Genomic DNA, 61,160 nt, shown 5'->3' with positions numbered 1-61,160 from the left:
AGCCTAGACATTCTATGATTCTATGAAGAGAGGAGCATTAAAGCTTCTTTCTTGGGCAGTGGCTTCATGCTGATGAGCTTCCTGCCCACAGGTTTGGTGAGCCCTCCTAGTTCAGTAAAGTGGATGTCAGAGGTTGGGTGGTGTTTCCTTTTTCTGTGCTGTCTCTGTCTTAATGTTTCTGAACACTTTAAAGCTTGTAGAATTTTCATTATGAAGACTTGCTGTTACTGAGACCAGTGTTTTATAAATATTTTTCTGTTGTATACTTGATTCTTTTATTTATTCTGTAATGAACATATTAAGTAATATTCTTTTTAAAGTCAAATAGCTGGGCTATGCTTTGTCTGTTCTGGCACTGTTTCCATGAAATGCATTAATTCCAAGTTGAAAGCCAGAGTAAGTAACATGCACTGTACTAAATGAAATTTAACTTTTACAGTTCTCAACCAGTCTCAAAAAATTCCAAGTTCTGAAATAAGCTTCCTCTTTTTTTCCCCTAACTTGGCCAAACTGAAGAAACAGATTTGGGCCTATGAAGAAGTGGCTTGTATAAAAGTGCAGATGGAAATAAAAGGATATTTTGTTTGTTGTGATTCAGTTCCTGAAATACATACTCTTCTGAAATTATGAATCACACCTGAAACCAGGTCCATAATTTCTTTCCTAGTAAGGTGACCTAAGCTAGTGAGGAAAGAGGATTTTAGACCAAAAGCATCACTCAGAAAAGGTGCAATTGCTTGTAAACAGTTTCTTCAAGAAAGGCCCTTAGGGACTGATTCTGATTTGAATGTCTGAAGTGTCATAAATTCTTTTAAGTATCATTGAAGGAATGGATTCATTTCATGTATGAAGGTTTCCAGTTTTAAAGGCTTGGTTCCTCTTTACCAGCAGCATAATACCATACCTGTTGCTGGTTGCCTGAATAAACATCACCGTTAAAAAGAGCTGTATCAATGAATAATGTACAAAGATGCTTTGTAGTGTTATGTGCTGGAGAGTTTTCCATTGAACAAGCTCAGTGTATGAAATAAGATGGAAAGGGCTCTGTGTAAATGAAACCCACAGTTGTTACTGAGATGTGGATGTATGAGTACTCTCCTTTTAGTGGCAATTAGTGGCACTTAAAATTGTAATGTATTAAATGTACCATTTGCAGCCTGAAGGATCTGCTTTGGGTTGAGGCTGTTTGAAGTAACAACTTTTCCTCCTCTGTACACATGTGCAGTCCTGGGACTTGTTCTTCCGAAATGCTAATGCTGGCCAAGCATGTGACCCCCATCTACCAGATCAGCTGGACAGAAAGGCATCATATCTCCAGAGCCATGGCCTGGCCCAGACACCAGCTAAAGCTGAAAAGGTTGTTGAAGATCATCTTGCTGTGCAGTCTTTGATAAGAGCATACCAAGTAAGTGTACTTTGGGGTACGTGTGAGACGCCTCTGTTTTGCAAACAACCTTTTTTTTTGCCCTTTTTTTTTGTTCTTGTTTGTCTTCTTGTCTTAACTCCTGGCTGTTGTCTTGCCTCTGATCCAAAATATGCTGGATTGAGACTGGTGTGCTCCTCTGGTTTGTCAAACTCAGGATTCAGATTACCCACAGCCCTGCTGATGGCCATCTGACTTAACCTGGGTGCTCTTTATGGAGGTAGAAGTTTGTAAAGGGAACATGAATCTTTTTTTTTTGCCTGCTTACCAAGAACAGGAGTTAAAGATGTCAGAATTTAGCCTTTACTATTCTTCTGTCTCACTTGGCTGTATTAGGAAATTTTTGTGTGTCTGATACAGCAAGTTATTTGATCAAACTTGGAAACTTAAGTTATCTGAAATAGTTTTGCTTCATATAAAGGAAGTATTCCTGGATATACTGGTACTAATGGATCTCCTGATGTGTGCAGTGAAATAAGAACTTCTTGCTCTCTTCAGCAGTAAACTTTTCCATGATCCAAGCCTGGCTTTGCCTATGGGAAAGTTTGTGTTACAGTTCTAAATGTTACTTCCTTTCTTTAAGAAAGGAGGAAATGTGTGTGTCTTCTCATACATGTAGTCTGGATTTTGAGATTCCTGATTTGAGCAGGATTATAGGTAAAAAGAGTGAGTAGAAATAATGAATTAATCAGAAGTTGAATTCTGGGAGGCTGACATGACTGAATTTGGGTCAGCTTTGATGAATCTCTTTTAGAGAGGTATTTGTCAAAATTGACTTTGTTTCATACTCCCATTTTTAAACTCTTTTATTAAATTAAGAATTGAGTCTAATTTCCTTTTTTTGCTCTAAAAGGAGGATTGTGGAAATAGGACAATGGTTTTGGTTAGATGTTTTATAAATTGAAAACGAGCTTAAATATTTTTCTTTATACTTGTATTTAATATCTTAATTTCAGTAAAAGGCCTAAAGCCAGTGTGAAACAAAGAAAGAAATAAATGCTAAACATGTAGGTGTGTTGAGCAAAATATTCCTGTTTGATTTTTAAATTGGAATTGTTTGCCTTTGTTTTATATAAGTAACTCCTCAAGAAGCTTGCTACAGTTTGACTTGAGCAGATCTGGCCTGCCCTGCACTGAGAATTTTAATTCTTGTTTGCTGTTCTCAGAGGAGTAGAAGAAGAACTTTTTTATAATTTTATTTTTTCTGTGCACATCACCTTGTCACTGTTGATTCAGATAGGAACCATGTTATTCCAGCTGTTGGACAGGTTTTGTAAAAGAGCAGGAAAGTTAGTGCATATAGAGAGATATGAAACTCTTAGAAATAGCAGTATAACAAGCATTTCAGCCCATTCACTTTTGCTTGCAGTAAAAATTTGTTGAAGTATTAGAGAAAATTGGAGAAAGTTAGGCTGCTTTGACACTATTTACCTGAGCATTGTTTCCTGTATTGGAAAGAGTTTGCTGCCCAATTCAAGTGTCAAACCAAGCAGTGAAGGGCTCTGTTTTTAATAGGTACTTAATACCCTCTAAATTCAGTGTTGAAGGGATAGGATCAATTTGTGACCTTTCCTTTGCCTGATAATAAAATGAAATGGAGAAGGATAGGGAATTTTCATTTCTCAGACCTGTCAGTATTTTCTGGTTTTTGTGGTAGACTGCTTTGTGGTCTGTTGAGCTGGGCTCCTGAAAAGGCAGCTCATCTATTGCTTTTCCTCATGCACAGCACTGGATGCACAGAAAGAAAGATTGCTGGTGAAGTGTGTCTGCTTAACAAAAATTAGTCTAGATAATTTATTGAATCTTATTCTGTAGTGTTGTTTGGGGTTTTTTTTGCATCTATGTCTAGAAAATACGATTTTAAAGTCTAGTTTCAAGTAGCTTGTACTTGCACTTAGTCAAGTTTATGGCAACTGATGAAGATTTTCCATGCATGTGTTTTCACAAGGTTGATCTCTGATTTTTTCAGTTGTCACAGTTTTCTGTAGTCAGTGAAAGAAGTGGAAGTTATTTTTAATAACTTGATATTCAGGAAAATACTTTTAGTTAAAGACCAAACTGCTCTTGGAGTGTGGCATGGCACAATGATTTACTGGTTTGCTTTTCTGGGTTTTGGCATTCTTGCTAATCCTCTTCCAATTCCTCCTAATACTGCAGAGCAGATGTAGCTCAGGGAGGTGAATTCTTTCCTGTTGATGGTGCTTGAGACAGAATTGTTTGCTTAGTTCCACTCAGATGGACTTTGAGCTGCTGTAAACAATGAGGTGGCACAGATGTTGCCGTGGGCATCATTTGGCCTGTCAGAGTTTTATTACTGGTGATTCATGAGATACAAAGAACCTCAGAGGCCAGGCTGAATTTACAGGGCTAATGGTTCTAAAAAAGATGCTGTATTTGTTTGCTAATGAGGGGAAGGCATTTTGTAGTGAACTCTCAGGCAGATATAGAACATTTACAAGTGCTTCTTGATGAACCCCAGTTTAATCACACTCTTATTACTGTGAGGTGCATCTTGTTACTGTGAGGTGCAATTCCTTATTAATATTGCAGTTTATTAATATATTTTTTTCAGAGACAACAAGGATACTAGTAGTGTGAATAAAATTCTACCCAGGGGATCTGAAGGAAAATATTAAGGAGAATATGTTAATATACTCATGTATAAAAAGCTTTTAAAGGGAGGTGAATTCTTTCCTGTTGATGGTGCTTGAGACAGAATTGTTTGCTTAGTTCCACTCAGATGGACTTTGAGCTGCTGTAAACAATGAGGTGGCACAGATGTTGCCGTGGGCATCATTTGGCCTGTCAGAGTTTTATTACTGGTGATTCATGAGATACAAAGAACCTCAGAGGCCAGGCTGAATTTACAGGGCTAATGGTTCTAAAGAAGATGCTGTATTTGTTTGCTAATGAGGGGAAGGCATTTTGTAGTGAACTCTCAGGCAGATATAGAACATTTACAAGTGCTTCTTGATGAACCCCAGTTTAATCACTCTCTTATTACTGTGAGGTGCAATTCCTTATGAATATTGCAGTTTATTAATATATTTTTTTCAGAGACAATAAGGATACTAGTAGTGTGAATAAACTTCTACCCAGGGGATCTGAAGAAAAATATTAAGGAGAATATGTTAATATACTCATGTATAAAAAGCTTTTAAGAAGCTAATTTGTTACAAGAGAATCAAGCACAAGAGGAATTATATTAAAAAAAAAGATTTTCATTTGTGGCTGTATTGAATCAGTTATTTCTTCTGTAGCAATGTTATAAGTTAATATAAGGCACTAGTTTTTAGCAGCTTGTGACATGCATTAACACAAGTTGTACTGATAACTGAAAGGTGGCTGAATTCTCCATTGAATTGGTGTTCTTTGGTGTCTTGAATATCAATCTGATCATAGATGAAATTCCCAAAATTTCATAAATTTCAATAAATGCTACCTGAAGTGGAGCAGAGCCAATGAAGAGTGATCCCTTCACTTCCAATATAAACTTTTTCAGCACCAATCTGTTTTAGGTTGGCAATGCTGTATTTTAGTATTCTGCAGGTGTGGAAAGAAAGATTTGGGCAATAAATATGAAATGACTGAATTAGGAAATTCAGATCTATAGACCAGCCATAGTTTCTTAGTTTTACCCAGAGATATACAGTATGATATTTAGTAGTTTTCTTTACTTAAGCTTCAGTGTAATTCCAGTTGAAATTGCATGTCAGAGAAAATAAAGTTTGTATTCTAATGACTATTCAGCACTTTGTAGTAGAGGTGTTATTATATCCAGAGATCTAATGCTCATTTCCTGTTCTTAGGGGAAAACATGGGGAACATGAACCTTTTGTGACATGAGCGACGTTTGCTTGTCTGATGTCATGGCTTATATACACACTATGGAGAGATACTTGATTTTCCCCTTTGACTTTTGTTAGTATGATTTTGTTTTTCTCTCACTTGACTCCTTTTGCAGATCCGTGGCCATCACGTGGCTCAGCTGGATCCCCTTGGAATTCTGGATGCAGATTTGGATTCATTCGTCCCCTCTGATTTAATCACCACCATTGATAAGCTCGGTGCGTACACTCACTGCCTTGTCATCTGCAATGCTCATTTCTCTCTTGTCTCTTTGGGCTGAGTTGATTTAATAAGACATTTCAGGGAAGCTTCTGCCTTTTCTGCTTGCTGGTATCATGAAATAGTTTCTCTGAGCATCTGTAAGGAGGTTCACATTTCAGGATGACAGAATTTCTACTCTGAGATCACAGGTGAGGTTCCTGTGAATTCACCTTCTGATGAATGGTGATTGTAAACACTTTATAAAACCCACAAATCATATGGGTTTTGAACCACACTAGAAATTAATACTAACCCATACAGTAGGTTGATTCTTGGCCTTGAATTACTGTTATACCATTATGCTTGATACTTTTTTTTTGACTGGGGACATCTGAAGGCTAGCCAGTAGGGAAAACAAAGTGCTGGGTAGAGGAACTTAGGGCAAATTTTATACTAAATTTGGATTCTATCTTCTGGTAACTTACTCCTTCCGTATGACTTGAAGAAGTCTATTTGAAGACAACGTGGAAAGTGTAGAATTCTTGACTTGTGCATATAAGGCAGTGGTGATCATTTTAGTTTACTGCTGGAAGAGTGTAATACACTAGGGTCTGCTCTTGCACAGGTTCTTCTGGTTGCTAAGAGGGCACGTCTTTGAGAAATTGCATTGATCTACTTCTTTGCTCCTCTCTGCTTGGATAAAAAAACCATCAGATTGATTTTTCTTTACTCTTTAATCAACCTGGTTTGTTGGAAGATGGGTTTCTACTTGATAAAGACACTAAATCAGTTTTTATTTGGTATGTAGGAAAGCTTTTTGACATAAACCATAGTGCAAGTGGTGGATGAAACACTTTCTGCTTAATTTTATTTTAACTAGACTACTGCCTCTTTGCTGCTGTATTTTTCTGTTTCTGGTGATAGGGCAAGAAGCATTTCTGACCCTTAAGTCTGTAAATAGAGAAGTGCTTACGCAAATTAGGGGTTTGCTTTGAAGTTTGTCAGCTTTAATTAAAGGAAAGAAGTAGCTTTTAGAAAATAGATTACACATTTAGTGAAGAAATATAATTTGTTTGGAGCATGGGTGGCTGCTAGCATGTCATTATAAATCTATTTGAACTCCACAGATAGGCTAGAAGAGTGTTGAGACTGGTCAGAAGACATCATACTGAAGCCCTCATAAGCACAAGAAAAATGCTAGAGATTTGAATGAGGGGTGTGTTTGTGTGTCTGAGTGTAATTGAGGTCATATTGGAGTTTCTGAGGGCAAGTAAAATTTCTAACCTAGTCTTAGCACAGCAAAAAAGAAATGGTTCTCAAATATTGCCTGTCCTTGAATGTTCCAGGCAGGAAACTTGTGCAGAGTCTCTAGGAGTACAGAAATTATTTTTGTGTTTGATTTTTCTGTGCATTTTCTTTGTCCCATCTTCTGGTTTCTTTCTTGAGAAACCTTCTGGCAAGAACTTTCTTGAGGGAGTTGCCTGTGAAAGTGCAGCTAGTTACAGGTGTACCTCCTGCACAGCTCACCTTACAGAACTGCTTTCAGGAGCTCTTGGATTTCAGTAAGGTTGTATCTCTTTAAACATGAGGAGATGCTTCAGTAAGTATCCAGTGCTGCAGTACAAAGCACAGATGTTCGTGTGTGCCTCGATCTCTCCTGTGTGTGGTCTGGTTTTTGCATGACAGAACATGAGGAGCCTGTGAAGTCTGAGGGAAAGTCAGCAAAGGAAAAGATTTTTAAAAAAAAAAGATGTTGGCACTGCTTTGTTTCAGATGACACTAAAGACCTCCCCTTTGTCCCTCCTCCCTCCTCTTTTCTCTTTTTTTTTTGTTTGCTTGTTTTTGTTAGTGTTATAGAAAATCAGAATTAATTTGTTGCTGGAAAAACCTATTAAGGTACCAAAAAGGAGAAGCAATGGTACATAGACACTTTTTTTTTTGGTTACTCCAGAGCTGACATTTTAATAGATTATTTAAGTTATTATTAAAACCAAAATTAATATTTTAAAATATATTACTTCAGCATATTTTGTGCTTTAAAAATAATATATTTTATTACTGAGAGTGCTGTATAGTAAAAGTAATGGCAACATAATCCTATGGCCTGACTTGTACTCTAAATGCTGAATTCTGTTATTTAATCTTTAAATTGCTTCTTCATTTTCATCTGAAGAAAATTTGTTTAACAAAGAATGCAGAGCACTATTCTATATTGATTTCAGAGTTATGTGCAGGCTGTCATATCAGTGCTGAAGTGGGTGCCTGCAGCTTATCTGGAATCAAGATAAAGAGTTCAAAATTTAAAACAAAGAAGCTATTTTTAGTTTTTAAAATACTTCGGCATGTGCATGCACATGTGTAATTTTTATGTATATATGTTTCTGTAATTGTCTGTAAAGTGTATTATGAGTTTTATACATCTGCTTCTTCAAATGATAAGAAGCTGTTTTTTCCTTTCTTCATTTAACAGGTCTAGGTTAAACTTCACATTGCAAAGCCTTTAACTTGGATTGATCCCACTCTTTCAGTCTAGTCTGTTACCTATTTTGTCTTTTGCAACTGCATGATAGTTAAATATTTACTTTAACCATAATCTCAGCCAGAAGAATTTTAGGTAGGTCTAAGCCAAGATGGGACAATCTGCTTAAACAAGCCTCTGCTGGAAATCTGTCAGTTTTATAAAGGGTCTCTGATGGGGAAATAGAGCTGTACAGGTCATTACATGGCTGGTTCCAACTAACTTCCCTTTAGGGAGAAAGAGGGTGAATAGATACCTTGGAAATTCTACCAGAGTGTTTACACAGTGTTACATTGAACATGTTCTCTATTTTCTCTTGGTCTATCTATTCATGTATAAATTAATCTAGTATGCTTCCATGCAACTGGTCGTGTCTGTGAAAAGTGGTTCTTTTTGTGTTTGTTGCTCATGATAGGACAAGGAAGAAATCCCAGTCATTGCAGTTAGTTATTTTTCTGAACAGTGAAGTGCACAATGTCATAGGGAGGGTTGATGGAATATGTGCTAATCTGCTAAAATATTAAAAGGTTTGGACACTTTTTTTTTTGGTTGTTCTGTTTTTATTTTGAGTTGTTCTGTTTGAGCATTTAAGAAAGAATCATTTGGTACTTCTAATCAAACAATAACTAAAACACTTCTTTTTAAAGTCCAGACTAAAGTGTGTTCATTAGTGGATGCCTCCAAAATATTCACATTTCCAATGTTCAAACTGCTGCCTTCTTTCTTAATGTTATTTTATTAAACTTAATTTCTGGTGTTTTAAAAAACAAAGCTGGTTTCCTTTTTTGTCTCCTGCTTTGCTTCCCAAATCGATAATCTACTTGTTGCAGCGTTTTATGGTTTGCATGAATCAGATTTGGACAAAGTCTTTCAGCTGCCTACAACCACCTTCATAGGAGGAGAGGAGAACTGTCTTTCTCTACGAGAGATCATCAGACGGCTGGAGGTCAGTGGGACGTGTTTGGATTTGGGGTTGTTTTCATTCAGACAGGAGTTAACTTCTTCCAGTTGTCAGTCACAGAAAAAATATAAAAAATATCTATTATTAGTAGAGCATTTAAAGAGAAGAATTCAAATGACATGAAAAATAATGCTTCTAGAGTTTCTAGAGATGGCAGCACCATTAGTTTCATTGCTTGGATATCTGAAATACATAGATTAGGGATGAGTACCTAAGAGGTGAATATGGTAGAATACTAGTTCAGGCCCTTGTGTAAAGAGCTGTTGTTTAAAAGGAGTAGAGCCTTTAGAACTTGTCTTTGAAATGTCCTACCACAGATCCACCTTGCATACAGTACTCAGGACCTGCAGGGGTTGCTCTCAGGGCTGTAGTTTCAGTGAGACTTTTACCTGAGTGAAAGTATGAGGGTTGGGTACTAAATTCTTGAAAGCCCAGCTGTAGCTTGTAGGTCCTTCTTTTCCATCCCAAATCCTTCCTGTAGAGTTTCATTATCTGACAGGAAATATGGCTATGCTATATGAAGTCATCAAAGCTAAAATAATTTAAAGCAAAAATAAATTTAAAGGAATAAATATAATTACAGGGCAACTCCAAATAGCAAAAGAGCAAGTAGGAATAGTAATGGATTTGCAAACTGCTGAGTTAGTGACTATTGGATATTCCTGATTGCACTTTTTCCCAGGTTTCAGAGGACTGAACTTGTAGAGATTTCTGTTGCATGGTAGTGAAATTCCATTGAAGTAAAAAGGGCTAGGGGTGAGGAAGTATTTTAGAGGATGAAATATGGAACTGAGTTACACAAATATAAAGTAAAATAATTACTGAGCATTTAAGAGGAGTCCTGGCTTTGACATGTTGCAAGTGTGAGAGGGTGTGCTGACTTGCATGTCTGACTGTGGCACTGGCTTAGCTGAAGCTTGTTAAGTTGTTAAGCCACAACATCTCTGTCGTAGGTTTGACCTCTCTTATGTGGTTTTTGCACTTCTGGCATGTCTGTGCAACAGTTTCCAAGAGATAATCCTTAAAATTGTAATGTGCAAATAAATGAGCAAAATCTAAAAGCCTCAAGGAACTGGTTTGTGTTGAAGAGAAATAACCCTCTTCTTCCTAGAGCCCTGTGTTTTGGTGGATTTTTTTGGTGTGTTTTTTTTTTTTTAATTTTGTTTTTGTGTGTGCCTTTGTTGTTTGTTTTTTTTTTTTTTTTAATTGAAGTTAACATTAAATTCCTTTTTAGAGGCAGTAGAGACCACATACTATGTGTTCATAGTGGTTTTGTCTTAAACTCACGGTAGGTCTTACTTCTGTTGTCTCATATTTTGGACACATGTTTCCCATTAAATATTCTTTTTAAGGTAAGAAGAAAATTTTTTTTTAAAAATGCAACAGGGAGATAATATTTCTGAAGTGTCTTTTCATTTTTCTCTGTCTTTTTTTTCTGGTCTCACCTGCTTGGATTCTTTTTCAAATTTCCAGCCTTCTGAGACTTGACAGTTGTCAGATAATTTGCGTGAGGCTTCATAGATTTCTTTTCATTGTCTTTATTGCTTGATTTCAGGTAATATTTAAAAAAGACAAAGTAAATCTTGATAAATGACTTGAAATCTTTGCTGGTGTATCTGAAGAAAAGACTCTATTATGCCTGTAAGAACAGCAGCAAGTTAATCAAATATGCCAGTCAGTTTAAGGCAGGTGTATTTGGCTTATTTTCTTACCAAATAGGAATCATCCTGATTCAAGATTTTGAAATGTTACTTTATAGAGAAAGCTTTATGGCACAAAACTAGATTCAGTAAAATAATGTATTTGCTTATAAGATTGCAGTGGAAGAGGAAGAAGACAATAGCTTTTAGAAGAGGGGCATACACAAAAAATAGGATTTTAAAAAAAAAACACATTTGTTTCTTTCTGGACCATTAACTCCTAAAGCTTCTGTGTTGGTGTTTCCACATCCTAGAATACCTACTGCCAACACATTGGCCTGGAGTTCATGTTCATCAATGATGTGGAGCAGTGCCAGTGGATCAGGCAGAAGTTTGAGACACCAGGAGTGATGAAGTTTACCAATGAGGAAAAAAGGACTTTGCTGGCGAGGCTGGTGCGCTCCATGAGGTATGGAGCTTTGCTGGCCTGGGGCTGGAAGCTGCTCTGGGGCTGCTGGGTGGAAGCTGCTGTGCTCTGGGGATTGCTGAGCTGGAGGTGGAACAGTCTAAGTGAAATCTGCAGAGTAGGTGGGTGTAGCTCACCTGGCTGTGATATCAAGGGAAGGTGTATGGTGTGAGGTACGTCAGGGTCTGTGTAGTGACTTCTTGTATTCTGTTTTCTTAAAAGGTAGGTTGTGTTTTGCAACACTTGCACAGCTTTTAGTGGCACATCTGGCAATGTTTTCATTGGCTAACAGAGTTATACTGAGAAAAAAAATTGTTTCAACAGAGTAGTAATATGATCTGTGTTAAAGATTCATAACCTGTTTCAGAAAACAGTTGTCAGAGCAGTTTTGGATACTAATTATCTGCTTTATTCTATCTACTATACATCTTTAGTAGCACATGATCAAAAGGAAGACATCCTAACAATCAGCTCAAGGAGAACTTTTAGATGGGTGAAATGTTGACTTGAGTGTTGTCTCACTTGCTAGGATGCTAACAGTCCCTTTGGACAGCTCTGCCAAGGTGGGGCTGGATTTGAGAAGCATTGTATGATTTCAGGTCCTGGTTTTGCCCTTTTTGAAGTATACCAAGATGTGCTGTGCTGTTGCATGACCTGGCAGCAGGAGTTTTGGTCTCTGCAGTATAGGAAAACATGTTTGGAAATAGCTTGGAAGCTGTTGGAAGTACCATGAAGGAGCCAAACGTTCATCTTCTGCCAAATTAATTGTCTGATGAAAATGAAAGAAAAAAAGTTTGACATAAATTTCTAAGCAGCCATGTCTAGCATGCTTTTTTTTTCCCCCCCCTGAAAATGAAAAAAAAATCTGTTTTTGTGGAAAACTGATTGTGCCTTGAAATTTGTGGCTTTGTAAAGTAGATAGTCATCATTTTGCTTAAGAATACTATTTTCAAAAATGTTCATTCCAAGTCCTACATAGTTCAAGTACTTCAGTCTGAGTTTTAAAGTAGATATTCTTGTCCTTTGTTCACTAGTAGGTTATTGAACAAATGGTAATTTTCAACTCTTACTCTTGTAATGTACTTTGAGCTACTTTATGTCTGCATTAGTAACTAATTAGTAACTAACTAGTAATTAATGCATTAGTATGCATTAATAAACACATTAGACCCTGAATATGTAGTGTGATCTGGGCATCTTCTTAAGACTGTGCTGAGTCAAGCATTTCTAGGTTATCCCTGCAGCTGCAGAGGGGAGGGGAACAGCATGTACACTGCTTTGATTTGCCATGCAGGGCTTGCTGTTCACGTGGGACCACACTTTCAGTTTTACAGAAACTGGCATAGCCTCACAGAGTTCCCCAAGGAATTCTGGCAGCATAGCTCAGCTGAGAGTCTGGCTTGTTGCTTTGAGTGAATTGTTAAGGGTATTGATGGGTGAGCTAAGGAGAGGCTTTTGGCAAATCTTCATTTCTTTGCTTTTAGGACTTCAATCTAAAGAGGTCAATGTCAGCATTCTAAGTGAGGAATGAACTGTTAATGAGTTATGGCAGTGTTACGAGTCAAGCCATTGCAGGAATGATGTAACCAATACAATTATTTTTGTGAAGAACTATATTTTCTTTGCCCTTTAGATCTCCGAGCTTTACAATTTATCATCTTTTCAATGTTTGTGAAAAGGTACTTTTTAGCCATTCACATTGCCTCTGGCTCAAATGCATTAAAGAATGAAAGAACCCAGAGCTGTCAAGGATTGACTTCTTTCTTCCAGTGCAGCTGAAGAGGTACCAGTGTCCTGGTTCTTGGCGTGTTACCCAGCGTTACATCACAGAGTCTGAGGAGCCCTGCCACTGAATAGGACCTATGAAATAGCCATGGTTTCTGCTGTGGTTTTCTACAAGTATTTAATTGTTAATACGTTTTGTGTACATGGGAAGAAGCAGAGTTTAACTTGGGAAGTGAATTTTGTCTGAGGTGGAGACTCTTATTGCCTGAGTTGTTTCAGAGTCCTAGTAAATACTTCTCAGGTGGAGGAGAAAGATGACTTAATTCTCTCCAGTGTCTCCCTCCCTACATGTGACTTGGTTCAAGAGGCCTAAAAACATAATTCACAGATGTTTTAAAATACTGTAATGTGATTTTATTTGCTAAAAGATGTTTAAGTATTTGCTACATTATCTTAATACACTCTCTTGGGGTTTTTTTGGGTTTCTTTTTGGCAAAGATTTGAAGACTTCCTTGCTCGCAAGTGGTCTTCTGAGAAGAGATTTGGTTTGGAAGGATGTGAAGTGATGATTCCTGCCCTTAAGACCATCATTGATAAATCCAGTGAAATGGGAATTGAATATGTTATAATGGGGATGCCTCATAGGTAATGTCAACATAAACCCTTCAACAAATGGGCTTATTGTCTTAAGTTTCAGGTTCTAGGATTTTGTTAACAAAGCTGATATTAGAGAAGCTACAATAGCAAGAATCAGTCATAGAGAGTAATGGGGACACAAAGCTGTTAGAAATACCTGGGAGTGAGAGGCAACAGGCTTCACAGGGCAATGCTGGCAAAACTCACTTCAGTGTTCTTTGAAGCTGCAGGCAGATGTTGTGGCAGCCTTGGTATCTATCCCACTGCATAGTGTCCAGAACTGGAAAAGCTTAGAGAGAGATAATATCAAACTTACTTTGGCAGTCTGCATTAATAAATTAATGTGATTGTATTAGGACTGCTAGAAAGCTATGAAATTGATTGATTGTACCTGCACAAACTGTCTGTGGGAATGCCTTGGAGAGACTTTGAAATGAGAAGGGGAAGGGTAGAATGAAGTGTTTCAGGTTCCAAAGTTTGAAGTAAACTTCTTGTTTCCAAATTTCTGACAGTGGCTTGCTGATTTTGTAGATTTTATGTTGTTATTGCCATTTCCAAGACATAACTGTGTGTGGAATTTTCTTAGGGGTAGGCTGAATGTATTGGCTAATGTCATCCGAAAAGAGCTGGAGCAGATCTTCTGTCAGTTTGATCCCAAACTTGAAGCAGCTGATGAGGTAAGGTGCTTCTTCAGTAGAGGTATATAGAGGGCAACATTTCAAGATAGTTTAGAAAACCAGCTTCTGAAATGTGTTGTCCTCTTTTCTACTTTGAGGAATATGATTCAGTGAAATTACTTCACAGATTTAAACACTGTACCTCTAACATGCAGAAGGTATCTCAGGAATGACTGTAGATAAGTTGAGCCCCCAGTACAAGAGGGACGTGGACCTACTGGAGTGTGCCCAGAGAAGGGCCACGAGAATGATCCGAGGGCTGGAGCAGCTCTGCTGTGAGGAGAGACTGAGAGAGTTGGGGCTGTTCAGTCTGGAGAAGAGAAGGCTCCCAGGGGACCTTATTGTGGCCTTCCAGGATCTTAGGGGGGGCTACAAGAAAGCTGGGGAGGGACTTTTTAGGCTATCGAGTAACGACAGGACTAGGGGGAATGGGGCAAAGCTGGCAGTGGGCAGATTCAGGCTGGATGTGAGGAAGAAGTTCTTCCCCAGGAGAGTGGTGAGACCCTGGCATGGGTTGCCCAGGGAGGGGGTTGAGGCCCCATCCCTGGGGGTCTTTAAGGCCAGGCTGGAGGAGGCTCTGGGCAGCCTGATCTCGTGGGAGGTGTCCCTGCTCATGGCAGAGGGGTTGGAACTGGGGGATCCTTGTGGTCCCTTCCAACCCTGACAGATTTTCTGTTTTAGCAGAGGACTTAGTAGTGTTGGCTTAATGGTTGGACTTGGTGATCTTAAAGGTCTCTTCCAACCAAAAGGATTCTATGATTCTAAGTTCTAGGGCATTTGACTGAGTTTGTAATCTCTCAGCATCTTTCTTTGGTTTATGTAGATAAAATTAATATCAATATTCTCTAAGTATTTGTCCAATATTGGATAATGACATTAAGATAATAAAACAGGACCAGCGTTCCAGTTTGAAATTATGGTGTCAAACCCATAGTGCATACTGATGGACAATTAGCTAGATGGGTTTTCCAGACTGAAGGACAAATTTTAGGCACAGTCAATCGGATGCAGCTGGTACGAGTGACATTCCTGAATCTTGCCTGTGTCTTGCATGTTAGGGATCTGGGGATGTAAAATATCATCTGGGAATGTACCATGAGAGGATCAACCGAGCAACAAACAAGAAAATCACTCTGTCCCTGATGGCTAACCCTTCTCACTTGGAAGCAGTTGATCCTGTTGTGCAAGGGAAAACCAAAGCTGAACAGTTTTATCGAGGGGATACGGCAGGAAAGAAGGTAAAGATGGTTTAATATGGTAACTCTTAGTGTGGTAGTTTTTAATATTATTTTAAATAAAAGTAATTTACATCATAATTTAAATAAAAGTAGTTTTACATCACAGAGTCTTTCTCACTTCCTCCTTCTCAAAAGGAATATATCACCTGTTGAAGTAAGTAGGGTTTTTTGACATGATACTTCAAGGGTACCTTCAGAGAGGAGGCTTACAACTTGTTTCATTTGCAAACTGAGCTAATGCAGCAAAATGCTGAGAAGTCTGTAGTTTATTGTAAAAATACAGTTCTACTTTGTAAGCATTTCAGAAGTATGAAGTAAAGAAATCCTGATAAGCTTTGCTTTCTATTATACATGTGGATATGTGTGTGTATAATCTCCCTCTTAGGTTATGTCCATATTATTACATGGGGACGCTGCCTTTGCAGGACAAGGAGTGGTTTATGAGACCTTTCATCTTAGTGACCTCCCATCCTACACCACCAATGGGACTATTCACGTTGTGGTCAACAACCAGGTAACAAGAAGAGCATTTTCCACTCAGTTTGTGTGCTGGATGGTTGCTAGTCTATCTCTTTTTATTCTTGTTATTATCTGGGTGCATCGTCCCTTCTGTTTATTAGAATGTTTAGCATGTTCCTAGCAATTGTCATGGTATGTAGCAACTCTGAGTGGATAATATTTTATCTGCTATAAATGTGTCATTCAATTCGTAACGTTTAGTTGGATTAGGTTTGCTTTGTTTTGTTTTTGAGAGAGCAAAAAGGAGCAGGCCTGACAAAATGAAAGGCTGATACTCTTGCAATGTAAATGAAAACTTCAAGCATTCAAAACTTAAGTAGAGGGAAATGTCCAAAGCATTTTCTGGAATTTCCAGATTGGCTTCACCACGGACCCCCGCATGGCCCGTTCATCTCCCTACCCCACTGATGTTGCTCGTGTGGTCAACGCTCCCATTTTCCATGTGAATGCTGATGACCCTGAGGCAGTGATGTACGTGTGCAGTGTAGCTGCAGAGTGGCGAAACACATTCAATAAAGATGTGGTGGTTGACTTGGTAAGTCTTGGGGTGTTTTAACTTTTCATTTCGTGTATTTTGTACTATTCTTGTTTTTCTGTGGCTTAGAAGACTCAGTCAAGAAACATTTTGTCTTTAACAGCCTTTAGTTTCTTCATTTAAAACCCAGGCAAACAAACAACAGGCCCAGAAGAATCTATAGATATTTTTATACCATAAACCTACCAAGATCTTTGCAAAACTATGAAATGGGAAGATTCCACTTGACTTTTTCCTTACCAACAAAACCAATCTTTCCCTTTGTAGGTCTGTTACCGTAGGAGGGGGCACAATGAAATGGATGAACCAATGTTCACCCAGCCTCTCATGTACAAGCAGATCCATAAGCAGGTGCCAGTGTTGAAGAAGTATGCTGACAAACTGATTGCAGATGGGACTGTGACACTGCAGGAGTTCGAGGTATGTGTCAACAGAGTTAAAAGAAACTGAAGAAGCTGTCAGTAGGAAGATGCAACTGTCACAGTATACTGCCTGCTTAAAACCCTTCCTTTTGTTGCTGTGTTAAATCTTCATCCTGTGACACTTTCTGATTCAGTCTGCTTTGGCTTTTCATATAAAAGAGCTAGTGTTGTAACAAAGGGACTGGAAGTGCTGTGAAGTGGTTAACACATATTGCACAGGAGAAATTTGCTTCAGTTCTGAGGTTCCTAATAGATGTGAGTGTTGGAGGTATTTGTCAGCTGTTCTTCATCTCTAGAATCTTGATTCAGCAAGAAGTACTTGAGTGCTCATAGGTATAACTGTGGCTTCATATTGATAACCTGGGCAGGCTTGTATCCAGCAATAATGCAATAAAATTAACCTTTTTATTTCCTTGTAATAATTCAACTAAATTCAGATATCGTTTGAAATATTCCAGAAGGATGAAGTGTACAGTCTGGTGTCTATATTAAGCTGGCTAGGTCTTTACCTTGATCTTTTTGGAAGTGAATGTGTAGAGTGCAGACGCAACGAAGGACCTTCTGAGAAGGTGTGGCCAGCTGTGTAGTGAAACAGTGTATTGCAGATCAACCAAAAAGCAGTTTGTGCAGCTGCATGCCACTATCCAGGAGAATGGTCACAACTCATGCAGACCTGGCATCCTGAATCCTTGTTGTAGTGTGCCAGTAGTGGCATGGGCTTCGGTGACTGGATCCAGTATCCTGGGTGGATGTCAGGACAGACTGAGCTCAACACTGCTGTTAAAGATCAGCTAGCTTGTGTGGTTTTGAACTGAAGCATAGATAGTGCAGAGGCATTCTGTCTCTACAGAATATGCCTTTGTGTCTGTTGCCATTGATGGGTGTGGCCAGCCTGTTCTTAGCTAAACTCTCCTAGTCAGACTGGCTTTCTAGGAGGTTCTTTTCTAGTCTTTAGTGGCTTCTGTCAACACAAATATTAGAGCTGAATAATGCTGATCTTCAAATGATGACCATAAATGATGATTTGGTTCTTCAGTTCTGTCTCCACTCTAGAGTAATGCTAGCAACTTCAGCTCTTGTTTGTCTCCTCTGTAACACCTGTCCAATAATCTAAATAATTTCTTTAGAATAATGTGGATGATCATGTTTCTAGCAGGCAGTTTTATCCTTAGTATGATGGAATTGTTTATTTGCATGATTTAACTAAATTTTCTTCAGGAGTTAAATCACTGGTTTTAGCATTCTGAATGATGAGTAATCTCTAAATTACAAGGGCATTATGTTTATCTCTTCTAAAAAGAAAGTTTTTGTTCTACAGGAAGAAATTGCAAAATATGATAGAATATGTGAAGAGGCATATACGAGATCTAAGGATAATAAGATCCTACATATCAAGCACTGGCTTGATTCACCTTGGCCTGGTAAGAAGTGTCCTTTCACTTCTCCTAGGATTATTTTATTATTGTGCTTTTATCTTGAGTCCATATTCTAGAACTCTCTTACATGGCTTCTATCAGTGTTCCTTTGAAATAGAATATGTGACCTTCAGTTTGCCCCAGTTCGTAGTAAATAAAACATTCTGTTAGATCAGTTTGAAAGAGGTGATTTTCTTGAACATGCAAAGTAAGATGTGACTTTAGAAAAAGATACCTTTTAAGTTTAGCAGAGAAGTGTTTTTCCTGTAATAACTGTCTGTGTCTCCAGGAAGAAGGAGGATGTCTCCTGTTCTTTTCATGGTTTTTTTTCGTTTCTTTGTTTTTGTGGGTTTTTTTGTTTGTTTGGCTTTTTTTTGGAGGGTGGGTTTTTTTTGTAGGAACTGAGGTCTCATGTGCCTTTTACTGGCAGCCTCTGCACACAGAGTTGGGTTTCATAGGAAGGGAAAGCAGAAACAAGACAGATTGTGTGCCTGTAAGATCAAATTCTATTGTCATATAGTCAAAATGATTGTGAGTCCCAGTGAAAGGTGAAGACCTGGGTTAGACTGCTACTTAGAATGTCTTTTAAAAGTTGTGAATTTAAATTTATTTTAAAATACATTGTATATAAGTGTAGACATCTCTTAATAAGTCCTTGAACCTCTCACCAAACCTTTTGCTTCCAGGATTCTTTAATGTGGATGGAGAACCCAAGAGCATGTCTTGTCCTCCGACTGGCATTTCAGAAGACCTGCTGACTCACATTGGCAATGTAGCTAGTTCAGTGCCAGTCAAAGACTTCAAAATACATGCAGGTCAGCTGGAGTCTTTGTTTCTCATAGTGGCTATGTTTTTTGCTCACATTTTATATTTCTGCACATGAGTTGCTGTTGGACCATTTCCTAAGGAGGAGAATGCCTGTGGCTTTTATTTTGACTCTTTCACCCCATGGACAAGGAGAATGTGATGGTTAAGGTCCTGCTACTTGCTCTCAGCATAATGTTCTTTCCATATTATGCTTCTTCTGTTCTCTACCTCATTAAAACAGATATTCCTCTAAGGGAGGCAAAAGTCTCTTTATAAGATTGGTACCTCTTTTCCTTCTTTCAGTCCTTGTGGAAAATGCTGCCTCTATGCAGTGTTGTTGTTGAACTTACTGGGAAGTAAAGCACCCATCTCAGGAAGCACTATTAATGTTTGGGTTTTTTAATGCTAAAATGGTAATTTGAGATCCATTTAAGATACTTCTCTTGTAGTTAGATAACATTTGCTCAGGAATATAGCTTGATCTTCTGAGACCTGACCACACTGCTGACACACTAAGCATAACTTTAGTACAGCTGAACAGACTCTGTGTTGACAAATGCAGACAAGTTTTCTTTCAGCTTACAGTTTAGCATTGATGATAGCACAAATCTAGTGTTTTCTCAAAAGGTCTGGCTTTTGGTCTAAAGAGATTCATTTCTGAACTTGGCATCTATTGCAGGGAAGAAGTGCCATGTGCCTGTCTCACTGGGAAGCTGTTACTGTTAGACTTCTGAGTTAATCATTTACTCCCTGGTCAGGTTGAAGTTGGTCAGCTCTGTAGGAAGCAGTAACATGTTCATTCCATGGGGAAACATGGAGACACTTTGTTTAGGGTTTTTTTTTGTTGTTGGCTTGTAGGGAATGTACTTAGGATCAGAAGAAAGAGCTTTTTTTTTCTCTGTAAAAACTAGCTAATCTTTCTTGTCCAGAGTTAACCATCAAGGAATACAGTGTGTCTGCTGTAGATATGTTCCTTTGGGACAATTAAATGCTTGCTACAAGTAATGATGATGCAGCATTCCCAGTTATAAATTGCAACCTTGTTGAGCAGATCCAATTATCAATGAACTTTTAAAACCTCTACACACTTACACACATTGTTGTGACACTGATAAATTTGAAATTATAGTCATCCAATAAAATTGAGTATGAGGCATTCTAATTGAAAAGGTAAGGTGGTCTCTTTTTAACTTGATTAACCATTTACACTAAGTAACACTTGCCAGTATATAACATAGATTTATGGTTCAAAGCATAGAAAAGACCAACTTTGGTCTGCTTGATTCTTTTATGCAGTTCAAAAGGCCATGAGAGAGGAAATTTCAGGAGAATTAGCAGGGGAAGAGTACCTTCCACGTACTTTGTCCTTCCAAACAAAACAGCTTAATTATGTACAGTCTTTCAACAGACAATTGTTTTATCAGATGTTTAGTATATTCTAAAAAGAAAATTTTGGAGGCAACAATGTCAATGAAAGAATAGTTTTATGTTGAAAGAAACCAGGGCATTTTTTGTAAAAATGGAGAAGTATGAAAGGGAAATATGGGAGAATAACAGATAGGACAGCTTACCAAAAGCATCAGTGCAGATGTGGAAATCAGGTGGTGTAAAGTTACATCAAATACACTATGATTATCACCTCAAAGCTGGAGGTACCTGTGTGCAGCTTTGAAGTTTTATTCCCTTTAGAAGTCGCAGTGTTGTAACTTGTGTTTTGGCTTATCAAGTTATGAAATCTTCACTGTAGAAGGACAACTGTTGGTTACCAACTGAAAATCCATTGGCAGCTGCTGCAATTTCCTGTTTATATGATATTCATATTATTGATTAATCCAGTATGTTTCACTTCTTGACATCTCCAGAATTCCGGTAAGACAAATGCCAAGAAATAAATGAAAGAGAAAAACAAGAACAAATCACAAACCCAATAGTTGATATTTTCAGTCTCTTATAAAACAGTGTTTAGTGTTAGAGATATAAAAATAAATCTTTAGGAAGACATATTTCACCATGAGTCTTTTTAATTGTCCTTTGTCCTTGGTACCTTCTGACACATCTAAACATATTTTCTTCTCAAACACAGTATGAATGTTGTTCAAGGCTTTATGTGGGAAAACAAGTTATTTTACTTTGCTAGCAGTTCACCTCTAGAAGAACCTCTTCTAGACCCTGTTAGGATCTGTGTTTAACTTAACCTGTGAGGAAGTAAATACAACATGAGTATAAAATAACGAATGCAATGTGTATATAAAATATCTCTGAAGTAGGTCCCTTGATTTGTACCCTTTATTCCAATGTAGGACTGTCTCGGATTTTGAGAGCTCGCTTGGAAATGACCAAGAACAGGGTTGTTGACTGGGCCTTAGCTGAGTACATGGCTTTTGGCTCTTTTCTGAAAGAAGGGATCCACGTCCGACTGAGTGGACAGGATGTGGAGAGAGGTACTTTTAGGTGAGTACTGAGAGAACTGTTAAATACTGTCCCATACTTATAGGAATACTATATTTTGTAAACCATATAGGCTTCTGCAAGGCAGGGGAAGTTGAGGCTATACAGCATCAATCCAAATGTTACAGATTCTGACAGTCAAGAATAATAAAATCTCCTGTGTCTTTGTAAAAAGCATTTTTAAAAGAATTGTATTTAAGGCAGAACAAATGTCCTTAGATGCTTTCTTCTTTTGCTGAAAAGCAGAATTATTTTTTTTCCTGCTTTTTAACTAAAAATTCATCTGCAGTCTTCTAATTGTTGAGAAGTAAAGGAGGGATATTTGCTGCTACACATTCTGAAATCTTTTAAATACCATTCTAGAGGTGGCTGCTTGGAACTTGGGTATCCTATGTGCAAACATGCTGCCAGTTAGCAAGTCTTTTGTTAGTGAAATAAGGTCCTTTGTACCGAGACTTTTAATGACTATGGAGCATGAATGAATGCAGAATCTGATCACTTAGTAAAATAAATACTTTCCTGCTAGCTTACCTGATTCTCCGTGGAGTGAGGTGTTAATGATGTATTTAATTGAAGCCTTTGATGCAAAGCCCGTTGCAGGGAGTGAATGAACTAGCAGCTGTGCTGTGCTTCATTGTGAATGCTTGCAGAAAAGGGGTAAATCTTGGTGTCTTGTCTTCTTTGGTACAGTGCTCTTTCTGTGCTGAGCTTCACTTGGTATCCAGTCTTCTGGGCTTGCTTATTTTTACTCCCATTCTAATGGTTTAACAAAATCTTTCAGACAAGACCTGAAAACAAAACTGAAAATCAGGAGATTTCCCCCCTGATTTCTCATCCTCTGTGATTTCAGTAGCATGGTCTTGTAAAGTGGTGAGCATCTGCTGGGAGAGGAACACACATGTTCATTGTTTAGCAACCTTACCCACCTGTTTGAGGTGAGCCCTTAGTCATGTCTAGCACATGCCTATAGACGTGTCTTGAGAACACTGATTCTCTGTATTCCCACTTCTCTCACTGCTGGAAGAGAGCTATTGTCCAGATTTTCTTAATGTGTGCTGGAAGAGAGCTATTGTCCAGATTTAATTGATGTTTAAGATAAAAATAATTGTTATGCTTACAGCCATATAAGGAAAAAATAAAAAACATACATTTATAAGAAGTTATTCAGAGTGGTGAAGACTAGCTAAAGATTCCTGTGCCATCTGGATTTTATTATATAGTCTTTTAGAAAAGCAGTAAAAGGGCATTCAGAAAAAATTCTTGTGAAGAAGAGTGATACTGGTGCTGCAGATATTTGATTTATAGTAACCTCGTTCTGCTTTACCATTGGGTTTTGAGCTTGCCTGATGGGTGGCAAGATCTACAGTGTAATAGCCCATAGTGTGATTATGGATTTTTGTTATGAATGGGATAGTGCAGTTGGACAATAAAGGGTGAGCTTAAAAAAAAAAGCTCATTTTGTCAGAGGAATAAGTAGAAAAGTTAAGTCATGGTACAAGCACATCTAAGAGATTCTGAGTTCTCAGCAGAGCTGCTCCTTTTTTAGCTGTGGTTGAGTTTTTGTCATTTACAATAAAGGTGAGCAAGTTCCTTAACAACTGGAGACATTTGCAAATGCTGGTGCATTTTTATTGGAAAAAACCACATTGCAAACACATAGAAAGTATATTTTATTCTCTCTCTGTACTGAGAAGAGCCTTCTTCAGCCCCCAAAATCCTTGAAGTCTGTTATGTTTCAAATCTCTGAGACTAATTGAAGAGGGTGCATCAGCTAGAATTTGGGAAGAACTGGTTGCCATAATACAAACACGACGGGAGTGCTTTCACTACTTTGGAGCTTGTGAAGTGCTGTCTAGTCCTTTCTGTCAGCTTTTGATGTGACTGCTTGATTTCTGCCTTCTTCAGTACTCAGCATTGTCAACAGACAGAAGCCAGATAAGGCTGGGCCCCTTGGTGGGGACCCACTCCAGAGGGGACGGAAGCGGGGAGAGGGAGACTTTGCTCTGTGCTGCCTGGATGTCAGTAAAGCTGACAGTCACAGAGCAGCAATAGCTGACTTGTATGACTTCTGGCTGTCTCTCTGTGCTCATCCTAACCACCTTTTGCTGGGGAAGCACAAATCTTTGTGCTTGGGAAGCTTATTGCCTAGCTAGGCCTTCTGGTTTTGGCTGAATTACAAAAATAAAGCGACAATGGCAAAGTTATTTGTGTGACAGCTCTGTTGTGTGTTTTCCCCTTTCTATCTACTTTCCTTCCTGTGTCCCTCAAAGATTCTGTCTTTTCCTGGCCTTATACTTCAGACTTCTAAGTAAATTTCAGAGCTCTTTTGCTAGCATTTGTTGTAGCAAAGGGAAGTACAAAAAGATTCAGTCTCCAGCACACAACAGCACACGGTAGCTGTTACCAGTATAATAACTGTCCTTATGTCAGCACTTATGAAGCTAGACACATTGATGTGATTCACTCAGTTAGTCTGCTCAGAGAGTTAATGGATTACAGTAATTACTTCAGTCATCTCTGTTTTGGTAGTGTTCCTCAGTGCCCCATTCTAATGCTGATGAATGGTGTTCTAGAGAACTGTAAATGGTGCATGTGAGTGGAAATAGCAGGAAAAAGGATACAACTGCTTCAAGTCTTGGTGTAATCCTGATGGGGTTAGATTAAATATTTTCTTAAAAGAGAAACAACAATTGTTTAAAGGAAAATGTTAACAGAACTTGCCAGAGAGGCAGAGTGAAATGTTTTCAATAACAATTTTGTTCTGTTTTTCTTTTCCTTTTAATCAGTCTATTTTATGGCAAAACCTTCTTAGCCTTTCCCCTCTCCCTGGCCAGCTCAGTTATGAGGTATTTCCAGTTTCCATGAGTGCTTTAGAAACAAGCTTGGATAGTCAGTGAAAGTCCTTGTAATACAACAGTTGTGTTTAGACATGTGATTGCATCACTAGGTTTCAACCAAACCAGGGTGTTGTATAAAGCAGAGATAACTGTGTTGCTTGCATGCTTTCTAGAGCACAGGTTTGATGGTGTCTCTTTGAAAATAGCTCTGTTAAAACCCAAAGTTATTCTTAGCTAATAAATTGCTTCAATGTTTCTTTGCAGCCATCGTCATCATGTGCTTCATGACCAAGAGGTTGACAAGAGGACGTGTGTTCCAATGAATCACCTCTGGGAGCAGCAGGCCCCCTATACTGTGTGCAACAGCTCCCTTTCTGAGTATGGTGTCTTAGGTATGTCTCGGGGTAACTATCTGACAGATCTCTCTGTGTTTTAATGGGTCTCAGACAAGATGTACAAAATTACATCTGCTAATTGGGAGGAAATTTTTTTTCAGATTTTGCTTTAATGAGGTTAAGCCTTTTGACTACCAAGTTTTGTTTTGTTACTGAAGTTTCCCAAGCCTCAAAACAAACAAACAAGCATCTACTTCTGCTAGTGGCATAATAATAAAAAAAACTCTGCCTTTGTTGTATTTTGGTGTTATCACATTTGTAACACTTTTGTGTCAGATGGGAGCCAGGAATTGCAGCACAGGGGCCTAAAATCCTATCAAAATGCCTAAACTCATTTCCCCCCACCCCCTGAAAAAAAAGTAGCACTATTGAGAGATACAATAAATTTACCCTGTTCTTTGTGAGGCTTGTCCTTTATTGTCTTCTCACCTTGAGGGATTTTTTAAAAAATCATATTAATGTAAATTTTAACCCAAACCCTTGCTTTTTTTTTCCTGCAGTGTGCTATGATGAGTCTTGATTTTAATGTATTTTAGTTTTAATATTTTAGAATACATTTAAAATTAGAAGGGAAGACTTCAACTGTGTGTGTATTTGCAGGTTTTGTTTAGCTTTTTTTGTTTTCTTTCATATTTGAGTGTGTTGCCTGTGGTATCAGGCATATGGATTTGCAGCTTTCTGTCTGATTGCAGTGCAAAAACCTCCTGCACCTATTTGTTTAGGCTGCTTAGAACCTGCTTGTACTTCAAAACTATAAGCTGTGAGACTTCAGCAGCTTTTGGTAGAAAAGTCACAGAATATACTAGCATTGGTCTGATAGGAAATTATGTAGTAATGACAGATGAAGAATTTCAGAGAATAACATAGCTACACAAGAAGCAGACCTCAGCAAGGAAGACAATGTGGAAGAAAAGCTGTGAAACTTTGTACATGGAACAGGTATCAAAGCTCTTCCTCTCAGTTGCTGCCATCTCTTAAACAAGCAGCCCCACATTTTACAGTTCCAGGATTCAGTTGAAAGTATCTGTTTGTTGTGGTTGATCTTGGCAGTGCTGCAACACGGGCCTAATGCTTTCTCAAAAGGGGAGGAAAAGTCAACAAAATAGGAACACTTTCTAATATAGACATAAAAATTTGTCCTAGCTTTACCTGAACTGCTATTCTGAATGTGCTATTTCAGGAAAATAAATTCTTGTTAGTGATAGCATTAATCATAGCAAACTGTATTTTTGGTACTGGACAAATGTTCTACCTTCAGTTGCAGAGAATGAATAACCTCACTCTGACATGATGAGGGTGGTGAGAGGAATGTGGAGCACAAACAAACACATCTAATAATTTATCAAAAATGTTATTGATTCTATGGATAAATAATGAAATATGGTTTCATATCCATTTCAGAGTTAGTGTGAAGGAAAAAGATGGAACATAGTAGTAGATAACAATGATACTTGGTAGCTGCTTGCTTCAAAGTTCCAGAAATGTTTGATCACATAGTAATCTTTACCTACTACATATTACCTATTGCTAATAATATTAAAATCAAAGTTATATGAAACTCTATACTTGGAGGATGGGCTGAAGATCTGAGATTTTTTTTTGCAGGTATGTTTTGTTAGCTCTGTAGAAGAATTGGTGTGAGCAGGAGCTTCTATCTCTATAAAGCAGATATAATAAGGTGTAAATGTGAACTCTAGATAGGATAGTGTAAGAGAGGATGTCTATAAATGTAAGAAAAATAATTGGCATAGATAAAAAGAAAGAATTTAATTTCAGAGAATGATTTTTTTGTCTCAAATTTCCTGTTGTTTCTCACAGTTCAGTTTGACGTTTCTCTAAATTGAGCCTGTTTAGTGTTGCTACAAACTCTATGGGTCAGTGGGTCGTAGGTTTCTGGTTGTGTTTGTATTTTTACATTAACATAACATACCCAAATGTGAAAGGGACAAATGTCTGCATATGGTTGAAATTTATTTTATTCCATTAGTTACACTGCAATAGATCTAGGAAGCTTACCTAGTGTTGGTATGATGTGAAGGGCAATTCTTACTGCCACAGTTCTGTTCTTTAGAAAAATTGACTGTGGGCTCTCTCTCTCTCTTTGTTGATCTTGTCCTGCTCACTGTTGCTTTTCCACCTTCTCCAGCAGCAGAAATGTGAAAGCTGATTGAATTTTAATTGAATACAAGCAATAGGGGAAAATAGGGGTTTGCTCATGTACTAAAAAACATTCTGTGTACCATTTCTGTGCAGTTCTGCTTCAGCAGATGTGATGACACTGTCTTCAAAACTAATAACAGTGATATTTCTAATTGTTAAAAACTTTAAATACCTTATGTTTGAGATTGTTTTAACAGCAAAGGAGATTAAATTGATAGAAATAGTTGATGGTGTTGAATTTATTTTTTTTTTCCCCACTCTGTTAATATGCAGCACCTCAGAAGCATTTTGGGACTTCCCTTCATTTCTGTGAATTAGAGCCAAGTAGAAATGGATTGAGTAGCCCAGGATGATAAAACTACAGATAATTTTCTTGACAGGTACCTAAGCCAAGAGCTGGCATCTGTTCAGAGTGCTGAGCTTTGCACCAAGTTATTGTTGAGCTGGGTGGGAGCACCTGGGGTGTAACTGCTCCATTAAAATGATACTCTGACAAGACAGATTTCACTTAGAAATGAAAGGAAAGTAGTCTTGTTAACTTGTAGCTCAAACAGTTGCATATTTTTTGTATACAGGGAGCTGTGAAGTGTGTGTACTGGGGCATTAGATCAGAGTATTTAACAACCTCTGATGGTTTTGACGTCTTATGTCTACTATTTTTAGCTATATCTAGATCATTACAATTTAGTTGTGCATCCACTCATCTAGCTGTAAATTTTCCCTTTTACTGAAACTGAATGTCTGGGAGCATAAGTGGTGGCTGCATGAAGTCATTTAAACAGAAAGGTTTGTCTGAGTTTATGTGCTAATTAAGACAGATGAGAAAAACAAAAGTCACTTGCAGGCACTCCATGCTACCTCTTCAGCTTTTTTTAAATACTTGAAAGTCTTCTTTTACTGACATCAGAGTGACTGTGTAGTGTTGATTCTCCACCCAGGAGGTGTGATTCTCTGCCAGGTTCAATACTGGCTGAGAGAGGTCTTGCACTGTAGCATCTTCTACTGGGAACTTCCAGGGAACATCCAGGCAAGACAGACTTGGAACTAGTGCAAAGTTCAGCAAATTCCTGAACTGTGGGACCTGGAATACAGCTTTATCAAGGGGGGAGGTCATATATCTAAAGGAAAAGGTGAAGGGAAGAGGACAGATAGTGATTTAAGCTTTTTTTTCCAATACACTTCTACAATGAAATATCTAGTAGTACTATTAATTCAGCAGAATGTATTTTTAAGGTTAGGAGCAGCAAATAGTTATCTGTCAGACATGTTAGGAAGTAGGACAGACTAGTAACCAAGGATTAGGTTCTCAGTGGCATCTGCATGGAGCTCAAGGAAGGCATCAGTCTCTCTGTTTAGTAGTCAGCCATCAGATGGGTATTAACTTTGCTTTCTTCTGGGTGGTTTTTGGCTTTGTGAAAGGATGCATGTGCCTCCATTAGTTCCTGTGCTTAGATTTTCTGTTAAACGTAGCACTAATCTGTCTGTAACTTTTTACATTCTGACATTGAATCCTTGCACTGATAAGCCCTCTATAACCATGAGTTAACATTCATGCCTTAAGTCACACTGAAATCAGATTGAATTAAGCTAGAGCCTTACTTAGGTTAATTGAAAAATTACAGTTCTTATGACAATCATTAAAAGTGTTGTGGGGAAAACCACAATGTAATGTGCTGTGTAAGCTGCCACTTTGCTTGACAACACCTCTTTCTGTGCCAGAGTGACAAAAGAACAGTAAGGGAACAGCACAGCAGGAACTGGACTAATAGAAACAAGCATTTCTGCTGCGCCTGTCATCTAGGGACCTTAATGAACTCCAGCAATTAAAACATTAGTTTTGCAGCCTTAGTCAAGTGCTGTGTATGTTTTCTTTCCTCTCTCCCCTCAGTTTGGAAGTTTACCAAACTGCTGTGCTGGGTCCATGTGCTCTGAGCCCTGAGCAGCTGCCTGGTGTCCAGGAGCTGGCTCCTGGGTCTCTGCCACCCTTTGGGTGTGCAGTTTCCTTACCTGTCATTCTTTGAAAGCTACATCTTGCAGCCTGATTGTCTTGGCACAGGATTTCCTCAGGCTTAAACCCATTCTCTGTGTTTCTAGCTGTGGAAGAGTTAATCCTTTAAACTCACAAATTCTGCACATCATTCTGAAGAAATGTTCAGTTCTTGTCTCTGCAGACAAAACCAATGAAAGACAAGGTCTCTGCTACATTTTTTTTAACCCTTTACTCTGGTCTGAGGTGGAGCTCTTATGAAGGGCCTGGGTAGGAACCTGTGCTCCTGCAGGTCACATCACATCTCTAGAATTGTGGAGTTCTTCTAGCTTGAGTCACCTTCCCTGACCTTGACTCATCTGATGTCTCAATAAATCCCTTTCAGGAGAAGCACCTCACCCTCTTCTGGGTTGTTTGCCTTACATCTGTCTAGATGTTTTCCTTGATTTTTATTCATTTATTTTATTTAGTGGTTCAGATCCTGCTCTTTGATTTTCTCCACATGTAGGTAGAAGTAGTAACTGTTGACAGCCTGCCTAGCCATTGCTACAATCACTGGTGAAATAGCTGTAATGTTGGGTACTCTCATGGTATACCAAAGATGGGCATACCACAGACACGTGTTCCATGAAATGGTAGTCTGGACAGAAATAATTTCAAAATATTAATTGGAATGTATTGATTACAGTTGGCTATATTTTCCCAGATATTTCTGTGTCAGAAAGCTTGCAAGAGGCATCTGTGTTAGGATCACACCTTTCAATGCAGCTTCACCTACAACATTGTCACCTTGTGGAGATTATTAGCACAAAGTGGGCAGCAATACATGAAATGAGAAGTTACACTCTTTTCCATGTGAATTCAGGAGTGATTTTTGTATAGGAAACAAAATTGTGTGCTCTGACCAAATTTTAAATGCATATAGAGCTCCATACTCTTTGAAAAGCACTGTGTGATTATTGACTCCAAAGGGTCAAGACTTGAGTTCCTTCTTCTCTAAAAGCTCAATTACCCCATCCTTACAGAGAGCAGCATATGCTCAAATAAGTCTTGAACATATTGCATATTTTCTCAACCATGTCACCCAATCAGTAGAAATGGTCTCTTAATGCTTGTGTAAAATTAGAATGGGATTCAAGCCTATCTGGGGAAATCTGTTTTTCAGGTACCTTTGGGAACACACACTGAAGGGGTTGTGTGAAATTTTTTGCTGTTTGCATTGTGTTAAAAACAATAGAGTCCCACAAATGAGACAGAGATTTGAAATATGCTTTGAAAGAAAAGCCATTCAGGCAGCCAGGCCAAAGGAATGGGTCAGCACAAGCCATCCTCTCTGGTAAAGAGGTCATGGTGACTCAGAGGTGGAAGGCTGACTGTCTGACTTAGTCTTCTTTTTGGCCTCTGACTTCCTAGTTGCCTTTTGGTGTGAGCATGAGTGTCTGATGAAGTCATGGCTGGACTGTTGAGAGTTCAGCAGTCCAGAAGTCAAGTCACTGAAGGATTTCTTGCCAGAGACATGGTAAATAAAAAGCTGTGTTGGAATTACCAAGGAGTAAACTATGAAGACATGCTATAAACACAATGTGTAAAGCTGTTTTCTCTGTTAATAAAAAGTTTTACTTGCAGCTCATGTTGCTTTTTGTGTTAGGCACTTGATTTGTCCTGCAGTTGTCCCTCTGCTAACCTTCTAGGAGATTTTGTGTGCTGACACTGAGTGAAGAGCCTGGTCCTGGGGCAGAAGAGAGAAATCTTGTAATCCCAATTTAGCTGTGATCATCAAATTAAGATAAAGTGATTTCACTTTCATGCATGGATGACCTAAGTCAAAATTTCATGTCAAATGTTGGATGTTTCTGTAGTTTGTGTCACAGAGGGACTTATTTGATACATGACCATCTCCTGTGTTTTGTTGAGGGTTTTCCTTGTGGAACTGCAAAAGTTAGTCTAAACTTTCTGGAACCACACATTAATTAGTTCTTAATTTTATAAAGTGGAAATGCTTTATCTTTAATGCTTCCCTCTTTATTTTTTTTTTCTTTTTTTCCCCAGTTTGGCAGTAAAACTTTCAGAGAAAGAATTACTTCTGTATGTTTGTGGCATCCAGGACATGAAGATCTCAACCTTAGCTTAGAGCTCTGAGCATCTCTCTGACAGTGAACATAAAGTAAAAGTTGAACAAAACCAAAAAAGGGCAAAGAAGGCTTGAATAGGTTTGATTTGATCCTGAAATCTTCCTCCATAGCTCTGTCAATTACCTTGCACTGATAACACCAAAGTAACTCATATGCTCTATGTGACACATGTTCTTTTCTGCCTCATCATGTGTTAAATTTTTTTAGTGCCTAGCATGCCAGGCCATCTTAAAGGTATTTTTCTATTATTGCTTATGTAGTTTTTTGGTATTACAGTTTTCTTTGAAGTCATTCTCTTACCCAGTGAATGCCACAAAGGGAGGCTCTCCTAGAAGAACTGCAGCCTCTAGTAACCAGAGCACAGATCACAAATGATAAGTATGTGAGAGATGTCAGCTGTCACTTGCTGGTGACCCTGTAAGCAGCAGCCTTCTGTGTGTGGAGAATGTCAGGATGGTAAGCTCATCTTTTCCAGGAAGCCTGAGTTTTTTGAAATTCCTGAAATTTATCTTATTTGAAGAGTTATGTTGGGTTTGATCAGAGTCAGAAGCTATAGTTCCAGTAATGTTGGGCTTGATCATGGCTTTGCAACAGTTTGTAGCTTACTAACCACTGGTGATCACAAAGTGTAGGACTGGATTTGACTGATATGCAGTATTTAGGAGGCAGATTAGGGACGTGACTTATGATTGGCTTCTGGCTGCCTTTGGGTGTAGGAAATACTATCCACAACATGAGGATTTACAGACTGATATTTTTGTCCTGTTCTCCTGAGACTATGTACAAGTAAAAGGAGGAGAAACCCAAATTAATGAGGAGTATCTCGGTAAGTGTAGGATCCTCTCAGGCATAAAGGGATTTCTCTCTGCATCCCAAGTACCAATTTTAGGTTATGAATCTGTTGTAACTAAACATATTCTGCTCTTGTGACTATTTGGAGGTGTGGGGGAGGCTGGTGGTGAGTGAGGTGAATTAAGCAGTATGGATATCTTATTACAAAGAACATTGTTCATTTTTGCCTAAGCTGGTTTTGCTCTCAAGCCTCTGTTGTCAAACAGTGAGTGGCAGCTGTGTCACAGTGAGGAAACCAAGCAAAAATGGAAATGGCAATGACTTGTACATAGCAAAAACATGAAGCTGGTTTCAGTGTAGATCAATGATAGTGGGATGGGAATTTCTGCGTGTAACTTTGGTTACATGTGCAGATCTTAAAACAGGGAAGCTGGAAAGAGATTTAAAAAATTCATATCAATCTGTTAGCCAACTGAGATTTTTTTTTACAGTCTTGCAATTACACAGGGAAGGGTTCTGACTCATTATTCTAGCTTTTTAAAGAAAACTTTACAGCAGTAGAGCTAGTTGCTCTGTTGTGGTAACCTCTAAGGAGAGTCTTTCCACGTAGCAGTTGTGTATTTGAAAACAAATCTTTATATTCTGTGCAGAGCATAAAAACTTCAACATAAACCATATTTATTCATCAAATATTGATTCTCTATCTGTATTGAATCAGTGTTTCTTCTATATCAGAACCTCTGTACCCAGAGCAGTGCTACGTGGTGGTGTTTTTTATTGAGAAATTTAACTTTTTTTTTTGTTTTAATCATTCCAAACTAGGTGCAGAGTTGTGAGTACAGTTATTTTTTCAGCACCCCAGCCTCAGCTATATTGAAGTGCGAAGGGAAACTATGAGCAGAGATTAAATATATGTTTTGATATTATTAGATATTATTAGATACATTTAAGTGTTCACTGTGGAACATGGGATAGAAAAATACCTTAAACTGAAGTGTGGGCATTAAACTGAGACAGGTACATTGCACATAGCTAATTTTTCATGTTCTGACTTGACACAAAATTCTGTTGGTGTTGGTTTTTTTTAAGCTACACAGCAGATGCCTTGGAAGACATGCAAACACCCTTGTAGTGTTCTGTGTTTTGCCAGGCTACTGGGCTAACATTGCAATAGCAGTTTAGGTTTCTTTTCTTGCTTTGCCAATCATCTCCCCAGGTCCTGTTGTGGAGCTGGGGCTTTACTGAGCTGCAGCAGGTCTCTGTGAGAGCCATAATTCGTTTCTGCCTTTAAGATATATTAATGGAGGTTGTCAAGAGCCTTCAGTCATGTTTGTGCTTTGCTGAGTTTTAAGAGCAGACAACAAGCTGCCTGAGTTGCTCTGTGCAGAACATCTAAGCTGCTGTCAGCCAGGCTGCAGCTGTGTATTTGTCCTGCTGTGTTAACCTGACGTGGCTGAGTAAGTGGCAGTGTGTGGCCCTTCTGCTCTGTGTGGGGCTGATGAATTTACACTTCAAACATCACAGGTTCAAGCAAATTTCTGAACTTACCTGCTACTGTAAACCACCTGAAATCTTTGACACAGAGTGGAGAGGGGGCAGGTCATGTCTTTCTGTTTTCATTAGCTGAAGTAGTGATGTCCTCCCCCATGAAGACCACTTCTGGTCTCTTGGCGACTGAGGCAGAGACCTAAAGGGTCCTTAACCCTGCCAAAGAAAAGATTGTTTACCCTGAAGCCCCAAATATGTCTACCATGCACCTGTAATGTTCAGCTTCTTTGAAGATCTAAAAACTATGATCCTGCTTATAGACTGAAGGTTGATGTCACTAATAATTTTGTTCCACGGCTGCATATGAGAGGTGAAATAACAATGTAATGCAGGACTGTGCACGAGAGGCTTCTTGAGCTAATAATTCACTGTAAATGGGTTTTTACAGGAAAACGTGGTGCCTGCCTTAGTGAGCTCTCAGGAAAATGTCACAGGAAAGTCTGAGCTGAGGGAGGGGCTTCAGTTGTTTGTTTAAAAACTCTTTAGGATATTTAAATGTTTGAGGAAGAGTTTGAGGGATTGGAGTCAGGACTGGAAAAATATTGTTTGCTAATCTTTCTGACAGAAATGGTACCACTGAAAACTGCATGGTGTATAACAGGGCCACAGAAAATCCAGTCTACGCTCTCATTTTGGTTTTGCTTTAATTTATTTTAAGGAGAGATGAACAGAATTGTCAGTGTCTTTTTCTCATTTTCTTACTTGTTTGCTTCTCAGGTTTTGAACTTGGCTTCGCTATGGCAAGCCCCAATGCCCTGGTGTGCTGGGAGGCCCAGTTTGGTGACTTCCACAACACGGCGCAGTGTATCATAGACCAGTTCATCAGCTCTGGCCAGGCCAAGTGGGTTCGTCACAACGGCATCGTCCTGCTCCTGCCACATGGGATGGAGGGAATGGTGAGGACTGCTGGCTGCTGCCTGTGGGGTGGAATTGCTGGCTACCACGCCTTCCTCTGCAGCTGTAAAAGTGTCTTGGGTATCTTGGGGGTCCAAGGGTTCTATGAGAGCAGTGGGGAGCAGGCCCTGTTGAGCGTGTTGGACTGCTTCAGTGCTACAGGAAAGAGCTTGGATAGATGGATTGGTGAGAACCAAGAACTCTGAGCTCTTAGCTTTGTGCCCTTCTTAGTGGCATGTACCAGTTTTCCCTTTTTTTTTTTTTCTCTCTTTTTTAAAAATCTTTCTCTGAAACACTGCATTCTTTCTCTAGAAAGCCTTGGGTTCTTAGTGTACAGTCAAAAAGAAGTCTTTAGTGTCTAGCAGTACTTGCTTGCTTGTTTTGTTGGTTGGTTGGTTGGTTGTTTGTTTTTTTGTGTGAAGTATCTCTGTACAAAATCTGCACTAAATATTCTTGCAATGAAATGGTATGGGACAACTCTAAAACTTCTTCAGAAATCATTGACAGAGGGTGACTTTGATATACTAAGAAATTTCCCTCTCTCTGAAGAGAAAAGTGTTTCCACTAGCTGTTGACTCTCATTTCTTTGGTGGGCATTAGGAGGATCTAGACAGTGTCTTAGAGGGAAAGGGCAAGGGCACACTCTGTAATGTTATATGAAGTTCAAATCAGCAGTAGAATTGTTCTTCAAATCTTTTAAATTAATTTTAAAGGTGACATGTACATCGTGTTGGGCTAGGTTAATTTTCTCCCTTTCACATACATTAACACTCATCAACTGATGCATGTATGTTCCTATTTTTCTATTAAGAAAGGCATAGTATGTGTCAGCACAGTGAAATCTGCATCCCTATAAATGCTCGAGACCCTTTTGCTACAAACTGCATCATTTCCATTCTCACAAATAAGTTAGTTTATTGCTGTTCCATTATAATCCTGCCCTGATATACTGGGGTGCATTCATATCTTCTGAATGGCTTTCCATACCCATTTGTACATAAAGAATAAAGGGTCTGCTGCTGTTCACAAGACTTTTGATAATTAATTTTTTAAAAAATGAATCCTGAGGGACAGCCTGAATGTGCCCTCAGCAGGAGGTGTTGTCCTCTGCAGAGAAGCACTCAGCTGAAGGGAGCTGGTTCTTTGCTACACTCAATACAGTTGATCTTTCTTTTCTGTTAGCTGCTTGGCAGCTAAGATTTGTCCAGATCTTCTGAAACATTTTTATTTTGCTACTAGTGTCAGGTGTTTTTTTGGAATATGTAGGAATCCCACCAGGCTGTTGAAATCCTCTGTCTTCCCAGAGGAGCTTTCCATTATAGGAGTGTTATTCTCTCAATAACTACAGTGTTGGGGACAGAATGATACGGGGAAGGATTCGTAATGGGATATGGATCCCTTCACCTCCAGGTCATGCATCCACGGGCAAGTTGGCTGTGATTGAAAGACTCTGCTGCCTAATGGCTCCCTGGGGACACATCTGAAAGTAGCTAATGGAGTCAGTATAGGTCTCACTCTGGTGGTCGCAGCAGAAATAAACCCTACCCCACCCCACGCAGCAGTTGCTGGCAGTCTGACTGGAGGTGTCAGCAGAGAAATCGTAGATGGATGTGAACACTGAGGCTCTGGACTGAGGTTGCTGCTGGGGCAGTGGATATGTGTATGCTGGGGAAGCCTTGTGTGTCTTTCCTGTAATTGTTTGCTGGGAACAGCTCTGTTTCCAGCACAGTGAATTCAGTGTGCTCGTGAAGCACCGTGTTTGAGGGTGTACAGGCTGTGCTTAGTGTAGGATTTGATTTACAGCAGTTAGAGAGATGTGGCAGAAGTGCTGCAATACTGGACTCTTACTGCACACTGTATTTTTGCACTGATCTGCTTCTTGTTCTCAAGCCCTTACCCATCTATGACCAGATTATTTGGCAACTCAAAAGTGGAGACAGACTTGCAAAGAGAAAATATGCAAGGCACAGTTCTTGGCTGATTGTGTTACTCCTTTGTTACCAGTGGGGTGCTTTTTCCCTTTAGTCCATGGGGCAGGATGAACCATAGAATGGTTTTGGTTGGAAGAGACCTTAAAGATCATCTTGTTCCAACCTCTCTGCCATGGGCAAGGACACATTCCAGCAGATCAGGCTGTTCAAAGCCCCATCCAGCCTGGCCTTGAACACATCCATCAGAGGAGCATCCACAGCTTCTCTGGGTGACCTGTTCCAGTGTCTCACCACCCTCAGAGTGAACAATTTCTTCCTTATATCTAATCTAAATCTATCCTCTTTCAGTTTAAAGTCCTATCACTACCTGTGCTTACAAAAGGTCCTTCTCCAGCTTTCTTGTAGGCCCACTTTGGGTACTGGAAGGCTGCTGTAAGGTCTGCCCAGAGCCTTCTCTTCTCCAGGATGAACAACCCCAACTCTCTCACCCTGTCTTCATAAGAGAGGTGCCCCAGCCCTCTGATCATCTTTGTGCCCCTCCTCCAGACTCTGGAATCCTGCACTTGGAATAAGGGAGGATGATGTGTTCAGTCAAGGTGGACTACTAGCTGTCAAGATAATGAGTGGTTTTGGAGATCATACGTTAAGGTCTCAGCAGAGGAAGTTGTGATGAGAGATGGCCATATAAAGAAAAGCTCTTTATGAACAGAGTTAGCTTTGGAGCCATGAAGACGTTTGAGAGGTTGATCGTTTATGTCTTCAGGTTAAAATACTTTGTGACTGTCTCCAAAATGAGTCTTTCCTAACAGTAACTGTCACTTGAGCAAGCAGAGGCTGCCAATAGCAATAAATAGGAAAGCACACTGCATTCTCACACTCCTCACAGCTTTTGCTCATCCCTTGTAAACAAGGACACAGGAGGGAAGAGAGCAGGTTCTGTTACACTCCTTATTCCTGATACTGTCAGCAGCACGTGTGTTTTCCTAGTGTAAAGTGGATCTAACAGTGTTTGTGCACTAAAAGTGATCTCCTCACAGCTTTTGCTCATCCCTTGTAAACAAGGACACAGGAGGGAAGAGAGCAGGTTCTGTTACGCTCCTTGTTCCTGATACTGTCTGTCAGCAGCACGTGTGTTTTGCTAGTGTAAAATGGATCTAACAGTGTTTGTGCACTGAAAGTGATCACCTTGGGTACTGCTGGTGAGAGATGGTGGCTGTGAGCATTCAGTGCTGTGACAGTACATAAAATAACCCCTGAGGAGGCAGAAGTTAATCATAGGTTAGTTTGGCAGATAAGGTGTACTTGTATTTTGATCCATTTTAGCTGAAGCATCCATCTAGGCTCTTTTGTCCAGCACTGAACAGTGGTAGGAGAGAGATCCTGAGCCTGCTTTTGTTGTTAGTATAGCAGAGATAGTCTGCAGTTAAATTTGTCTGCTCCTGTTCAGCATGCAGGCGTGGCTTGGCCCCCAGGAGTGTGGGTCACTCAGTACACTGAGGCACACAACGTTCCTCTTCCTGATGTTCCTCCTGCTCCTTCCTGCCCTGCCTTGGCAAGGTTGTTCTTGTGCCCACCTGGACCCACCACCCTTTCACTGCTCATCATTGTGCAGATGTACTGAGGCTGGAAATGACTTCCTGCTGGTGAAAGCCTTGGAAAGCCACGTGAAACCTCATCTCCTCCTGCAGAAACAGTTTATGAAAGACAAAGAATTCCAGTCCTGCAGTGTGTCCTCTCTTCCCACTGCTGCTGGTGATGCCTCTGGCTGGGGGTGGGGCAGGTGCTGCCAGGGTGGCAGGAGGTACTTACCCAACAAGTGACCCAGACTGATGTTTGAGTGCTGGTTTGGTGTTCTAATGCTGTTTTAAATTATACCTTTACCAGGGTCCAGAGCATTCATCAGCCAGGCCTGAGAGGTTTCTACAGATGAGCAATGATGATTCTGATGCTTATCCAGTGAGTAGATTTATCAAAGGCCATGTCCTTTTTATTTTTTTGCTCATCATGTCTCAGAGAGATTTTTTTGGTCAGAAGCAGCCTCTCAGCTAGGTATGGTGGGTTAAGATTTTGCTTTAAGTCCTGATGTAACATGAACTTGATCCCACTAAAAGTAATGGAAGTATGCAGTGTGTGCTGCTTCATTGCAAAGCTGAGGTCATCTGTAATTAATCTCTGGCAGCATGGTCTTTTTATGGTTGTTCCTCAGGGCCAGTGACTCTGCCTGTGTATATTGCTGTGTGTGCTGCAAATGGGTGTCACTGGCTAATTTCTGAAGGAGCCCAAGTGAGACGACTCCTGGCTTTTTATGGTGGAGCTCAGTTGGACTGCTGGGAGCATGAAAATAAGCAACTTCTGAATTTGCTTCAGCTAAGACCTTCATACATTGGTCATTCATTTCTACATATAAAGCACATAGCTCTACAGGATATTGGGCATCCACTGCCCTGCTGCAGGATTCCCAAGAAGCACTGATACAGTAACTGAAAAGCACCCCCCAATTTAAAAAAAAAATAAAAATAAAGGAAAGAAAATAGAATTTTCAGTTTTGGCCCTTGGGGCAGTGATAATTCCAAAGCCATGTTCCTCCTCATCTAAAAGTGATTGCCTGTGTCCTGGCAAGACCTGTTTGACTGGCCACATTTAAGGACTGACAAATACACTTAATAAGCAAGTTACACATTTTATCAGAGAAGATAGGAAGTTATACCATGGATGAAGAAATCTTGTTAGGCACTGTACCAATCTGTAATGAGATTATTGTACCTGTACCTATATATATGTGCTTACCTAGTACATAGACATGGATAAAATCCCCTATATTTATAATAAACATAATTACAAAACATGAAATTTGTGTATTAAAATAGCATAAGAAAACAGGACACTTACCAAAAATAGGGTGGGAAGAGAGAGTTAACTTTATACTCAAAAAATTAAGTATAGTTTTAAGATTCTTTCAAGGGGGTTCTATTTCCTGTCTTCCACCTTTTTGCATTTATTTGCATACATTTTTAGGATGAAGTAGAAATGGAAGAGAATGGTTTGTAGGGATGCTTCCCTAGCTAATAATATAATCTCAGCAGAGATCTAGTAATAAGGTTTTTGGAGGGAGGGAGTTGCTGTGAGTCAGAAATAGAAGGATGGCTTTCAAGCCTTTTATTCTGATTTTCTTTTTAGACATTTTTCTAATGCCTTTACTGTCTCTCTCAGGCATTCAGTGAGCAGTTTGAAGTTTCCCAGCTGTATGAATGCAACTGGATTGTGGTGAATTGTTCAACTCCAGCCAATTACTTTCATGTCCTCAGAAGACAGATCTTGCTGCCGTTCAGAAAGCCGGTAAAGTTACTGGGATGGACTTGGTTATTCTGGGTATATTAACTCTCACATAAAGAGGGGCTTTATTTGCATATGACATACTGCTGAAAAGAACAACAATCACTGGTGAGAAACCTTAACTAAACAGAGGCTGAAGTCACTGATTTTGATGGAATGAAACTCAGCTTTGACTACGATTCTAAAACTCGATTTTCAGCTTTACTTTCTTCTGGCTGTACAGACCTTCAGATAGGGTTGTCAAGACACTATGGAGCTAACAGGTTGCATAATTATAATCTGGATGTCTGGTTGCTGGAACTTCAAAAACCTAAGATATAGCTGTTGGATATTTTACTGGTTTGTAGCCTGTGATTTGATTTTTTTCTCCAAAAGAGGCAAAAGCAATGGGTTTTGAGAACCTTTAAAGGGAGTGGACTACCCAAATCTTTTGAATAATTTTGAAACTTTCTAGGCTTCTAGAGGAGATAAAAATAATGTACTGGTTTTGCTATTCACATTAACTTGATCTGTAGCATGTTGAGTTTGTGGGTTTTGTGTGAACAGGGTTACAAATGTTCCATGTACTAAGTGTAGATAAAGCAGCTCCTGAATGGTGGAAAAATTTTTGTCTTACAGCTGATTGTTTTGACACCCAAGTCACTGCTGAGGCATCCAGAAGCTAAATCCAGTTTTGATGAAATGGTGTCTGGTAGGTCACCTTCAAGTATTATGGATCAATAATTAGCTACACCAAGTTGCATGTTAGACTGGGAAGAAGAGGATCCACTCTGGAAAGTTTTCTTTTCCTTTTGGTGTTATTTCTGTGGAGCTGCTGTAGTGAGATCTATCATGGACATTTGCTGAAAAGTCTGCTTTCAAGTATAGATTCTTAATTTTTACAGGCTTATTATTAACTCACTGTTAATTTTAAAGGCAGCAGAAGTGCATCCCCCTTTCTGCAGGGATATTCCCCTCATTAGGGTATTAGGTCACTCCACTCTTTTTCTCTTTGTATAAAACCAGAATTGTTCCTTGTACTGCACACCACACACACAGATGTGAGGATAGGTTAGTCACACTGTGCCCCTTTGGAGGAATGAAGGGCCCATTTCTTCTTACAGTACTCATTTCTGGGGCTGCTGTGTCACACCAGTGATCTCAAGGAAGAGCAGGGAGTTGAACTGTATGCTACACCACAGCTGCTGTTGGCAAGCTGTCAGCACCAACAGATAGGTGCTGGAGAGGTAATACCAAAAACTGGAGTGATTTGTCTTGCCATGCACTGGTCAGAACGTGTTAAGAGTGGCATGAGGAAATGCAGTGAAATTTTGTGAGTGATTGAAGTGATTCATTCAGAATGAGGGAGTGAGCATGGGTGTTGTCATCTGTCTCCAGTTCTGGTGGGCAGCTTGGTGGCTTTCAGAAAAGTGTAGCTGCTTCTTTTTTTCCAAAGCAAGTTACAGTGTTTAAACATGCTGAAATCCTGCTTTATCTCCTTTTTTGTAGGTGAGTAAAGTTTGCTTCTCAAGCAAAGGCATTTGCTGCTTTTGATTACTGTTTAAAATCTTTGTAGAAGGAGTCAGATTAGAAATTGTGTAGGGATTGTGATTTGCCACTTTGGAGTCCCCTCTGCTTCCAGCTAACCCTCAATAGTGGACAAACTCCTAATTAACACTGAATTCTGATATACTTTAGTCTTCCTACTGAAGAGGACAGCAAGTAGTAAAGTATTGCTGACTCCTGGCAAACTCTTCTTGCTGTTTTTAATGGGAAGCTGAGAAGGAGAGGAAGACTGACTCCAGCTGACCCAATGAAGCTCAGATTCCTTTTTTTTTAATGATGAATTCTGCTGTTCAGTGAGACAGGATAATTCTAACATAAATCAGTTCCTCGTTCACATGCTTGTGCTGCTGCTTTTCTCCCCAAAACAAATGGTTCAAACAGGAGCTTATTCCCCTGGTAAGTGGGTGTGCTGATTCGGACTGGAAGGTCATGCAGCTGTCTGCTACCTTGCAGTTGGTTAATGTGGGAATAGTTCTAATCAATCATAGAAGAGAACAAAGAAAATAATCTTTCAGACCATCAAGTTCCTCTTCCAGTTTCATGTATCCCAAGAAAATTGTTCTCCTGGGAGATGATATCATGGGGGAAAAGATATCTAGCAGTGAGGATATGCATTTGAAATGTTATCTTATCACTTACATGTATGGCTCAGTTCTGTGCTAATTCTTTCTTTGGCTCATGCTATTCTAGTCCTTAAACAGAGGTTTAAACCACATAAATTGAGTGTGTAGTACTGGTAGTTGAGTGTGTGCTTGTGTAAATGTTCCTGCAATTGCCAGCTTTAGTTGTGTTATAAATATGTGCTATGCTGTTATACAAGAGTGTTCCCAAAGTTTCTAAACCTATATTAATATTATGTGGCTGAAAGAAGAAACAATATTGCAGGTAGTTCTCTGGAAAAAAAATGGAAGCAAAGGTGAGCTATCCAGTCAATTTAAAATTAAAGGTTCCAGGCACAGCATGAAGCTAAAAAGGAATCCACTGTTAATATGCTTCTGTCTATTAAGTATGGAAGAGTGGATTATTGACAGTCTTTTTAACTTCTTGAAACTGAGCTGCTGGAAGTCACTTGAGCAGAGTGACTGCTCTGAAAAGCAGAAATAGAAAGGCAGCAGAACCCTGTGACCACTGCAACCTGCTGCTTGCTCAGTAAAAGACTGTTTCTTGGGCTGCTTTATTACAATGACAGTTCCACTGAGGGCACTTCTCTGATCTGTGCTGTTAACCAGGTACCACTTTCCAGCGTGTGATTCCCGAGAGTGGGCTGGCAGCTCATGCACCACAGGAGGTCAAGCGAGTCATTTTCTGCACAGGAAAAGTATACTATGATCTTGTGAAAGAGAGGAAGAACCAAAACCTGGAGAAACAAGTAGCTATAACCAGACTTGAACAGGTGAGCTCCCTGCTCCTCAGAAGACAGGGTCCACGAGGAGACTTTCAGCAATGGTTTCCTGTGTTTTTAAATAGATGTCACTTTCCAGTAACATTTTTATAGCACTTTGCCTCTTACAAGACATTATCTAGTCCTTCATGGGCTTATGGAGAAGGAACACTTCACTAGTATGCTGGACAATAAGATGCAGAGAGCTTGAGGACTTTTCCAGAATAAATGTAACGAAGTGAAGGTTACAACGTGGTGGCATCTGAAATTTGTGTAGCTGGTCTGCTAGATTTAAATGTTGTGACACTTACTGTCACTCACTAAGGACCTGTATTGTCACAGCTACTTCACTAGAAAAACTAAGAATGCAGATCTGGACTGTGATCTACTTCTGTTCATATTGGTGCAACTAAAAAAAATGTGTGTATTCACTTCTGACAGCATGAAATCAATTAGAGAAATGTGAGCCACTTTTAAGAACATACAGCAGTTGTATTAGGTACTAGCTGGTTGATTGCAAGGGTTGGGTGTAGTACCTGATAGGTCAAAGGCTTTCCTACCATGGCCTAGCACCATGTCAGAGAAAGCTGTGTGAGGTATTACCCTTTCTTTCCAGATCTCACCATTCCCTTTTGACTTGCTGAAAGAAGAACTTGAGAAGTATCCAGCTGCTGATGTAGTTTGGTGTCAGGAAGAACACAAGAACAGTGGATACTATGATTATGTCAAACCTCGTTTCCGCACTATTGTGAACCACACTCGACCTATATGGTATGAGACTTTAGACTCTTATCTCCTGGTCTGATTTGTTTGCTTTAAATTTGGTTGAGTTTGGGGATTTTGTTGCTTTAGAAATTGTTTTTGATTTGAGAATGTTATTCATGGGTAAGTGGGGTTCTTCACAAAAAGCCTTTGAGTTTGGGTTCTTGAGGGAGAAGTCTAGATGTCTATTTCTCAGGTGCATCATTCTTATCTTGCTCCTCCTTGTACTTCTAAAAGAAAATCAGTTGCAACTAGATCTATATTTATTGTCACTTAGCACAGCACTTAGCTCTCCTAGATTTTTCTGTCTTGTCTAAGAGTCTATCTTGTTTAAGAATTTCACTCCAAATACTAGGTTTCTGGAGGAAACAGTTGCTGTAAAGAGCTCAGTCCAGGTACCTTTGTGTTTATTTTAGATGATTGACTCTCAGCTCTGCTCGTGCAGCTGTCAGAGGAATGAGTCTTCATTGCCAAAAGCAAATTATCTAATTATGAGAAAGTGTAGCTGGCTACCCTGAGAGGGATGGGGGAGGAAACAGTTTGATGTTGACGGGAGGGGGAAGCTGACCAGGAGATAACTGATAGTGCAACTGAGATTGATTTTTATTTAAGAAAGATTGATGATTAAACGTCCGAGTCTGCCAAGCTGACCTGAATGCATTTGTATGCTTGTTATTGTCAAAACAGTCTCTCTTTTCACCTCATTTATCTGCCTGATTCTTTTTGTCACAAAGGTATGTTGGCCGAGAGCCTGCTGCTGCAGCTGCCACAGGCAACAAGAACATGCATCTGGTGTCACTCAGAAGGTTCTTGGATACAGCTTTCAACCTGCAGGCTTTTGAGGGAAAGACATTCTAACTACAGGACACCGACTCATCTTTGACTAGGAGTCTCTCAAATAAATGCATCTGAAAGAGGAAAGAAGTGGGAAAAATATTGGAAATTGTCTATTTTTTTTTTGCTTTAGCATATAAAATAAATCCAGCAGCTGACTTGATTAATCTGCACCTTGCTCCCTGGTTTGTAAGGAAAAAAAATAATAATAATTCCAATTTACTTCCACTATTTTTTGTCTGTTTAGACTGGGACCTCTTTGGCACAAGGAGAATCTCCTATTGAAGGATGCAGTGTCTAATTCAGTGAGGCTCCAGGCTCAGTCTGTGGGCACTGTCCATTACTGTAACTACCATGGACAGCATGATAGTTATGCACATCCCTGAGAAAGAAGAGAATATGTTTGGGAACCACTAAGGAACCAATATGTGTTTTGACCAGGAAAATGGTTGATAGTTATTTCTAGATATATTGGAGAGGAACTAATGAAACCAAAAAGCATAAAGTTGGTGGGTGACGTTGGTAGGGAGATGTGCTAGGTGTGGTTGTTGGAAAGAGATGGTAAGGTGGCCTGGGGATGTGAAGAAGAGCCTGGAAATGGGGAATCAGCTTACAAAATTGCTAAACTATGGATGATAACAAAAGTGGTGTGGACCACTTAGCTATAAGGTGGTGGAGGGTGATGATGGCAGAAATAAAAGTGACAGAAAAGGTTTATTGGTTGTGGTTGAGGAGGGAAGAAGTCTGCACAAGAGCACAGTTGACAGAGAGCAGTGGGTGATCAGCAGGAGAAATCAGCATCAAACAAATTCAAAAGTAGGAGGTGCCAGCATCAGTTGCACCCACTCCATGAGAACTCTGTGCAACAAGTAGTGAATTCTCTGCTCTGTCCAGCACTAATCCCTGTCTTGATTCTCCTTGCATGATATTAATTCAACCCCGAAGTGGCAACTCCTGATCCAGTCACCCTTTTTTATGTTAGGAGGAAGCAGAGAACTCTGTGCAACAAGTAGTGAATTCTCTGCTCTGTCCAGCACTAATCCCTGTCTTGATTCTCCTTGCATGATATTAGTTCAACCCTGAAGTGGAAAGAGGAAGCAGCAGTTGCTGAGGGACCAAAGGCACATCCTCTGGCTCTGTGCAAGCAGTAGCTGATTGCCCGTGGGTAGCTGGTCAGTGAGGATGCCCCCTGCCCTGTACTTTCAGCATGGGTGCAAGAGGTGGCTCAGTAAGGCTGATGGAGGCTGGTGCTGGAGGGGAGGGAGCAGCAGGAGATGTTTCTCCTCCCAGGAGACAGCCTTTGGCTTCCTGAGGGGCACTGCACAGCAGGGTGCTCTCAGAGTGCCACCCCCTGTGCTTGCTCTGCAGTGCTGGAGGGCAGGGGGACACTGCTTCCCCATCCCCTCGAGCAGCAGGACTGGTGTTGTCACAACTCCTGGTCCCTCTGCCTCAGGAGAACTTCAGTCTGGGCAAACCTTACCACTGCAGGTTTCTGCAACACCAGGCTGTGTAGTGGCAGAAGACTCCTTCCCTTCTTTCTGCTGGCTGGCAGAGGGAGCTGCTCAGTTCAGAGTGAGGGGTGTAGCAGGAGGCAGAGGAACAGCCATGCCAATGTTGAGGCAGGCAGCAGTACCCAGCTGCACCCTGAGTGCCAGGGCACTGCTGAGCAGCCACTTGGGCACGTCAGAAAGAGTGACTGAAACACACCCAGGGGAGACTTCACCCACGTCTCTGGGTCGCTGTGCAGAGCCTGCTCCTGGGACACTCTGTTCTTGGCAGCACGTTTTACCCTGCTGCTGCTGTGTCAGTTTATGACTGATTCAAAGAGTTGGGTGTTGCTGGAGAACGTCTTGTTGAAATAAAAAGCTTTATTTTTTAAAATAGAAAACTTTAAGCTATGATCAGGTACTGCTTGTCCGAGCAGGTTACCAAAAGGGGATGTGTGCCTTATGCTGTCCCTTTAGTTGGCCTGGAGATGGTGAAACATGACAATAAAAAAAATTATCTTCATGTCAGAGCATAAGATAGATGTTTTAAGGTGCTTACCATGGGATCCAGAACCAAACTTAGTGTAATGTCCATGAAACTCAGTAACATCCTTTGAAATCAGGCCGATTGCTTTGGGCTTTTTCTCTCTTAGAAACACTGAAGCTGATTCAGTCTTTTGAAACCTAATGAACTTGGAAGATACTGCAGTTGGCAGCATCAGATGCTGTCTCCTGTCCATTTCTGTGGCTCAAAACATTAGCTGATAGGCAGTAACCATCACCCAAAGTATTTTAATGATTTTATGAATGCTTGTTTCTGTGGCAAGAATTGAGTGCAGATAAATATTGCTGGCATTGTTTACTGTATTTTCAGTTTGCATAAGGCAGGTCAGCGTTGCATGAAATATGATAAGTGTGGTTATGGCACAGTGTATGCAGAGGTAGAAAACAAAATTAACATAGAGATGTAAGTGGTAAATGACAGGTTTCCATTTGCATTGTGTATCATAGATTGTGGCATAAGAGTTGCATAAAAATTCCATCAAAAGATGTAAAAATTAAAATAAAAATATAAAAGAAGGAAATTCTCTGTTACAGCTGTTCTTTTTGACAATTTCTCCTTTGAGTGCTGGCATTAGCATCCCATTCATAGGAGTGCTAGGGCAGCTCATTTTGCCATTTTCTCTGTTTCTTCCATAGTGGCTTATTTAAATGTAGCAGCAGTAAGGGAGATGGTGTTTGGACTGGAAAAAGATAATGCTTCAAAACCATTGGGTTAAAAGTAGTAATAGCATTGCAGTTACAGTAGAATATTTTGCTTTATTCTATTCTAATTGTTTAATGTAATAAGTGAACACATTTCTATTTCAAGCAGAATTTTTAAAGGACTGGAACTAGACTGGAATTAACCTCTAATTTCTAAACACTGGAATTAATTTCTTGGAACATCTGTTGAGCTAACATGTTTATACAGAATTACTTTTCCTGTTGTCTGCACTTTCAGAGAGTATGTTCAAAAACTTACTAAAGCATTATAATTTGCTAAATGCATAGATTACACTTACTTGCAGAATTATTTTGCTTTTCTTCAGCAGGGCCCCTTGAATAAGACTTACAGAGTGTTTTTAAATAGCCACTCCTATTTAAGAAGCTTTATCAACAATGAATACAAGTTTCTGTAATGTCAGCTTTAAACCAGGGAAAGAATAACTCTGATCTCAGAGGAAACAAATACCTCATTAAAACTGAGAAGTTAAATACTTTTTATATACTATAGAGCAATCAATCTTTGTAGAGTGTTTGGACAGGACTGCACAATTACATCTCCTGCAAACAGCCTGCACTGAAATTCACATCACAGAAGGACAAAGCAGCAAATGTGAGAATCAATGGACTTCATCCTATTTGTGGGTGAGACACCACGTTATGCATGCCCAGAACAGCAAAAGGCTTGCTAAGACAAACAGCTTCTGTCACAGAATTATCTGTGTTTTCTGGTAGCGACCTGATGAACTGTGCTAACAGCAGGGGTGTGCTTGGGGGAAACCTTTGCCCTGCCTCTGGTACAGCTGGAGTCTGTCTGCTAGAGCAGAGAAGTAACCTGTTCTCCAAAAGGGAAACATTCTGCTTGTTCTGGGAGGTAAAAATTAACACATGAGACTAGGCAAGAAACAGGTATGTGTGTGCACGGTTTGAACTGAGTAGATCAAAGTAGGTGTGTTTGGGGGTGTTGTTTGTTTCTCTGGGGGGATTTTGCTTTAAGAACCCTTTGGCTAGACTCTCTGGCTACTGTCTCAAGAGCTCTGGTAGCTCAAAGGGCAGATGTGCTGCCACTGATACAGAGTTTGGAATAACGGTGGGGGGAATGACTGATGGGGCTGGCCTGGGCAGGGTGGCTGAGCCAACACTGCCTGTGGCTAGCTGGTTAGAGCCAGGGGTTTGGTCCCAGCTGGTGCCTCTCTGTCTCCTTTGCCATTGTCCCCTAAATACTTCCCGTTTTTCCCCAGAAGGGTGGGCTGCGGCTGGGCTTCTGGGCACCCACGGTGGGGTGGGGGGGCCCCTGCATGGGCCTGCGTTGTGGAGTAGGAAAGAGGGGAGTGAGGGAGTTCAGGTGGGGCCAGGAAGGCTGGGGCTGGCTGCTGGAAAGGGGGCTGCCTGCGCAGGGAAGGGGCCGGGCTGGTGCCAGCGGGGGAGGGGTGCCTCGTCCTGCCCCGGGGTGAAAGGAACACTGCCCTTGGAACTGCTATCAGAACTTCTGAGGACTTAGATGAAACCCATGCACAGTGTGGCTGTGGATTTCTGATGCAAGTGGCTGGCAAAAGCTGCTTGGGATGTAAAATGCTGCCCCTTGCAGCGCAGTGAGCTTTGTTTGGAAAAGGTGAGGAAACCTAGGAGTGAAAGATGGTACAGAAATGCATGTTTTTGTTAAACCAACAAAAACCCAACAACAAATCAAACCTTTTAAAAATAAATTCTCCTTCCCCGGGGGGAGGTGAAGAATGACCTGCCTTTTGCCAGGCTGCAGCCATAATCCCCTGGTGAGATCTGCTGGCGTGGACACTGCTGGACCACTGCTCTTCCCTCACTCTGTGTCCTCTGGGCAAGACTGCAGGTCTTGGAGCTTTGATCAGTACCTTCATACGACCCTTCTGTGCTGATGAGAACAGCACATCAAACAAAATCTTTGCAGATGAAGGTAATTTTGAGGGTAGTAAAGGTTACTAAGTAGAGTAACTTCAATGTGAAAGTTTAAATGCCAAAAGGCGTTAAAGATGTTTATTAGCTGTGATCAAAAAGCTTCATGTATTTTCTTCTTCCCTTTAGTCATTTAGTACTTCTGCAAAGTCCAATTGTGTAGCAATAGGAGTCTTGATTTGATGGACTCTAGTGATTAAAAAAACTATTACTGATTTTCTTCATGTTTATGGAGAACAAGAACAGATTAAGTGGGTACATTTTCTTAATCATCAGTGTAAGATATCAGGAAAAAGCATGCAGACTGAAATAGAAATGCAAGAAGAAAACATGAATATTGCCTATTTTCTAATTCTTGCCTTTTTTTTAAATGTTGAAATATCTTCTGGTTTTAGATACTTCTCAACTCTTATTTCAGCTTGTGCCTTTCTTAATGCCATTGTTTAAATGTAGCCTATTATCCAAAAGGAATAAAAGAAAAAAAAAAGGAAAATTATTCGGGAAAAGGAATATTTTAGAGATTTATTACCTTTGAATGAAAATGTTTCACAGATTTCTTTGAAGTCTTCAATTATTAATAAGTCCACCCAGGCAGTTCCTTTGTGATATTTAAGTGATGCAGTCATTAATGGCAAATGGAGATCTAATTTGTTTAGGGCGGAAAACAATTGTGGTCATCACTAAAGATGTTGTGTGAAATATAATTTCTGTTGCAGAAATCTTTGCTTCCTATTCAATAGCCCATAAATTCACTGATCCTCTCACAAATGAGCACAGAGAAACTCTGCCTGTGTCGTACCCAGCCAGCTTTATACTCTCTGGCCCTTCAGGAGGGAGGGTGTGCTCAGACTATCCCAAGTGAGGAAGCTCTGTGTAAGAGCTCAGCTTAGTTCTCTGTCATTTTCTCTGGGTGGACATGAGGCGTTATCAGTATAATGGATTTGGTTTAGGAGTGGTTTAAGTGACAGCATTTCACTTGGTCTTGTAGTGGAATTACAGCTGTCTGCACAGGGCTTGGTTGAAGGATGTGTTCCCACAGAGCTCTCCCAGATCTCTCCTGCACGTTGGGTGAAGGGGAAGAGTGCACGTCAGTGTTGGGAGGTGTCTGAAAATGCAGTCCTGGCACCCTCTGTCCAGGGCTGGGCTGTGCCATAGAGGAGAATTTGGTTCTTCTTTCTGGTTTCCCAAAATGAGCTTGACTCTGTTGTGAGGTTTACTTCTGCAGTGATGCCTCGGGCAGCCCTGCTGGGGTAGCCACCAAAGCTCCTTTATCTCCAACAAGTGAACTCCACAGCAGAGGCCATCAAGTAAATGTGAACCATCACTGTGTACTGGCCAGGACTTTGCAAAGGTGAACTAACTTAGTAAAAAGCAAATCACATTTGAAGGAAGAGTATGTTTCCCCACATTTGGGGGAAGAGTGTATTTCCCTCAGTGAGTGTCTCCACTGCTGCGGAGGAAATAAAGAGGATAAAATAAAATGGTCTAATACAGAACATGATAAAATGACTCCACATAATTCCCTGTGACTGGAAATAAATGTTTAACAAACTGCTCCCAATAGGCTTGTTAAAGATGAAATATTTATTACTATATGTTAATTACAAGGTTTAAGCAGTACTTAAGTAATTTAAAGGGATTGGCTTCATCTTGCTTTCAAGGATTTTATGTGATTAAATCCTTCTTCATCAGTTGTGCTTTGTGCTAGAGTGGTTTGCACAAATACCTCCTTAACAAAACAGTGTTTTCTTATAGGATGAACAGAGGACGGTTCTATTCATTAATTTCACAGCCAAGCAAAATCAAATTCCATCAGAATTCATGTTTTTACAGGTGGACTGAAACAAGAGTTTTTCAAGTCTAGAAAAATGCTATTGATGTAGTAAAGTTATACATTACTCCTGGGATATTAGTCTCTGACAGTAGCAATCAGTTTTGAAGAAGCCTGTGTACAGTTTTTTGGGATGCAGTACAGGAGAGAAATATGTTAAGTCTTCTTCCTTCCCCTGAACAGCTTAAGATATCAAAAGAACCATAAGTACTTTGCACTTTTACATCTTAAATATTGGGTTCGTACCAGCATATTTTGCACAAAATTACTTTGAGGAAAGTTTTTTGGTTTCTCAGAACTTCAAATTGTTGACAAAACTCTGTTGAGATGAAGAGCTGGAGCTTTGTGTGGCTGAGGGACTCTCTGCCTATTCAGAAGGAAAGATAAACAGAAATAAAGCAACTTAATCTCCAGTGATTCCTTAGTTACACTTTTAGATAATTAACTTCTCCTCTGATGTGCTCATTCAACAGATACCTGGTCATATGTGACCATGTTTATTTAATGTAATATTTATACCACGGTACACCCTTCTCATTATAAAAGAGACATTCTTTAATTTACACAGATTCTGATGCTCTTGCTTCAAAAAAAACTATGGGCTTCAGGAAAATATACCTGAGTATGCATGTCAGTAGACACATAAATAGCTGCTGCAGGGGCTGTCAACAAAAAAAAGTAACTTTCCTTCTCTTGGGCATCACTCTTCTGACATTTATGTGTATTAAAAAATTAGGGACATGCTACTTAAAGTGTGATTTTTTTTTTTCTTTTTAAATTATTATTCTTTGTGTTTTGTTTTTGTTTTTTTTTTACTTAGGCCTTTATCACAGCCCTCAGGCTCCTCATTAGACTTATCAGTAAAACTATTTTTATCTTGCACAGCTCATGAGTTCAATAGATTTGTGCAGAACTTTGTAACTTTGTGGTAACTGTCTCTGTAACAAAGCCCAAAGGGAAGTAAACGGATCTCTACAGCATATTCTGTTTTCCAGAATTAATTCCCAAGCCTATGGCAAAGACCACTACTGTGTGATATTTCTGGTTATACTTCATATGACCGTGGTACATTTACATGTACACATGTATGCAAGCAAATATTCATGTGTCTGAATAGTGCCTATGTGGGTGTGCAGAACAACCCTGTCTGTTCTTATCACTTCCTTCCAAAACTGATCAAAGCTGAAAGTTGTAGCAGGTAAATGGCCACATTTCAAATTGGATCTTAAATTAGGAATGCATCTTGTTTCTCACTTGAATGAGGCTCTGCTGAGTTGTGAGTCTTAAATATGTGCCTTGACAGAGCAGAGGAATCCAGCCTGTGTTCTCTTGGGCTGGTTTTGGTCGTAATATGTGAGCGTTGATAGGGAATGTTCTCAATATTTTAAAGAAAAATACCTTAAAATAACCAAAAGAAATCTGTCCAGTTTAAAGCAACCATTAAAAATCCAAATATCACTTTGTTCATTCTCCTGGAAGCTGGAAAAAAAGAAATAAATAAAAACCAAGAACTCCCTGCACTAATTGTGGAGTGTCATACAACTAGTTGTACAGCACTTTTTACTAGAGAACTGGAGAATGTTTTAGGGAACACAGGAGCTCTGTGACTCAAAGCTGTTACCTCCAGTTTGGATGAAAGAGTTGGAGAAGTGATGTCGTACAGCCTGCAAAGCAAATCTGTCACAGATGTTATCTGAAGATGTAAAAATGGTGCATGGAAGTGCTTAGTGCTGCTGTGTTTAATATCACGTTACTGGATGGCCAATATGCAAAATGAACAGGAAGGAAAATTAACTATGTGTAGTATCATTGATAATTTTTATTAAAAAAAAAAACACAAAAACAACCCAAATGTTAAAAGAATTCAACTTTGCATTGATAATTTTTATTAAAAAAAAAAAAACAGCCCAAATGTTAAAATAATTCAACTTTTTTCCCCTAATGAAGTTCTCTTTTCTGAAAAATGTGCTGATATCAGTGGTATGTGGCTTTGTTTTTCCAAGTGCACAATCAGAAGTGGACCCATGGGAAGTTAATGATTACCATTGTACAGTCACTTTAAAACAACTAAAGCATGTCTGACAGCAAATTGGATCTTTTCAACCTTTCCTGAATAATTGTATGAAGTGATCTCCTTCCCATGCACCACTTCCCTCTCCACAAGAGCTCCTAGGTCTTTGCAGGCTTATTTTTTTTATCAGGCTGGCCACCATGCAAACACACATCTCTCCTGGTAATAGCTGTGCCACTTTTGCATTAGGCTTCTGAGAATAAGCTACTTGAAAATTAAGTTGCTGCTGTCTTTAATACAATAATGTATTGGATATAGACCTACAGCTGTTGTAAGGGGAAAGGTCTTGTTGCAGTCTAGGGCTTGTGCAACCACTGGGAGTGATGGCCAAGAGCAAAATCTTCCTGTTTGCTGAGAACATCAAGAGCAGGGCAGTAGTGTGTTGGATAAGGCTGCCTTGCTCCTTTCCAGGTGTGCTCCTTGTATGAGAAAAAACCTTCATCTCTTTTAATATCATTTGAAACCAAACACCACAAAAGTACTTAAATTAGGAGCCCAGAGATCCTGCAGTCTATACTTAGAGACCTGAATTGCTCTGTGGAGATGCCTCTGTCCACCCACTACAGAGGCAGCCTGGGGCAAGCCAGCTCCTGAACTAAGTGCTTCAATAAAGTGTCTGTGACTAAATGTGACAAATTCAGTCTGTGGAGGTGCATTCTGCAAGGGGGAGTGGAGCACCTGCCACACAACCATGCAAATGCCTGGTGCATTTCTTCTCATCTTTATTTCAGTGTATCAAGTGTTGTTAATTTGTTTCTTGATAGCCGATGATTTTTTATTTTCCTTCCCCCTTTTGAAGAAATTACTGGAAGAATTGACAGATTTTTTGGAGCCATTTGCAAAACAAGGAAATGCACATGATAGAGCTTAATCATGTTATGAGAGATTGTTACTCTAAAACACAAACTATTTTAGTTATATTGTATTATTGTGCCATTAGTACCATTTGACTGCCAACTGTGCACCAGCGGGGCTCCGATCCATAGGAGCCTTCAAATAGTGCCAAGGGTAGGAGGGAGAGAGGCTCTTAGTGGTACAGTTTTTTCAGTGATTAATAATACTTGAGGTCCATTTCAGCAATCAGAAATGTGTCTTAATGAGACAATTAGTCAAACCATAAAAGCTGCACAGCAATTTAGTTGGTGTTACTCCTGCTATAATTTGCTGTTCTCCTTTCTTCCTCCTGATTTGACTTTATCACCATAGTCTGGGTGAAAGTCACTCTAGAGAGGACTTGTCTAGGCTCAGTTTTCAAGTGGCCATGATTATCTGTGGGGCAAACTCCTTAAAAATGAGGGAGGCTTTGAAGAAAAAATTGAATGTGAAAAAAAATCACATGCTTTTGTCCAAAAGTGGTGCTACAATGCCTTCAAATATCCAGCTGCCTGCTAGTTCCATGGGAACTAATCACAAGCAGTGTTTTGGGGGACGGGCACCAAACGAAATGGGCTACTTCAAATCTGTATTTATTTTTCCTTTCTGTAACAAAAGGGCCTGAGATCTCTTTATGCATTCTAGCTGGCTGTGTTCAAAATGTCTGATGGACCTAAGTTTTTTTATCTCACTGGGGGATATCTCGCTGTCATGTATATAAAAAATCTTAATCTTTCCTCATCTCTGATCTTTCACAATCCGGTCATAATATTATTCTAAAGCAAAGTCAGAGCAGTTGCTCTCAGCCCATACTTGGCTTAAAGTCTGCTGCTTCTTTTTCAGACCTGAAGCCTTCTGTTCCTCAAAGCCTGTTTGTTTATTGCAGCTCAGCATGTTGGTCACTGTACAAAACTGCTGTCCTTCTGACTTGGAGGTATGTCAGAAATATCCTCAGAGTGTTACACAGAGCACTGGGCACAGCAAAACTAAAACTTAAAAAAAACAAAAGCCACAAAACTAGTCACGCTGGTGAGTTCATCTGCCTGGAGCTTTTCCAGTGATGTTCATGGTGTTCCATGCTCAAGAGGTCTGGGAAGCTCAGTCTTCTATTTTGGGGAATAAATTCTGTCCAGAAAAAAACATTATTTAAACGACTTTAGTCTGTTTAACTTGCATTTACCTAAGAGGCCAGTAAGCAATTCAGTCCCAGAGCAGAAGCCATTGGTGGGTGCCCCAGTGACAAATGCAGTAGGGTGGGTTTTTGCAAAGCCCCTCCCTGTGCTGGGGGTTGTGCTGGAGCTGGAGCTGGAGCTGGAGCTGGAGCTGGAGGCTGGAGCTGGAGCTGGAGCTGGGCTGTGCTGCAGCTCAGCCTGCTCAGCAGTTGCAGGGTGAGGGTCACAGTGAGGTGTGAACTAACTCACTGCTCTCTGGGGCAGAACTACAGTGGGGCAGGAGCTGAAACCCATCTGCTCACTGGGTGAGTGTCTGCTGCAGGAAGTGCTGAAGCCTGATCATACCCATCTGCTCAGTGTGGTTCCCTCTCAACTCTCTCACTTTGTAATCTTGTTGTATCAGAGTTGTAAAAAGCAAAAGTGTTTTGGCCTTCTAAAGGGACAATACAGCTTCTTCTTTGCTTGACCTTAACTATGATTATTTTTTTTCTCACTGAAGAATATTGTTTTAATGCTTCTGTCATCTACAGGTCATTGGAAAGGGATTGTATCTGGACATAGCAGTAGTGTTATTTTGACAATGATTTTGTGTTGGATCAGTACCATGTGGATGTGGTTTGGTTATTTGCAGCTGCAGCAATCTCCCTGCAGGTTACAGCTGACAGGAGATACTGAGTGATAAGATTTGGTCTCTCCTGCAGCTGCACTAGAAACTGCAGCCTTGGCACCTAGTGCTCCTGACCCTCAGCAAATGCTGTCTTTGTTCACAGCATTCCCCTGGGATGCAAAGTCTGACCACTTCTCCTTTCTCAATGAATAATGGGCTGTATGGGGTCTGGCTGAGCTGATTTTCCCCCAGCAACCCTCCTGGGGCAGGGCCTTTGTGCTGAGAGTCAGAAGGGGGTCAATAACCCCCATGTTATAGAATCATAGAATCCTTTAGGTTGGAAGGGATCTTCAAGACACTGGGCAGTGCTCACACAGCACCAAGGCTCCTGCTGACGTTCCCCCCACGGTGGGATGGGGGCAGGAGCTTGGGGGGACACAACCAGGACAGCTGACCCCAACTGACCAAGGGGATATTCCAGACCATAGGACATCAGCTCAACTATAAAGCTGGTACCAAGGAGGAGGAGGAGGGGGAGGGGGCTACTCCTTGGTCCTCCAGAGCAACTGCTGTGTGTTTTGGAGCCCTGCTTCCCAGGACAGGCCAGGCACAGCCTGCTGATGGGATGTACAGAATAATCTTTGGTTTTGCTCTTTGCTTCTGTGCACGGCATTGCTTAACTGTTGCTTTATAATTAAACTGCCCTTGTTTTTTTGTACCCACAAGGCTTCTGTCTGTATCTTATTTTCCCTTCTCCTTTTGCTCTGTGGAAAGGGGCAGGGTGACAGAGCAGCTTGGTGGGCATCACTTGCTCAGCCAGGGTTAACCCACCACATGGGCCAAAATGAAAGTTGCTCAGGACATCAGAATTGTGTCATATGATTATCTGCAAACCACTGAATTTACCTGAATCAAAAATGGTTTTAAAATGAAGCTGAGGTTAAGAGTATATGTTGACAAATCAAGCAAAAAAGAAGCTTCATACTCTAGTTATTGAGGGGTTAAAAATGATAGAAGAAGGCAACAGTTGCTTTTAAGGTTCCTGGAGTATCAGCTGTGGTAACAGCTTAATCCTGTCCCTATGGCTATGCCACCTTCTTTCTCTCTGTACCTTTGGCATGAGTCTAATGATGCACAAATGTTTTCAGAGGTGTTTGTGCCCAAGAGAAGAACAGAACTGGCACATTTGTATAAATGAGCATCAGAGATGAACAACTTTGACATTACTGTCTTTGAGATAGGAAACTTTCTAAAACTTGAAATAATGAAAGATATCCAGGAATTTATTCTTCTAATTAAAATCAAATTGTTAGAAATACATGGAAATCACAGTCCTACATTTGTAACATTCAGGGTGGCAACATATGACTGGTTCTGGAAGAGATGCTGTACTTATTTGGTTAACACAGAGGTGGAACAAGTAAGATTATCCAGAGCTTCATTAAGAGACCTAGGAGTACAAAGAGCTAACAGTACCCCAACATTTCTAATGCATTTGTAATGCAAGTAAATTGCTTCACAAATGCTTTCTCCCTCACAGCACTCTGACCCAGTGGGGCTCTGCCCTGGTTAGCTTTATATGTGGGAGACTGATTCAGCTTTGATCTGGATTGGAAACAGAGAAAAAGTGTGTGGAGCAGTGCAGGTGGTTTCGCTGCAGGTAGTCCAGCAGACAGTGGCATGACCTGTTAGCCATTGCTTTGCTGTCTAGGGTAGGTCTAGGATTGGGATTAAAAAAAAAAGAAGTATTTTGTTTGAATAAATTTCCAACCAGAACCCCCCAGTTCCTGGCCTGTGTTCCTTGCAAGAGGGTGAAACCAACCAAGCTGTTTAGCTGGGAACAGCATTAGCCTTGGCCAGTTTCCTGCTGTTGCTCTACAACTGCCAGCCCTAGAGAGGCTGCTGGAAAGTGGGGAGTTGAGAAGCAGTGGCTTTCAGCCTTTCTCTGGAAGCTGTTTGCACAGGAGGTGGAAGAAGTTGAGCCCTGTACTCCTTGTCCTACCTGCAGCAAAAAAATTCTAAATTACTCTCTGTGAGGCACCGATCTGTTTTTTGCTTGAGTGTGGGAGGGTGAGGAAGGTAAAAAACCCAAAGAAACTAAGGCACAAGCAAAGAGAATTATTTGTTCTTCTGAAAGCAAGCAGATGCCCTAATACCTCTGTGGACTGAAGCCTAGCAGGTCTTCTTGTGGGTGTATGCAGGAAGGCCCCAAATGATGCTCTCCAAAGCACCCAAGCTGTAACTCCCAAACCATCCTCTCTTCCTGACTGTGCCCTTCAGACTGCCTCAAATATAATGAGTGCAGAGCTTGAAGTGTTAATGTTGACAGAACCTGGACAGTTTATGCCTTAGGAAGCACTCATTTCAAATGTAAGTGCTTTCAGCAAGAGGCTGAATGCAATGAATGAAAGAATGTACTTGGCAAAGTGCAGGTCATTGATATTGCAGCAAAATACAGTCACCCCACTGACCACCAGCTCTACAGTCTGATATCTCTTCCAGAATAAGCTGGTGTCCCTCTGCCTGCAGGACAGCTGGAAAAGGGACAAAGAAGCAGTGCCCAGTACAGCATTTGCTTGGTTTCCTGTAAACTCCAAGTGTATCTAAGTTGTAGCACTTATGAGGACAAGGAGCAAAAAACCAGTGTTAATGTAGTTATTGAGTGCTGCACAAGCTCCCCACAAATCCTATCAGCTTTAATCTCTGGCTTCACTATTATTACATTAATGGATCTCCTTTGAATGAAGCCTCCACCCTCTGTCATTTCTAGTTCTCGTGGTAAAAGGCCAGAAATTCATTATGCACTTGTATTTGCTATTAACTGGCACAGCAGCTGTAAGAAACACAACGTATTTATTCATAAGTACCATGGAATAAGACTAAATTCAAAAGAAATCTCCAATAAATGTTAAGATGGTTCTATAGAACAGCTGGAACATTAAGTGAACAACCTTGATAACCCAATTGTTCATTGATGCAGAATTCATTTTGCTTCTGCTGAACGAGTAATTCCTCAGGATGCTAAAGACTTGACATTTTATGAAGCTGAGAATCAAACCAGAAGGGACAAAACCCTCTCTCAAGCCACATATTTGTATAGATGACTTAGGTGCTTTCTTGGTGCTTCTGCCTGGGCCCCCATAGATCTTATTTTTTTTCCCCTCCCTTTCTTTTTTTATTAATTCATCCTATTCTATTGATTTGCTTTACAAGGCAGAAGCAGGTTTCAGCACAGCCAAACATTCAGGATCTTATCAGCTGCATGCTCAGACTGAGACAGCATCCTGACCAACACACCTCAGTTATTTTGGCAGGTAGAAGTACTGCTTCCTTGACCCTGGGTCCACTGTAGCTCTCTGACTTGTGAGAGTCCGTGTTTCCCAAGCGTTGTGACACCTGTTTGCAGCATTTTAATTCAACCAGTTGAAAAGCAGCAGCAAACAGCTGAGGCAGGAGTCTGGTCCATCAAGCAGCATGCTGTCAGCTTCTGCTGCTGTGCTGTCCTCCTCACCAGGCAGCTCTTCCTGCTTTCTAGGAAGCTTTAATGGCAATCTCTGGAGCTTAATTCACATTTATAGAATGGGGGAGAGAGAGATGATGACATCTCTCTATCGTTTGCTCTAATTTAAAAGAAAATGCAGTCCTTGTCAGGTACACTGCAATGATCTAGCAAGCCCAGAAAGAGCATTTGAGTGAGCTGCCTACATATACCCTCTATACTGCATTAACTCATGCTCTTTGTACATGTCCAGTGTCAACCAAATAGTGATTTGTCTGAGTTTTGGGCTGTTTGTTGGTTTGGTTATTTTTTTTTGGTGTTTTTGTTTGTTGGTTTGGTTTGGTTTGGGGTTTTTTTTATGCATCTGTGTGATCTAAAGCCTTTATAATCAGGAAATTTTACTTATTTGAATACTTTGAATCGCATTCACACCATTTATCTTGCAACCTTAGATTCTTTTGCTAGGCAGAAATCTTTCTGACTCATCCTCTTGAAGTGGGAAAGCATTAGAGCAGAGGAAAGCTGTTGCTCCTTCCCTAACAAACACAAGATAGACTACACTGCTCCTGAGACCCAGGTCCTGCCCAGGCTGCCCAACGTGCCTCCCCCCACCCCTTCCCCTCCCCTCCGTGGAGAGCAGACGTTGGGAGAGGGAGCTGGCACTTCAGGGGTGAGCTGGGCTGGTGGGAGCACAAAAAGGCCACAAAATCTTTCCTCAGGTAGCTTTTATTGGCCATGCAGGACTCTGGCTTGAGTAAGTTGAATTCATGGTAGCAGCGTTACACTTCAGGTCATATATATCAATATAGACAGATAAATATATTTTAGGAGAGCACAGTAACAGAAACAGAAGGTGCTATAAATATGCATTTACATTTCTCATAAATCTATACTATCTTATAAAAATAAAAGTATCACTAAAATATTTTTTTGTATTCTGCAACTTGTACACCAGAAGAAGTTCAGCCGTGTTGTCACAACCACGTCCTCTTTAATTCCAGATCACAGAGGGGCCTGGGCAGCCCTCAGAAGAGTGGGGCCAGGTTCTCAGAGCTCTAAACCACCCCCGTTTTGAAGTCAAGTCTTTCTGCTTTTTGTTCACAAAACCCAGGTTTTTAATTCCTACATCCTGGTACTGGGTGTACGTGGGTGTACACCTGTGGTGAGAGTGAAACAATTACCTTCTTAAAATTCTCTTGGAGGGGATTTGTATGTCTTGGCTCCCACCAAGAGGTCTCATTAAATCACTGCCACTTGTTACATTAATGTAATTACACTTAGTCAAAATTTTCTCCCTTTTTGTAATGAATAATCTATTCCATAGTTTTCTGGTTGGAAACGTTTTTAAAGCTTCCCCTTTGATTTCCACAAGTACGTGTGCACAGATTGTGTATTTTTAAACTTGAAAAGAAAACTTCAGTGGTATAATGCAAATAATTTAAAATAAGTAGCTAGGAAAACAACCTATTTTCTGAAATCCTCAATAGATGCAGCTGCAGCCTGGGATTGTACCACACAGGTGTAGGGGATCCTGTTAACTGAGAAGAGGCACAGCAAGAAGCACAGTCCCTTATGAAGCTCCTGCTGGTGAGCCAAGAAGTTTGTAATGCCCTCTGCTGTGTTTTCATCCAGCTGTAATTCACTCAGGGCTCTCCAATTTAAAGCTGAACTGAGCCTGAAGTTTCCTGAACAAAATCAGGGTCTTTGCAGATGCTGCTTTTACCACAGGTAACTTCCTCTGGTGTGACTGCATTGACCCTGCTTGTTTTGAGCATTCAGGCCACATACTAAAACCACACCAGAAAGCATGTAAGAGACAAATATAGAATGGTAGGTGTATAAATAGGAATGTAAATATGGGTGGTCACTGGTTTCTTCCTTGAGTAAAAGTCTAGTGTCAGTATTTTCCAGTGTTGGAGAATCCAAACTACCTGTCCCAGCAGCAGGTGATGGGTCAGGGGTGTTTAGGTGTGGTTGTAGTTTCTGCCTGAATAGTCAGTGACTGCATGTTAAGCACAGTGTCTGAGCTACTCTTAAAATTCCAGCCAAAGTGGAATGAAAATTGGTGTGATAATTGCAAATAAATGCCAGTGCCTATGGAATTAGCAAGGTAAAATAAAATTATGTATTTAATTAGAAGCGAAGTAATAAATAATCAAATAACTGTTAGCAGCACTTTCATGCACTGAGAATATGGTGATAATTTTAAACATATAATTCTGTGACAGAATCTTGAGGCTGTAGTGCTGCATTTATGTTAAAAATGCAGAATACCTTTGTAGTGACACGAGAGAGAACAAAGCAAAATTACTGGGAGTGTTTCAAAGTCGTTTTCAGAATTACAGTATAGGAACAATTTAAAGTAATGTTTTGAACAGGATATTCAGTAAATGAACGTTTGGTTTGACTAACAG

The 61,160-nt window shown here is 40.1% G+C and overlaps 1 protein-coding gene across 2 annotated transcripts; it reads left to right on the top strand.

Annotated features, from left to right (window-relative positions):
• The first annotated feature begins 1,212 nt into the window (after nucleotides 1–1,212).
• OGDHL (oxoglutarate dehydrogenase-like) lies at nucleotides 1,213–44,172 on the top strand. Of its 2 annotated transcripts, none has more exons than XM_008947537.1 (21): nucleotides 1,213–1,405; nucleotides 5,388–5,490; nucleotides 8,822–8,937; nucleotides 10,907–11,061; nucleotides 13,282–13,428; nucleotides 14,006–14,096; nucleotides 15,155–15,334; nucleotides 15,720–15,848; nucleotides 16,209–16,388; nucleotides 16,656–16,808; nucleotides 18,129–18,231; nucleotides 18,912–19,040; nucleotides 21,333–21,483; nucleotides 24,582–24,709; nucleotides 34,049–34,227; nucleotides 38,041–38,112; nucleotides 39,367–39,492; nucleotides 40,108–40,180; nucleotides 42,264–42,427; nucleotides 43,032–43,186; nucleotides 43,912–44,172. In XM_008947537.1, the coding sequence occupies exons 4-21, from the start codon at nucleotides 10,940–10,942 to the stop codon at nucleotides 44,033–44,035; spliced, it is 2,406 nt and encodes an 801-aa protein (XP_008945785.1). In that variant the 5' UTR covers nucleotides 1,213–1,405; nucleotides 5,388–5,490; nucleotides 8,822–8,937; nucleotides 10,907–10,939; the 3' UTR covers nucleotides 44,036–44,172. The 2 variants fall into 2 exon arrangements, with proteins under 2 accessions (XP_008945785.1, XP_008945786.1); XM_008947538.1 differs by having other exon boundaries at nucleotides 1,358–1,405; nucleotides 5,388–5,492; nucleotides 8,764–8,937.
• The last annotated feature ends 16,988 nt before the right edge of the window (nucleotides 44,173–61,160 follow it).

The sequence above is a fragment of the Merops nubicus genome, unplaced genomic scaffold, assembly GCF_000691845.1.
Source record: "Merops nubicus isolate BGI_N331 unplaced genomic scaffold, ASM69184v1 scaffold1529, whole genome shotgun sequence".
Classification (NCBI taxonomy): domain Eukaryota; kingdom Metazoa; phylum Chordata; class Aves; order Coraciiformes; family Meropidae; genus Merops; species Merops nubicus.
Note: the sequence above shows the minus strand (reverse complement) of the source record. Positions and strands in the feature narration are given on the sequence as shown.

What these genes read in the sequence shown, in the direction of transcription:
- OGDHL (XM_008947537.1), top strand. Translation starts at nt 10,940, where the DNA reads ATGTTCATCAATGATGTGGAGCAGTGCCAGTGGATCAGGCAGAAGTTT. An exon ending in ATAATGGGGATGCCTCATAG is followed by an intron (nt 13,429 to 14,005) that starts GTAATGTCAACA and finishes GAATTTTCTTAG; the next exon opens with GGGTAGGCTGAATGTATTGG. An exon ending in CTATAACCAGACTTGAACAG is followed by an intron (nt 42,428 to 43,031) that starts GTGAGCTCCCTG and finishes CTTTCTTTCCAG; the next exon opens with ATCTCACCATTCCCTTTTGA.